General features: G+C 42.1%; 6 protein-coding genes across 9 annotated transcripts in view; 4 read left to right on the top strand and 2 right to left on the bottom strand.

Annotated features, from left to right (window-relative positions):
• The window catches only part of LOC139648849 (zinc finger protein 469-like), a 3,355-nt gene extending 222 nt beyond the window's left edge, over window positions 1-3,133 (top strand). Inside the window, exons 1-3 of the mRNA XM_071525086.1 lie at window positions 1-571; window positions 2,489-2,677; window positions 3,117-3,133. The exon at window positions 1-571 is cut by the window's left edge and continues 222 nt beyond it. Of these exons, the coding sequence (XP_071381187.1) occupies window positions 1-571; window positions 2,489-2,677; window positions 3,117-3,133 (777 nt within the window). The remainder of the gene's footprint in view (window positions 572-2,488; window positions 2,678-3,116) is intronic.
• Window positions 3,134-3,843: 710 nt separating this feature from the next.
• Window positions 3,844-8,432, top strand: LOC139648848 (zinc finger protein 469-like). Its single transcript, XM_071525085.1, has one exon. The coding sequence runs from the start codon at window positions 3,844-3,846 to the stop codon at window positions 7,327-7,329; it is 3,486 nt and encodes a 1,161-aa protein (XP_071381186.1). The 3' UTR covers window positions 7,330-8,432.
• Window positions 8,433-25,856: 17,424 nt separating this feature from the next.
• On the bottom strand, window positions 25,857-35,518 carry kras (v-Ki-ras2 Kirsten rat sarcoma viral oncogene homolog). 2 transcript variants are annotated; one of them, XM_071525090.1, is made up of 6 exons: window positions 35,282-35,518; window positions 32,889-33,006; window positions 31,963-32,141; window positions 31,096-31,255; window positions 29,710-29,834; window positions 25,857-28,487 (listed from the first exon to the last, which is right to left on the bottom strand). In XM_071525090.1, exons 2-5 carry the CDS (start codon window positions 32,997-32,999, stop codon window positions 29,715-29,717), a joined length of 570 nt encoding a protein of 189 aa, XP_071381191.1. In that variant the 5' UTR covers window positions 33,000-33,006; window positions 35,282-35,518; the 3' UTR covers window positions 25,857-28,487; window positions 29,710-29,714. The 2 variants fall into 2 exon arrangements, with proteins under 2 accessions (XP_071381191.1, XP_071381192.1); XM_071525091.1 differs by lacking the exon at window positions 29,710-29,834.
• A 3,665-nt stretch (window positions 35,519-39,183) lies between these two features.
• On the top strand, window positions 39,184-54,607 carry LOC139648851 (ras association domain-containing protein 8). Of its 2 annotated transcripts, none has more exons than XM_071525089.1 (6): window positions 39,184-39,466; window positions 45,238-45,444; window positions 47,571-48,370; window positions 48,988-49,185; window positions 49,978-50,122; window positions 52,487-54,607. In XM_071525089.1, the coding sequence occupies exons 2-6, from the start codon at window positions 45,342-45,344 to the stop codon at window positions 52,606-52,608; spliced, it is 1,368 nt and encodes a 455-aa protein (XP_071381190.1). In that variant the 5' UTR covers window positions 39,184-39,466; window positions 45,238-45,341; the 3' UTR covers window positions 52,609-54,607. The 2 variants fall into 2 exon arrangements, with proteins under 2 accessions (XP_071381190.1, XP_071381189.1); XM_071525088.1 differs by having other exon boundaries at window positions 47,571-48,376.
• A 1,180-nt stretch (window positions 54,608-55,787) lies between these two features.
• On the bottom strand, window positions 55,788-59,913 carry bhlhe41 (basic helix-loop-helix family, member e41). Of its 2 annotated transcripts, none has more exons than XM_071525092.1 (5): window positions 59,765-59,913; window positions 59,609-59,675; window positions 59,336-59,446; window positions 59,120-59,231; window positions 55,788-58,685 (listed from the first exon to the last, which is right to left on the bottom strand). In XM_071525092.1, exons 1-5 carry the CDS (start codon window positions 59,824-59,826, stop codon window positions 57,760-57,762), a joined length of 1,278 nt encoding a protein of 425 aa, XP_071381193.1. In that variant the 5' UTR covers window positions 59,827-59,913; the 3' UTR covers window positions 55,788-57,759. The 2 variants fall into 2 exon arrangements, with proteins under 2 accessions (XP_071381193.1, XP_071381195.1); XM_071525094.1 differs by having other exon boundaries at window positions 59,336-59,443.
• Window positions 59,914-62,184: 2,271 nt separating this feature from the next.
• Window positions 62,185-68,218, top strand: sspn (sarcospan (Kras oncogene-associated gene)). The gene is made up of 3 exons (XM_071525095.1): window positions 62,185-62,509; window positions 64,297-64,383; window positions 66,636-68,218. The coding sequence occupies exons 1-3, from the start codon at window positions 62,300-62,302 to the stop codon at window positions 66,993-66,995; spliced, it is 657 nt and encodes a 218-aa protein (XP_071381196.1). The 5' UTR covers window positions 62,185-62,299; the 3' UTR covers window positions 66,996-68,218.
• The last annotated feature ends 2,459 nt before the right edge of the window (window positions 68,219-70,677 follow it).

The raw sequence follows: 70,677 nt of genomic DNA, 5'->3' as shown, positions 1-70,677 counted from the left end.
GGTTTTGACAATGGCCTTTACGCAGATATGCCAATGCAGAAAGAGAGTTTCAGTGCAATAGAAAATACAATTGATAAAAAGGAAGAGTTTGTATCATCCTTCTCTCCCTTTCTGGAACAAAGGGACTGGGGCCTTATGGTGGATGTCAGCCCAGTGCTACCAGATGAGATATCTCAATACAAAGGCAACTGTGAGAAATCAAATGAAAAGAAATCAGATTATAATCATGTTCCTTTGTCTCTACCAGAAAAAATAATGGACTACAGTACAAATCTCAACAGCTGCGCATCAGAGGATGAGCTAGAGATAAAGAGAATAGTGAATGAACTTGAAAACCAGCTCCAGACAACTAAGATGCAAAGCCCACCATTACTATCTGAGGATGTCCCCAAGCAGTTGCAAATGAGCAAGTTTTCTCCTCTCCGTCTGGGTGATGAATCAGATGAAGGCACTGGTCTGGATATGAGTTGCCCTGTGCAAACCATAGACGTGCCAGTGACTAGTATGCCATCAGAACATTTCACTGAGCCAGGTCTCCCATGGTCCAGCCCATTCCAGTTTGAGTTGATGGGTGGACACCCTAATCCTCACACTCCAACCCACAATGAACCAGGAGCCCTTGAACATTTTACTGAAAAAGAGGATACACCAAATTTGATAACCACAGTCTCACATATTGAACACTCTCAGCTGCATCATAACCAAAAATCAGAGGACACAAATGTTGAAACAGGGACTCCCACAGAAACAAAGGAGGAGATTTTAGAACAAAAGAGATATGCTGAAAACCTGATGAAAAGCCTGGAGGTGATTTCAGATTCCATATTCAAAAAAGAACCCACTATACCAGAACAGGAGGAGCTGAATGTCACCTCTCTCAAGAGTCAACAACATCTAGAAATTGAATGTCAGGCGACTGATGCAGTTGAGAGAGGAGATCATAGTGAAAAGGAAGCAATTACTGAGAAGGAGAATATATTATCACCTCCAAATATCAATGAGCGGAAGGATGATATTGAATTCATTTTGAATGAGTCACAGTCATCTCTCTCTAACAGCATTGACCCCGCAGTTGATGGAAACCAGCCAATTTTATTGCAGCCAAGTGAGCCCATAGAAAACAATGATAGCAGGGCAGAGACTAAAGTCATATCAGTTGAGGAAGATATTCCTGAGGATAGTAATATGATTGAGTCTGCTCACTGCTCAGATATGGAGATGCATGACGCACATGTGGCTAAGGAGACCTGTGAGAACAATAAAACAGAGGACCACGTGAACAAACTCTTTAAAAGCAATACTGACATTCCAGAACATTCTATCATCGATGGGCACGAGGAAGCAGAGGCAGTGAATGGAATAACTGATCAATCGGACAGCCATCCTTCACCTCCAGCTCTAACAGACACCAGCCTAAACATGGGCGAGAACATGGAGGATATGGTGGAAAAAGCAATGGAAGGACAATCCACTGATATCCATAATAATTCTGAAGACTTTTGTTCATTACCTGCTGGTGAATTGAAAGTGGAGCGCTCAGACAATTTGAGAGAGAAAAGTGAAATTGCTGTTGACAAACCAAAACAAGACGATTTGATTGGACTTGGTGCCTCTCAAAATTGCAGCCCTCCTGAGATTTACAGTGCTGGTCAAACAACTAATATATCAATGGAGATAGTCACCACGGATAAGCCTTGCAGTCCAATACTGATGGAAACCAATACAGAGTGTACTAGTCACTGCTCACCCTTTCAAAGTACTCATTCCATAGAGGGAGAAAGCAGTCTGTTGACCCTCTCACAGTCTGATGCCATCCTGGATACTCATGCCTGCAAAGTTATTCCATTTAATCACAACAAAACTGAAATGGGTCTTGCTTTTGACACCATTCAGAAACAAGAAGCAGAGATTTTGAATGTTAAGGACATCAAAGAACATCTTCCCATTCATCTCATGGCAAGTCACCAGAATTCACCAGGGGATATGGAAGAAAGTCAGAGTCTTATTCTACAATCTGCTCCACCAACCAGTCCTACTTTTTCAACTTCTCCCCATACTTCAATGGAGAAACTGGACATACAAGAGGATCCATGTCAGTCACAAAGCAAATGCAATAATGTAAACATTGACCAAGGATCAATTCAAAATATCAAATCCCCCCGAAACAGAGATGATAACCAAAATATCAAAGAGGCTTTGCACAATGATGAACAACTGACCACAACAGCTGAGATGGAGTATGCTTTGATAAGCCCGCCTCAACTGGACCTGGGAATTACAGAGTGTAAAATTCCCAGCACTGAAGCCACCATACCCTCCCCACTTCCCATGAGCAGCACAGCAGAGCCATCAGAGGCATCAGAGGGCCTCGCAAAGAGAGACCCATTGTATGATTTCAAGCTTAGCCCACTGAACTACAGTGGCATATCAGATGACCCTCCACAACTAAATCAATATGACTACATCCCAATTTCACCACCCAATAAAGCTGAAGAGAAGCCAGACATCAAGCAGAGTCCCAGAGATGACTGTGAACCATGTGACCTGAGCATCGACCCCGCACTGATTTTCAACAAAACCGCAACAGTCATAGACACAGAGATACCATTAAACTCAGACCCTGCAGCTAAACTAAGTTTACCAGATGAACCCTTGGACAGTAGCAGCATCCAGGAGAGTATGAAATTCACATGCATTGCATTGGGTCTCCCACCTCAAATCAAAAGCACTGACTCCTCAACTGGCGATGCAAAGGAGGATTTGGAGGTTTGCCATAATCCACTTGAATCTATTGAGTATTTGCATATTCATGCTGACCTCCTGAGTAAGGTTGAAGCAGAGAATTCAGATATTCTTGAGGCTCCCTGTGAGAAGGATGCCACACTTCTCAGAAAAGACATTTCAGATGGTCCGCCCACTCCTAAGCCACTCATCATCTGTGAAAATGAACAAATGCCTCTACCAGCAGAACCATCAGAGAAACAACCAACAATAGAGACTGGCCAGTGTTCAACAGTCCACCAAGTACAAGAAGAAATCTCACAAAAAAAGACAAGTGTACAGAACAACACTCAACAGGGAAAGGTACTCTGTGAAATCTGCTCCATGTGTTTCAGGACTGTGCCAGGGCTAAAGAGACATAAGGCCATGAAACATTTGGTCAGAGCAGAAAAACACACTGTCCTGGAAAAAACAACACCAAGCCATCAAGGGAGTATACTTATTTACGAAGCATCACAAACTACAGAGAAAGGGCATAAAGATGATTCACAGACCTGTTTCCCAACAAAAATAGATGGGATGTCGGAGACTCTGTGTCTTGAGACAAGCAACATCCTCACATCTAAAACAGCAGAGACTGATTTAATCCAGGAGGGAATGGCAACTGAAACAAGTACATCAGTGATAGTGGATGAAATAGGCCACCAAAATCCTCCCCTGCCTACAAAGACAAAGAAGAATAACAAAGCCAGGAAAAACAAAAATAGTGAGGTAAACATAAAGCCTGACCCTTTCTCTGATGAGCTTCTAAATATATTAAAAACAGACATACTTCAAGCCATAACTCCTGAATTCCAAAACCGTGGACTACAAGAGCCTTGCAAGTCTCCTGAGGATCAGACAAAAATCAATAAGCATCTTAAGAAAACTATTACTGAAACAGAGGAATTCCCTCTCCCTGTTGCTTCCAACTGTGGCTTTGAAGATGTATCCAGTTCTCCAACAAAAGAGACAAATGTACTCAATGAAACTGTGGAATTAAATCAAAACAACACTGAGATGAAATGTACAAGTGTGACAGAGATGTCAAATGGAGCAGCAGAAGTATGTAAAGATGTAAACATGGACTGTGGTGTAATTGTTGACAAGGATATTAGCAGAGAACGTGATGAGTCCAGAGAGAAATTGTATGCTGTGGAAGAGATGTGTGAACAAAAAGGATCAGAAGAAAGCCTCGCCAAAGAGATTCTTAGAAAAGTGGCAGTTGAGATCAAATGTGAGAAAAACAGTGACCCTTCAGATGAGGTACACCCTCTGTCCTGCTTGAATTCCTCCCCTCTTAGTCCTCCTGGCATAAGTCCTGATCTGAAGGCCTTACTCGACGATGACACCACGTTCTCACAGCTGTTCCCCAGAGATGAGGAAGCGAAAAGGAAAAAGTGCCCAAGGGTTTACAGCAAGAGAAACAAAAGACAGAAGCTATCACCTAATCCACATCTGACTCAAGACTACCCTCCTCCTGACATGTTTATGCAAAATAAAGATCAGTTCATGGAAAACCAAGCAGAGCAATCATTCATCGACAATCAGAACAGCCATTGCGAATATGAGACAATATCTATTGATGATGCTATCATGTTGAATATGTGCCATAACAGCACGTTGAAGGGTGATGCCAAGCCATTATCAGATGTCAAACAAGCCATTAATGATCATGAGGACATTCATGAGAATACTGAAGAGCTTGCCAGCGACCTCTTAAATCCACTTGAGAGCACCATTGATAAATCTTCAATAGAATGGAGTGGCTCCAGGGACTACAATGGCTTTCCTGCAGACCCGACTGTATCCTCTGATGCAACCTCCTGTAAAGCAGAAATGCCACCTTGCCCTGTGCCGCTGCCCTCTGCCTCCTACCCTGCGGAGCCAAGTGTCACAGACAGCGTACCAAATTTCCACAGCATAGACATTCAAAACATCAACACTACATTTCAACTTCCTGAAATCCAGTTCTTTGACTCTAATAAAGATATCTCAGTGGCTCCTCCCATCGCAACTGTTGACATAGAGAATAAAGATGTTGAAAAATCCAAGAAAGTAACAGAGCGGCGAGGCAGGAAACGGCAAGATGGCGGCATAAAGGTCAAAGATAAGCAGTACAAGTGCAAGGTATGCTTCACGTGGTTTCTCACCCTGGGGGAGCTGAACTTTCACAAGCTGTCCCACAACCCCTCTCCACCCCCCACCTGCTACATGTGTGTCCAGCGCAAGTTCAGCTCCAGGGAGCAACTGAGAGACCATCTGAGGGAGAAACATGCCAAGAACAAGACAGGTATCTGGACCTGTGGAATGTGCTTGAAGGAGATATCAGATGTGTGGATGTACAATGAACACTTACGAGAGCATGCCACCCAGTTTGCCCGGAAGGGCCAGACGCAGGGCTCCATGCTGGGCATTCCAGGCTGCTTCATGCAGGAGACAGCTGTGAAGAACTTTATCACCTCAATCATGCAGCACCGCCCCAGCAAAACCAGCAGAGAGTCCAGTAAAGCCACTAAAGAACAAGAGAAGGCTGTGGCTACAGACAGCATCGTGGGAGAGCGGAAAACTACAGAGGGAGCTGAGCCAAAACTCCACAAAACTAAAAGCAGCAATGGAACAAGTGGGAAGCAGAGCACATTAACACCACTTGAGGTCCTCCACAAAACAGAGACACCTAAAAGTGTGGAGATGCATCCCAATTGCAAAGACCCCTCAAGAGACTGCCACCACTGTGGGAAACAATTCCCCAAACCATTCAAACTTCAGAGACATTTAGTGGTTCACAACTTGGAGAAGATTTTCCTGTGTCACAAATGCCCAGTCTCTTATCAGGAGGCACAGGAACTAAAAGACCACCTGAAGAAAGCACATGAGGAGGTGGATGAGCTGGATTCAAAACACACCACCCTCTACACCTGTGAGCTCTGTGCTGATGTCATGCATGTGATTAAAAAATCCTTCATCTGCAGCACCTGTAACTATACGTTCTCTAAGAAGGAACAGTTTGATCGTCACATGGAAAAACATCTGTCAGGGGGGAACAAAATCTTCAAATTCAGAGGTGTTCTTAGACCTGTCAAAGCATCTGCCTCCAAAGAGGACGACTGTGATTTGCCCGCAAGTAAGAAGAGGAAGATTCTCTCTGACAGTGTGCAAGAGAATAGTTCAGATAGTGGTATCGCCAGCATAGGCTCACTGCACTTAAACCAGAACTCTGAAATGCAGTCTTCAAAACCCACTGTTTCCACAGCAGATGACTCCACACAGACCAGTGCAAATGAATATCGCAATGATGCGAACAATACAAATGTAAAGACTGAGGACATTGCTGAGGACTACTCTGATCTGCTTGTGGAGCTGGAGCAATGTACATTTCATATGGGCTCTTCAGAGTCTGCTGCACCCAAAAAAGAGGAAATTGACCCCACTCCCTCACCGAACCTTGATAAAGAGGGTTGTGGGAAATCAATTACCGAACCGTGTGATGTGAAGGAGGAGGATGAGTCTGTCTGCATCAGAGCAGAGACAGCCTCACAATGGTCAGATTCTAAAGAAAATAGTAAAATGGGGGAGGAGAGGGTTAAAGCCAAGCAAGGTTCTGCTGAAGGTAGCACAGCTGACACTGAAGAGAAGAGAGATTTAGTTCCACCTAGTGAGGATTCTTTTGTCAGCTTTAGAGAAAATCAAATCATTTCAAAGACACCTGAGTCAGCAAAGCATGAGTTAGCTGCTAATATGATAGACCAACAGAGGGAGGATGAGCAGGGGCAAAATACACCTAAAGCTTACAATAATGACAGCAAACAGCAAACTTTGATATCTAACGGTGCTGAGCAGCAGCAAGGTAGCAGTCAGATGAAAGACAAAGTCTCCCCAGCCAAAACAAGTGATAACACTAAAAACAGCACTACCACTAGCAGCTCAAGGGCTACAGAGTCAACACCGGTTTTCCAGTCCAAGGTATCCTTCCATGCATTAGTCTCAAATGAGGACAGAGACTCTCTGAGACAACAGAAGAAAAGGAAAGAGATAAAGTCGCCCCACAGCCTGCAACGGGTTTCCTCTCCTGCCACACGAGAGAACTTCGGTGTCGACGCTAGGGCCAAAAAGAAATTTCGCCCCAGCAAGTGTGAGAGTCCGTCTTTGCAAAGAAAGTCAGATGGACCCAATGACTATCCTGTTCTCTCCTCAGTACGGGACGACGTTGTTAGCAACAAAATAGTCTCCAGGTGCAAGACTGCAAACCTGAGTTTGCAGTCAAAGAGAAGTTTGCTTGATAACTGCACACCAAAGAAAGCAGAGATTGTGACCCATCTGAACGGGGATTACAAAGCCAAAAAGGGACCTCTGGGACGCCCTTTGCATTCCCCAGTTTCTAAAGTGTCAGCAGTTCCCATGAACAATTCCTTGAATAAGTCTAGGCCAAAGATGGGGGTTAGATCGATGGAAAGCCATTCCTACCGGACGGCGGAATCCCAGAACCACCTCCTAAGCCAGCTGTTTGGCCAAAAACTCACTAGCTTTAAGATTCCTTTAAGGAAGGACACATCAGAATCTATTAACTGAAAGGGGTTTGAGGGATCTGTGAAAAAGAGACTGTAAATTTCACAATTACAAATGATCAAGACAATTCATTATGGTGAATGAGATTGCACAGCTCTTTTCTGTGAAATGCTTTTCTAAATACTTATGTAGTCACTTTATGTCTTCTTTTGTAAAGGTGTTTTTATTACACAAATGTGAGGACTAATGGCAGATATGAATTTTGGGTCAACAATGAATATGCTAGTTGGGCAAATCATTGAACTTTTTTCTGCTATTCCTTTGTTGGATATTATCCATTTCAGAGATTATATTTCATTCACATAAAGGAAAGAAAAAAAAGAATACTTGAAAATACAGTAAAATATTTTTTTTCCAAGAAATGCATGTTAGTTTTGCATTCACAACATGATCTTAGCAGTTATTGTCTTTTTGCAACAGGACCAAATGACGTCATAACTGACCTGGACTATTGTCTGTGCACCTTTTGTACATGCTTCCAAAAATATTCATTTTGTACTCTTTTTACTTTACTGTACTGCATTGACATCCATTGTATTAGCCTTTTGTATAAACATTAACTGGTGCTACATTATGTTTTATTGTAATGTGAATGCCAATGTCCTCGGAAGGGAGCATGAGATCTGTAGCAGTTACATTCATCCGACTGTTCTTAATGGTTCTCAGTAGTTTGTTTTTTTTTAATGATAAAGATACTGTGTAAACCATCCAAGTAGTTCATATGTAGGTTGATAGAAAACAAAATTTTCTTCCGTTGTATAAACTCAGGTGCATACAAGGACACATCACAGTCCTAAGACCTGTATTCGGAGTTCCTCCCATGCACTGATATTACCACACACAAATCACAAACTCAATCATTTGTGTCTGTACTCCAACTGTTTAATTATGAATAGTATTTACTAGGACAAAAAAGGTGCTTTATCTTGTTTATACTGTATGTATCTTATATTGTATAATATTGTAGGTAGATTATTTTCTGGTGTAATGCTTAATGTCAAAGTTTTATTTTAATAATGTGCAAAAGAATCAGAGAATGAGAAGAAAGGGAAATGCAATGCCTCTTGCAGGTTGTAAAGTGGTTCACTAAGTGCCTCTTTTATAGTTGGTTATTAAAGATCTGTATTGGTCTCTCCTTGCTCATTTCTTCCTTTGTTCATGACATCTTTTGCAAATGTTCCAACTTCCATCCCTGCGGACTGCCGCTGTCACCACACACATCAAACACTCGAAGCAGTGGAGGCTGTTTGTGCCTGGAGGCAAAAACAGGTGCACACACAACTATAACAAAGTCTAACTCATTTTTTCTCAGCTCAGCACTTCAATGAGCTAACTCATCATCTGAAAGATGAGCATAAATGTATCATTACTACAGGGAAACATTAAACACAAGACAGTTACATTCATCAAACCATATGTTAGTCTCCAAGAACATTGTAGAGCAAGCAGTAAGGAACTCCCACTTCTATCATGCTTCTATCATGTTGCTCTCTCACCATGTGTAAAATGGCTTCTATTCCTACGTGAGCATATTTCATCATCACATAGGAATAAAAAGCCATAGTACACAGCGGCAGACATGTAGAAACACCGGGGGTGGATGTGAGGAGGAGCGGTGTTCTCACATCATCCACTAAATTACCCACAGACCTGAGAGAAGGGGGGGATAAGAAAAGAGGAGGACAATAGATTGAGGAAGGTAGTAAAAGTAGACAGACAGGGGAGAAAGTAAAGAGGTTATTTTCTTACTCAAGGACTCAAGCTCAAGCTCTCAGCTATTGGGGAATACAATAAAATGTTTTCTGCCAGCGGTAGAATGTCTTCCTCTCATTCAGACCATTGTGGTTTCTCACTGGAGCATGTGAATACTCTAGCAGTGTAGACGCATCGCCTGAACCAAATGAGTAGGGCCAGATTATGAGGATGGATGACCGTCTATTGTTGTGTGTGCCCTCCTGCTGTAAATGGAGAAAATGAATGTCATTGATCCAACGGTATTCTCATTACATGAATCAGCTAAATTCCAGTATCAACATTAATTTGAAAGGAAGGGAATCACAATGTCATATCTGTTGTTTTAATTTAGCCACACAATATCAATATATGTTTTATCAATTACAATTAAAAGAAAAAAAATGATTTTATAATAGTATGTGTAATTCAACAATTGTGTTTGTCCAGTAATATAGAGCAGACTATACAATGTTATCAGAGATTATACCTTAATATTGCAAAATGAAGGTTTTATTCATAAAAAAAATATTGATTTCACAATAGTATGTGTAATTCAACAATTGTGTTTTCCCAGTAATGTCCTAGAATAGACTATATAATGTGAGTGAGTTTATTATTTAATTATTTAAAAAAAAGGATGCCAAGTTCACTCTCCAAGGCAAGATTAAATGCATTGCACTGTAGGAGTCTTGGCCATCAGGGAGTTTAATGATAAATGCAGTGTCTGAAGGCTGCATGATTGATGACTTCGATGACATCTGGGACCAAGTATCAAGACATGTAAATGATGTGCCTGTGATAAACATGTCAAATTGAACCGTCTAAATAGAAACCAAGTGACAGTGACACACCGCTTACTTCTAATTCTGACATCTTATTTTGATGATCTGTGTCGTCCTCACGATGGCCATTTTTAATCCTTCCTATTCTGGTCTATTATTCCAATTTATTATGCTGATATGAGTTTTTAATCACTGTTATTCTTGTGACAATCTTGGTTCTCCTTCATTCTTTAATTCTTCAATTTATCAGGCTTTTACCTCATTCTCACGGTGTCCTCAGTGTGTCTGTAAACTTCCTCCAGGTCCTCTGGTCAGCAGCTCTCTGTTGATTAAGACAAAATTAAACTAGAAAATGCAGGATTCTATCACAATTTAGCCCAGAGTGTGTCAAATAGAGTGAGTGTGAGCCCCACGCACCCTACTGTCAGGCATCCTTTTATCGTCTGATCTATGAGGAAATTCTCCAGAGGCACAGCCATGCAGGAGCGTGACAGGAACGCTTTGCACTTTGAAGTAGAGTGACATTATCAGTAAGTATGGCCTTGAAATAGCATCTCTTTTCTCTCTCTCTCTCTCACTCCATTTCCGAGTCTCCCTCCCTGTCTCATCTGATCTCCTATTTTCTTCCCTCTGTCTGTTTTCCTCCACCGCCACCCTCACTCTCTCCCTACTCTTTCTCTCTCTTCCCCGCTTTTCTTCTCTCTTCTCCATCAATTCCCCCACTCCGTGACTCACCCCTTCTTCCCATTTTTGCAACTGCCTTTCCCCATCTTCTTCTTCCTTTACCCACTTCTTGTTTTCCTTTTACTCTCCTATTCTCCTCCCTCATGTCTAGCTCCCTGCTGATTCGCCTCCCACCATCTCTCTCCACTCCTCATTTTCCCCTCTTCCATCCCCTCCCTGTTGCCCCCTCACCCTTCACCTACCCTTCTCCCTGTTCCCCCTTCACCATCTGCCCCCTTCTCTCACCTCCCCTCACCCCTCGCTGCCTCCCCCCCCCTGCTGTGGAGTGTGCTGCTGGCTGCCTCTCAGGGAGGTCGGGAGATCAGGGGCAGATAGAGATGGGCTACTGGTCAGCGGTAATGACATAGAGGCTGAGGGGCGCTCAGGTCACTTCTATTGGGAGTCTGGGGTTTCAGCCATCACAGAGAGAGACAAATAGATAGATAGATGGGGAGGGATCGGTAGCACAAAGGGAAGGAACGACGGAGCATTCCTTCTCCAAGCCGTCTCTGCATTGTGGGGGGGGGGGGGGGGGGGGGGGGGGGAGAGATTGTGATGAATTTCCATAGGGATGGTATCTGAAATCATTTGTGTTCAACACTGAGAACGAGTATGAATAATTCAATATAAACAAGTTCCCCTGGTGTGAACAAAGAGGACAAAGGGATCTTTGAAATCAAGACATCAAACTAATTCTGCCTGACAACCATCAAAATCACTGTCTGGCGCCAAAAATCATCAAATGGGAGTACTGGCAATGTGAAACTACACAGGAAACGCTCCCGCACGACTGGCACCTGAAATAGGAGTCAAAGGAACTGGGGCAATAATAACATCAAAATGAATTACTGAGCAAATGAACGGATAAAAATAAGACATGGTGGGGAAAGATAGTTTCTTGAAATATGGAACAGTAAACATTAAAGTAAAGCCAGGAATACTTTGGATCCCCTAATTAATAGCCTCTCACCGGGAAGTCATGGTCCTTTACTGCCAATGGAGCCTTTATCTACACGACCATTTGTCATTCCAGTCAGCAGCAGAAAGGGAACAGGCTGTGCACAATAGCTAAAAGTACCTGTTTGATGTTCCAGGTTTGCAGAAATAAATGGGGTTGCTCTGCAGGGTCTATGCAAACAAACGAAAGGCTGTTGGCCCGTGTCTGCAATGACTGGAACACTGCACCCAACAGCAGGTGTCTACAGGAGAGCTGGCCTAATAGATTACACACATCTCATTTCAAAGATAGTTTGTTAACCTAATAGATTTCACATATCTCATTTCAAAGATAGTTTGTTAACCTGATAGATTTCACATCTCATTTCAAAGATAGTTTGTTAACCTAGTAGATTACACGCATCTCATCTCAAAGATAGTTTGTTATCGTGATTGGTTACACATTTTTCAAAGATAATTTGTTACCTATAAGCTTCCCAAAATAAATCTCATATCAACCTCAAGTTATATAGTTCCATTCTCTCCATCTAAGCTGTTGGTTTGACAATCTACCAAATTGAGTGCAATAAAATGGAAAACCTTTATTTCAATAACAGGTTATAGTGTAAGTCAGCAGATAGCAGATAAGGAAAACCCTTATTTCTAGATGGCAACTTGCAGTTTCTGGCTCGACATTTTCACAATGCACAATTGTGCATTATGAGAAATTGTATCTCATATTTATGTATAGATCAACATATAAAATACCCTTCAGAAGCAAGGCTGGTCCTGCTGGTCAGTAGGTTTGCATACTCTGCCTCTGAGACTCTTATCAGTCCGTCTCTGATCACTTCTCCCCAAACCTTCATCTTCCTCCACCCTCCACCCCCTCCACCCCTCCCCACACCGCTCCACCCCACAGTGCATACTCCCAGCTTCCCCCTCTCCTGTCTCTGTGGTTATCACAGAGAATCTAAAGGATCTACCCTGACATTTGATGTGGCACAAAATTGGATTTCCAGTGTGCTTCTCTCCCTGAGCCTCTCGCAGAGTGTAATCCACGCTGTGACTAATTGAGTGGCACGCCAACAGCCTGTGTGTGTAAATGGATGGCTGGTGGTGAAATGCGTCTGTGACCTGCTCTTTTGTCTGATGGCCTGCGAGTTCATTAGACAGAGAAAGGAGAGGGCACACACAAGTCCTGGCTGCGCAGGATCGTCCAATAGGGAGACACATTTTATCCTCTGTCAATGTCATCTCTTGTTGCTGCACATTGAATGTGACCCAGCGCTGCTGTCTGACTGCCTTTGACATTCATAACTAATCTGAGCAACAGAAAATCAATATTCTCTGTAAAAGAGAGAATGTGTCCTATACTCTGACTGAACTTGTGCGATGGGGAGCCCAAATTAACTATTGCCAGGTGCGACAATGACATTAGCTCTCGAATTGAGGCAAACCTGTAATCTGAAGTGGGAAACAGAGGTGTCAGTGACATATGTAACAGGATGACTCACCATAGCTATGTCACCTGTCTGACCACCAGTATCCCACAAGGCACAGCTCTAACCTGGCACATCCACTATACAGGCAGAGGAAGAGCTCTGTGACAATGACGCAACACACGAAAAAGCACTTTTCCTCGTCGGGAGGTTATCTTCTCACAAAATCCCCACACTATATAATCTCAAATCTCCACTCTGGGGATCCAGGATCTGATTTGGATTTGAATAATTGAAGCTGTTTTCCTCCCAGAGGACTGAATGTAGCAGTTCCCTCTTTATTAGAAACTTTCCACTAATGTGTGTGTGCCCCCTCATTTATAGTGAGTACTCGCTGTCCACACCCCCTCTAAAATCACACATGCTGTACATACACACCCACGCAAATACAGACAGACTGGAATATAACACATACAAACTCTGAACACACGCTCACGCTCGGTCGCTGTGACACAAACACATTTCTAAACATGGTAATTACTTTGATCAAATGAGACTGTGGCAGCAGTTAAAGCGTCGTGCCAGTCAGCACATAACAAAAGCCTCTAATGAATGAACTCCAAAATAGATGGTAACGTGGTATACGTACCTGCATGCTTTCATTCACCAGAATCTCCCTGTTTCTCGCTCTGTTTGTTTCTCTCCCTCTCTCTCTCTCTCTCCTTCTCTCACCCTGTCTCTCTGTCTGCATCTGGTTGTGCTTGCCAGCCTGATTCTGGAGGAGAGAGTCTTCACCCTATCGAGTCGGGGACCAGGGCTCAGCTGCAGAGACTGACATCATCCCTTCCAGAGAGGAGGTTTTCCCCTCCCGCTATCTGCACCCTCCTCTCTCTCTCCCTCTCTGTCTCGCTCTCCCTCTCTCTCTCTCTCTCGCTCTCTCTCTCTCTCTCTCTCTCTCTCTCTCTGTAACTCAGCCACTCGCTCGCTCTGTACAGTAGTATACTCCTCCTATCTCTTGTCTCCCTCCCCTGTCCCTCTTTTTCTATCTCTCTCCTGTTTTTCATTTGCTTTCACATTTTTCAAAGCCTTTTCATGTGAGACTCATTGGCACTAAAATTGTGGCTCTATAATCAGTAGCTAGACTAACACATTACTATATATGGCACCCTGGACTTGTTTTTTGTTGCTCATTATAATCAAGTCTGTGAAACTGTTGTCACACAGGAAAGTTATCCACCAGGAGTTTTCCACTAGAGGTTTTATTAATAGATGTGGCTGCCTGCAGGTGTTTCACAATTAGCTGCCTTCTTTATCTCTCTCCCTGCACCTCGTTTCCATCAGCGCTGACGTGTTAAAGATCAAGGATTGGATGAGCACATCAAGACTGAAGCCTAATAGGCAGCCGGCTTTCACCTATCCAATTCTTTTAGATCAGCGTGAATGAAAAAGGAAAGGAGCCGAGGCGAGGGAGCCTCTTTGAGTCTATTGAGATGGATGCCTGGTGTGGTGCCTGCTGTGGTAGAGATCGGTGTTGCTGTCCATGGTGCTGATTACAGCTGAAGGAGACATCACTAAGGACAGGAGTGACCCTGCAGACCCGCAGAAAATAGCCTTGAACAGAGCAGGGAGAAAAACCTGTTTCAGTTGGTGCAGAACCTTAATAAACACGCACGCGTGCCGGGCACGCACATAAGCACACATAAACACACATGCACACGTACATGTGCGTGTACACAAACGCAGATACACACACACACACGCACACACATATACAGACCTACATCTACCTCCCAGCCTCCTCCTCCGGCTCCCGCGGGCATTTCTCTACGTCTCAACTCATTTAGGCTTACATTCATCATTGTAAGGTAACAGTGGCAGGTGGGATTAAAATGGATTAGCCCTATTAAAGAAATGTGTGGTGCATATTACACCGAGACCCGCGTACACACAGTTGTCCACAAAGCCACATGCATTTAACTGAATACATAGAACTGCATTCAGTCATTAGTACAAACCCACATGCGAACACACATAGATGCACACAGCCGAGTAGATGCACAAAAGACTGGGATAAAGGTAAAGGGCTGACAAGTCGGCTTGATGTTGACATTCAAGGTGGCAGAATGGGGGCTAGAGTAGATGCTGTGTATATTGCTGCTTTTGTGCCACTCACACTGTGGACTCCTTTTTGTTGTCTTAACTCTCGTCTCAAGAGGTAGCTTTTAGAATCTCTCCTCCTTGTTTCCATAGTGACACTTTCCCTCCTTTGTGTGAGAGAGTATGTGTGTATTTCAGACACACAGAGAGAGAGGAGAAAGACGGGCGTGGGGAGGGAGAGAGAGGGGGAGGATGACAGAGAGATAACTTGGTTCACTTATATTTATTTGCTGCAAAAACAAATCCACACAGCCAGTTTTTCTATATCAGGGAAAGCCTCCTCTTTTCACTGTTGGTTTGTTTTCAGCAGTTTCAACTTTTTACTAATAGCTCTGCGGCTGCACACCAAAAACAATAATTTTGTTACTTAAAGGGCAATGCCACCGATTTTACTTGCTGTTTCTGTGTCACTTTTGCCGTGGGAGTTAATTCCTCAGAATATTGTTTATTGAGGGTTTTCAGTTGACATATTCGGTATCCATGTTGTGCTAATTGAACACTGTGTGGGCTCTGAAAAGCACCTTAAACATTTTTAGAAATTGTTATTAGAAAAAGTTTAAAAATCTACTATATCTACTTAATTCTACTTACATAAAACAAAAATCCATAGTAAACCAATTTCAGTTTAAACCTATTATGCTATGCTTCATTGCGTGAATACGAGCAAGAGTTCCCTCTTCCTCAAATGTTATTTTACCATGTCTGACCATGAACTGACCATGAACTGTGAGGACGTTTGAGGACTTTTGTTGCACTGAAAGAATATTGCAATGTTCAGTCATAACAAATATCTCGGTAATAGAAAAACATGGGAAACAATGGTCTGAGGTATTCTGAGATATGTCTTAACAACACAAGAATGGTGAGTGTTCACGTTCTATCAATTCCTATCATTCAATCACATGTAGTTGTATTGAATGTAAACTCAGGAGGCAATAATGAAACACATGCAAAATGTCCTTCAAGGGGACAACTATTACCCAGATAAAATGCTACCTAATCTAAATCTGTGGCATGCAGTGTGTAATGAATTATTAATTATGGATATTAAATGGCTGAATTTATCACTTTCAAAATAACCTGGGTGGATTTAGGAGATTGATGGCAGTAAAACACAGTGTGTGTGTGTGTGTGTGTGTGTGTGTGTGTGTGTGTGTGTGTGTGTGTGTGTGTGTATGTGTGCGTGTGCGTGTGTGCGTGTGCATGCGTGTGCGTGTGCTTGTCTTTGCCTGTTTGAGAGTGTATATATAAGTAAGAGTTTAAATCTCCTCTCGTGGCCCAGTAGGAATCGGCACAGAGGAAAGACTTAGCCGAGGAGCAAATCCCTTCTCCCCATGCCCTCCAACATCTCAGCCAACTGCGTTCCACATCACTGAATCAGCATCAGGAGCAAGGACATTTGAGGCTTGGCTGAGACGCAGGGTTGACTACACATAAGGGTATTGTCTAAACTGAGACGTCTGCCATCTTGAGCTGCCACAACTCCTGTGTATAAACAAGGATACACCTGACAAACTTAATGAAATGACGGATGAGGTAAATGGAGCTTCTAAGCTAGGCTGAACTTTTGTTTCCCTTCATTATCGCTCATTATCTTGATAATACAGTATATTCATGACGTGGCCTGAAATGATAGCTGCGCATTTTTCAATAACACACAAGTTTCACACAATACTTCCACGGCTGCTACTATTGTAGCTACTGTCTAGGCTACAGTTTCTGAATGCCTAGCAGTGACTAACATGACACTGAAACATGATCTGAGTGCAATGTTCAGTCGGTATTAAGTAAATTGGCTCTATTCCCCATGAGTGGTTGAAGGTAAGTGGTGGTTCTTGACATCCTTTCTGGGTTTGCGAGCTCTCAGAGACAAAGAAGGAGAGAGAGAGAGAGAAAGAAGAGCTAAAAGAGCAGCAAGAAGGAAACAGAAAGTAGTGAAATGGGACTGTTCATGTCAGCTGTGTGGACGGATGGTTGAGTGGCTCTGAGCCGCTCTCAGCAGCAGGTTGGAGTCAGACTTCATCTTAAGTACAGTATCGCTCAACTGCTCCGCCAGGCCAGTATCTCCATAAAAAGCCAGTCTATCAGCCTGACAGCGGGGCTCAGTGCAGAGCCGTAACCTGCACCACTCCAGTTCAACCGCCTGGCCAGACACTTCCCATGGCAGACAAAAGAGACCAAGTTACTTTGTTAGGATTTCTGATCACCAAGATATTGAAGTAACTCATCCATGTGATTTCAAATCTGTGTGCGTGTGTGTGTGTATGTGTATGTGTGTGCATGAGTGCTTACATGTGTGCGTGTGTGTGTGACTCCAAGCAAGTGGCGCACGACCATAGACGAGTGTGTAGTCCTCTCTTCACTTTTCTATTTTGTCTTGAATCAATCCCCAGAGTGTAACAATACCTATTTCTCTCTGTATAATTGGACTGGATGACAGGCACATCTGAAGTCAGCGGATGAAAGCCTCTCCTGACAATGGAGTGTCTGGCCTGTGACATGACTTGAATGAGGAAGAGATAACGCTGCCACACGCTGCCACACCGCACTCACGAGCGTGCACGTGCAAACACGCACGCACCCATAAAGGTGCCCAAGACATGTATAAGCAAAAAGGCACAAAACCTTCACACACATACGGTACACACACATTCACTCGCACTCTCAATCACTCTCTGTCTCACAAATACACATGATAATAGTGTGCACAAAGAAGGCAGCACAGATGAAATTAAATTATATAATTTGTATAATGATAATACATCTCATCTGGTCAGAAATAAGTTTAAGATGAAATATTTTGCAGTGTAGACCAAACATTTGTTATCAAATTTTACATTCTGCTTGCTCTGCATAATGCGAGTGTAGCAGAGTGTTAGTTTGAATAGTTGCCAGTGAAACAAATTATTATTCAATTTGCCGGTATTCTGGCTTGTCTATTTATATCTGTGTGTGCGGGTGTGAATGGAATATCCTACACCCAGATGCATATAAACCCACACACAAGCACACAAGGACACAGATCACACGTGTACACACTCAGACACACACACACACACACTCACACACACACACACACACGCTAACAGATTGTGAACAAAGCCCTGTGAATTCATCTCCAAATAGCACTCAAGAGGGCATTTGTAAACCAGATTCCCAACTTTGCCAACAGAAAAGTGCCCCAAAAGCACAAAATGTCTCTCTCTTAGTGTATTTGCTGTTCGCTTTGTCACCAGGGAAACCACTATTTACCCAAACATCCCCACACTGACGGACACTTACACTAAAAGTGTCCTCTCCTCTCTCTCCTAAGCCCCCTTCCTCCATCTTCTCTCTCTCTCTCTCTCTCTCTCTCTCTCTCTCTCTCTCTCTCTCTCTTCCTCTCTCTCTCTCTCTCTCTCTCTCTCTCTCTCCTCTCTCTCTCTCTCTCTCTATCTCTCTCTTCCTCTCTCTCTCACTCCTCTCCCCGTCATGGTCTACCATCATGCAGTCAAGCAAGTACACATCTCTGGGAAACTGTGTAAATCTCACAGTCAATGTTTTATATCCTGAGGACAGGATCTTATTTTTTTTGTTAGGGCAGTTTAGGGTTGGGAATTAGAATTATTTTTGTTTGTTATTTTGGGCATTGCTCTGCTCTGAAGCCTTAAAAATAAAAACTGCTACATTGTGAACATTGGTTGTGGTGCGGCTGACCATTCTTGGGAGTGGGAAGAGGGGGGGGCTCTGAACGTGTTGTGTCCTGGTTTCCCTTAGACCAGGGGCGTAACACATATACTGTATATGAGAGAAACTGGAAACTGAAGCCCTGACTCAAATAGCCTTAAAAAAAAAGGCTCAGTGTATTCAACATTTATTCAAATAAATTAAATCCACTGGTGGAACACTATGTGGTGCTTAAATCAATAATGCTACCAGGCCCAGAGTGAAATGTTTCTCTGAACAGAACATTGATTTATCTCCCCCAAGTTGGCTATATTCATGTTCTCTAATGACACCCTCGTGTGTCACATCATATACTATGACGAAGGTCTGTGTACATGGATGTACGAAATAGGTAGAGGAGTCATATAATAGCAGCCATATATCAATATGACACAATGTCCAAAAGTGATTGGTTTTCTTTTTGTCCTTTAAATCCCCTTCACAAATATCTGAACATGGCCTTGTGCAGTATGTGTTTCTGTACCAGGAGGGCGTAACGCAGCTACAGTAACTCAAGACAATGATTTATTCAAGTGGAATGGGTCTGCAGCCTGTGAGCACATATGTGAACAAATACATTAACAGCAAAACATTCACCATGCACCAATTTAATCATATAAAAGGACAAACAAATAATTTTTTTCATGAATCATTCTAAGTTTTATCTGAAAACCTAGCAATAGCTTAATGATATTGTGCTCTATATATTAATATTTGTATGAGGCAAAATCCAGCCATGAGTCATATGTATACAGTGTGTGGACTGTCCAGAGTGTCTCTGCCATCTGCCGAATGAATGTGTATATACATTGATATAAAAAAGGCTATATTTAAGCGTTAGTGGGTATTACACATAAACCCTTACATATATAAACCCTTTGCTATATATATGGTACAATTTGCAGGGTTTTATGAGCAGGAGGCCAGTGGAAATGATTTCCACCACAGCTGAGTGTATCTATCATAGTATGCTTCCCCGACACATTGGTCAGCAGCAGTAGGTGGTATGATGTGGCTGAAGTGTAAGTGGCTTTCAGAATGCGGGATAGCCTGTCAGCCGGAGGCCCTTAGGGGACCAGCTTCACACCATGTCTGGGTGCAGAATGGCCTTTACACACTCTTTCTGTCTCATTCCTGAGTGTGTGCGTGTGTGTGTGTGTGTGTGTGTGCGTCAACAGTCTACACAGTGGCTCATCTCTCTTGTTTTGTGTGTGTGTGCGTGTGTGTAAAAGAGAGAGAGAGAGAGAGAGAGCGCGAGGGTGTTAGTGGGTGGGTGTAAATCTCTGTCCGGCAGCACGTTGGGATGGGTGTTTGGGGACTGGTTGGAGAGCTGGCTCACAGGAGCCCAGATTGATGAAGTGATGGTGATGGATGGAGGTAATAAAGGCCTGGATGTCCTGTCTGTTGCCAGTGATGAGGCTGGTATGAATCACCCGTCTGGGGCTGCTGAACATGACGCTGCTCAATCCCCAGGCCTTCCACTCCTGCCATCCCTCCGTCCCTTCGCCCGGCTCTGCCTCCATCCCTCCATCCTTTTATCTCCCTACCTTGTGACTCGCCATCATTATGAGGAGATTGCCGCCTGAATGGAACACAGCATAAACATTCAACAGCATGCCATTACTGTATCAATCTGTGCCGATGCATGCTTTGAAAGATATTATGAAGCTTGCTTTCTCCAATCCGAAACAAGGTGCACACAGTTCAAAGCATTGCACGCTGTTCATTAATTTTGTGTCCAAACATCACTTGTTGAGTGATTGCGAGGCACGCAAGAAAAAATCCAATCAACTCAGTCAGCCACTCCTCATGAATAGGGTCATTTGAATAAAGAAGGGCATCTGAAATTGCAGTGTTTGTGTCAACATAACAAGTTAATGATCTCAGATGATAATTGGTAGTTGGATGCCGGAGACGCTGTGTTGTGGCCCGTGAGGTTCAGTGGCAAGGACCTCCTGTGATAAAAGAAGCAGCATGAGGGCTTTCAAAGTGGCACAACGCTGTAGGCAACACAATTCATCACTGCTGCATGAATATTCATCCAGCTCTCTATTTCCTCCAGGGTTTGTGAAAACACGTCTGTATTAAGTCTCTTCTGTGTGTTGCTGTTTGAAGACACCTGAACCTTCTGGCCTCTCATTACCAGACTGCGCTCTCGCTGCCCCACACTCAGCTGCCTGGCAGGGAGGGAAGCCACGCTTCATTAAAATAAAAAGGAAATTCTCTCGCTCCCTGCACTAACAAGGCAGAGGTCAGACAGTCAGATGATTGTGAATTCACCCCTCTGCACATGTTCATAGGGGTCAGGCTGGGTGATTGTGATTGGGCCCGCTCTTGATAGTGGGCACAGGGCAAGAGGACAGATGGATTTGCCAGACTGGGTTGGGAGGGCGAACCAGTCTGAAGCTTGTTGTTATCAATTTGGGAACATTTGCTGTGTCTTTTCCTCCCCCGCCCCGTCTCCCTGTCAGGGGCCCAGAGTGCCACGGATTGGTTTCTGGGGCATCTTTTCAGCGCTTTATCAGACCTGCAGGCTTCTCAGCACTGTCCCCAGATTACAGTTGAGGGAGGGGGTGCTTGACTGACAGGCCTTGGCCTTAGCTGTCCCTGGGGGGGAGGGGAGGGGGATTTGTGATGGCTGCACTGACTCGTACTTCTCTTACAATTTTCTCCAGGCTGGTTTCAGACTGTCAGGCTGAGAGAAAGCTATCGCTGCATAATTCATTAGATCTCCTTTCTTTTCCACTCTCGGCTGCTATGTGGCAGGTACCATAGCCCTATTGTTTAAGAAGAAGGAGTAATGGAGCTTGTCACAATATGTTAACATTGTTTATTGTTCACAGCAACAGTTTGGAAACAGCTTAGCTTCCTTTAAAATAGGCTTCTCTTTACCTCCAACATATCGAGAGACATTAATAAGGAAACAGAAACATCAAATGGGCTATAAAGACAAACATTTAATAATGCTAGTCAGTAACATTCTTTTGTATTTGGCACATAGCATAACAGGGATTTAATGGTAATCTATATAATTACAATAACAAAAAACAGCTTTGTCTATAAGACTAATACAAAACTGGGTGTAGGGGAACAGGTCGCTACGACACAAAGGACTGTTTTCCAACCAATTACCCCGGCATTGCATGCATATGACATATACACAGCCGTGTCCTTTTGAAGCTTGTGTACTGTCTCTGGTCATGATCTCGATGGCATTTATTTCTTGGCAAACGGCAAGGGAAAATATCAAATCTTTGATGTTACATGACATCCCCTCTCACAGAATATAACTAAACAAGCATGCCCCCCCAGCACACATACTCCTCCATGTTAACGCCAGAGGAGAAACTCTGACACTGTGGCAGTAAATAAGGGCTGGTGAGCAGGGACTTTATCTGAAACTCTGCCATAAGGAGTCTCACTGACCTCTAAAACACCCAACATATATATAACGTGTCAAAATGTCTCTAGTGAGCTCCGAAAATATTTTGACAGCAGCACTTTTTTTGATATTTTGGCTCTGTGTTTGCATAACTTTGGATGTCAAAAGATACAGAGACCCTGAGATTTAAGTACGGACAGTCTGCTTCAGTTTAAGGCTACCATAAATATAATGATAGATGATATGATGATAATGAATAGGGAAAAAAAGGTAAGACTTTACATGAACTCTAGTTCAATCCTATTGTTATTTGTTCAATTGATATGTTTAACTGAAAAGTATGTCTTAGAATTATATGTGGATATTTGTGTTATGGGGCTGTTTTTCGAATATTATTTGCTTCTTGTAGTATGCACCAGCCCTATATGTTTATATATTTTTCAATTTAAAAATTTTCAGAAAAAGAGTCCTGTATATCAGCTTACTGTTACTAGATAAAAAAAAAAGCTAACTAAACCCGGATCCCCCGCAGCCAAAGGTAATTTCAAAAACAAGTCAAGCCAAATCAGTTTTATTCATACAGTGCTTAACAAGGCTCATCGCAAAATGCTTTGCAGAAAAAAAGGACATAAATACAGAAAAAACAAGGAAGAATGAGCAAATTTTAAGATACTGGGCCACAGCTTGTGCTTGTGTGTGTGTGTGTGTGTGTGTGTGTGTGTGTGTGTGTGTGTGTGTGTGTGTGTGTGTGTGTGTGTGTGTGTGTGTGTGTGTGTGTGTGTGTGTGTGTGTGTGCGTGCTTGTGCGCACAGAGTATATTTAGTACTGGGAAACACCAGGGCAGCAAAAAGCAAATGACAGCCTGTGGGGAAGGAAACAAAGGGAATAGAGTAGCTGGTAATGTGGAAGTTAAAGGTGCATTAAGTAAGATTTTTATTGTGCCATAGCAAAAAAATGACCATAATATATCTGTGGGGGGTTGATAGGGTCACTGGAAGAAATGGAGGCCATACTGAAGAGACGCTGCTGGAATTGGAGTGGACAAGTCCTCAGGAAGAGTGCAGACTCCATCCCAGGAGTAGCTGTCTGTCAGACCCAGAGGGCAGAAAGAGGGGGAGGCCCAAGACAACCTGCTGAAGAACAATGGAGGCTGAGCTGCAGCAACACAGACAGAGCCGAGGAGCAGTGGAGAAGAGACAGACACAAGTGGAGATCCTTTGTTTCTGCCCTTTGTGCCAGCTGGTGAGACGGGGATGAGTGAGTGAGTGACTGAGTGACTGAGTGATAGGGTGGCTGATCAATACCAGTGACTCAACGATTACTTTGCCAGGTGCTGAGATTTCTGGCCCTTCTACCTCTTTGCTAGATGTTTCTGATGGTTTTCTGCTCTGCTCTGGTTACGTATCTCTATGGTGAAAATGTGATTTTATTATATGTGTCAATTAGATCATCTAAACTGTGCCAGAGATCTGTGTATGTTGATGCAATTCCTTGGTCGCCAATAGAGGTCAATAAAAGTCATAGATTACTTAATGCCCCTTTGAGGTAGATTGTAAGCAGTACTAACAAAATGAGTGTTGATTCTGGGCTTAATTGCTAAAAAGTGTGATTTGCTGATATTGACTAGAAGCTTGTTCAAAAGGGACAAAATCCAAAATTTTCTAACCAGCAAACATAGATCACCAATTATGGCCCATTTCTTATGGTGCTTATGAATTGCCTGTGCATCAGTTATTTAGCCAAATAAGCTAATATTAATTCTATTTACACAAGCTTGCAAACTAGCGTTAGCTAAATGTCTTCGTAGTAGCTGCAGCTAATAAGCAATGTACACAGCAATGTACTAAGTGAACCTGGACTGTAAGCACAAATAAATCCAGAGAAAAGGATACAAAGTGTATGGGTGTTACAAAGGGATGGTGCACATAATAAAAATCATACAATGTCTAAAAATGAGCTTCATAACACAAATAACCATGTAAAATGCCAAGGAATGTTTTTAAATCAATAGACATTAATGAGCTTTTATTTTGAAAGTTTGATCCAATAATTCCTTAACCACACAGTTGTGTTGATGCAGAGCCTCTGGCCAGCTGTCACTGCCCCATAAACAACCAGTCAGTGCAGAGGTCATCACAGGCGAGTGTGATATTTTTGTGATATACCACTAAAGTGGAGACTGACTAACAACATTACCTTAACTGCCGTATTTCAAGGCAGTTCTGAGTCAGCCTTACTTTAGTACAAGTAGTTTTATTTTAGGGAATTTTATTTTGCTCAACATTTTAAAGCAAATATCCTAGTTTTAAATATACTTTTTACTCCATCTAACATATACAGCTACAAATCTTTTTCTAAAAAAGGGGTTTGCATGCAAACAGTTGCAGGATATGCACTTACCTAAAGGAGAGCAATTTGAACCAATGAAAGCAGATATAAAATGACGATCAGCTGCTTAACTTATCCAGAAAGAATGCCTCCTAAGGTTTATTTCCTCTTTGACTTGTATAAAATGTACCTCTTTCTTCACTAAATCTGGATGAGGCAGCATTTGATAATGTGCAGTACACTGTACATCTTTTTATTTGAATGGGCTTTGGCCTTCTTGCTCTGCTGGAGCAGAACTCAAGCCCGGCTGCAGCTTTCTGAGATCCCTGAACCAGATTGGAGTTGGGGATTTCCTTCACTTGAAACTGTAACTGTTGAAGGGGCTTTTTCACAGTCTCATGCCACAGCTGTAATTTAAGTCACCTTTAAAATCTTCATTCCAGTGATATTTATGACAGATTGGATTATCAGTAAATCATCCTCATGGAATTTAAGATTTTAAGAAGACAAATTTAAATGATGGTAATTAAAGAATTTTAATGCCTCACTACCATGTTGGTTTCTGATTGTATAACACCATAGTTTACATCTGTGAGAATGATTCCACAACCATGATGTCACAGTAAGCAGAGAGGGGATGGGATATATTTAGAACAGGCAACACAAAGGTTCACTTTGAATAATTCCCCTGCTCACAGTTTTCTAGTGAAATCAAATACATAGCTATTAATTTAGGAATCCACATTTTATTTACAATTTGAAGGAAATGACTTTAAGACAAATCAAGTTATTCCCACCCAAAGTGATTGCACATGCCCATCAGTGATGAGAGCAGTTCTGGTTAGAACAACCAAACTTAGCCCTCGTTTATTTTTTTCTGATGGAAACCTCTTAGGAAAGGCCTAAACTAGACTGTCTGTCAGGAAGTGTGGGAGGTCAGAGAACTTCTTAACAGCCCCCGAGTTTGTGGCAAACAAGTAGCAGACTTGCTGCAGTAGAATGAGAAAACAGTGCCACCTGCTGGCAAACATTCGTGTTCTGTTCAGACTTTGCAATGGGAGAAACAAGGTGTTAATGTCTACTTGGCTTGTGAACTGTTGCAGCTTGCATTATGTCAATTCACAGTTGCGCTGCAACATACATTAAGGTCAATAGTTGAGTGGTTATGTAACCGTTTCCTCCAGTAGCCAGCCTATGCTGACACTGTGAACATGCACGACAAATAGCTTGTACAAGCCTGAGAAACCAGTACATTATCATTTGCCAGATTACTATTGCATAACAGAACAAGAATCACCAAGACAGACAATTTAAGAAAGAAACACAAAAGATAAGTTCCTCTTTACTTTGTTCTTTATTACACATTAAATAGGAGTGGTGAGATTCATGGCAAAAAATAGACTCATTTGAGATCAGATCACCACTCTACACTGCCCACAACAGGTGTGTTGTAAAGTGGTCATTCATTCACTCCCCTAGACCTGGACCCAGTCACACTCCCTAGTCACATACACAGAGCGGAGTGAAACTCCATTAAAGCAACATTCATTTAGACACACCAACGAAATGAAGCACAATTTACAAAATATGCACCTTTCAGTATCACAACTATACAAAGGTTGTTAAAATACGATCCAGGTATAAATGATACATTTCGGAAATCAGCTGTTGGCACGCAATAAAGGAAGAGGAACATTTCAAACATTTTGGTAAAACTACTTTTGAAACAGTATTGTTAACTAGTGGGTTCCATGATTAAAATTGCATTAACAGTTATTATCTACTTCATGAACAAAAAGAGGTATAAACTGGGTCAAAATTCATTAATCCTGAAAACAAAATGTATCATTTCTGGGTTTTCTGTCTCAATAACATTGCTCTCTTAAAACAGCATTTTGTGTATTTCTTGAGCACAGTCACGACAAAGTCAATGTTTTCTCGGCTTGTCTTTCTACTGTCTAAATGTTGTAGCACCTAATGCAAACATAAAGGCAAAATGTAAAAGCCCCAGGGGAACAACTTGAAAATAAGATGGAAAGGGTGAAATATGTGTTGACCCGGGAAAGAAACTAGTAGTTTTTTTTTTTTTTTATAAATTCAGACAATTTTCTCTAAAAACTAATTTTATGGCAATTATTGCCTCATTTACAAACATCAGTTCCAGTTACATCACTCCAACACACAAGCTTTGTGAGAGAAAATGACGAATTATTTTGGTGGGCTATCATTCTGTTGAAAGGCAGCCCGGCAAACAATTTCAACACTTGAGCAAATTAATCCAAAAAAAAAAAAACCCTTTCAAAAGCTCCACAAAAGGAGGAATCTGAAAATCCATTTGGACAACATTTTGAACAACCTCCATCACACAAGACTAAGGGAAGCGTCCCTGGAAGGAGTTTTAAAAAAGGTGAGATAGTAGCTGAAAAGAAATTTCATTGTAAAGCTTTCACTGAAAAGATGCTTTGTGCTATCTAACCAGTCATAGACAGCCAGGACAGCAAGTCAACAGCGTAGGAAAATGTGCAAGGCATATTCTGTTCAGATCTAGGACCTCTCAAATTTAACAGTTAACCAAATAGTAACATAAAGTAATCTGATGACAAATTGTTTGAATTAAATATAAAGTACTCTATCTGGAGCATGTTCAAAGGGGGCTCTACCTTTCTGATTCTTTTGCAAAGAACAGTAATGCAAAGAATAGTGTCAGTATAAATTGAAACAATCTGGGATACAAGCACTGAAATAAAGATTAGCAGGAAATACAGAACCATTGAGGTCAACTGAGCCATGAGACATCGGCTTGTGACGAGGCGTGAATCCCTGCAACATAAAATGACCCTGACCAACACCATACTGCTGCTGATCCCATTCTAATATAACTAAAAGCAAGCGGGGGGAACTTAAACTGGATTTTGGTGATCTGTTGGGCACCTTGTCCTTGCCCAGCAACATCATAGACCTTTTAATGTGTCATTTTCCACAAACAACTGCTGATTTCATCCTCAGAAATGGCAAATACTGATTATGACAGAAAACTGAAAACCTAAGACTTTATGATGTCCACTTGGGTCAGAGTTCCTCATTGCTGGCTCTGTTAACTGTGTCATACAGCGACAGTTTGCAATTCCCAGGTCATCAAGGACACAATGCATGCAAAAAAAAAAGTCTTATGTAGGCAAGAAATCACTACCCACACAATACAAAGCATTGACAAATTAATTAATAGCTAATTAGGGTGTTAAAACATTCTGGGAAGAGTAGGAGTTCACATGCATACTTTTATCAATGACATAACTAAGTCATACCTAGGAGTCTTAAGAGAGATGGGAACATTACACAGTGGCTGGGACATTTGGATCTCATCCGGCTAAGTGTTGGTCCTTTCTCTGTGTCTTACTTTTTCTCTAATTGAATGGGATGAAAATGAATTCTTTGGCATCCCATACTTAAAAAGGGCATCACAAAACTTTTGCAGGTCATGGCCTTCCAGCAAAGGAAAAAAAAATAAAAAAATCAGGTTGTTACTAGACATATTTGTCCAAAATGAGTTGTGACACAATCAACTCACAGCACAGCGGTTATATAAAAGCCTCCAATTCAACAGAGCTCCGTTCCTACAAAATCAAACAAGCTGCTGGACCAACACGTGTGGGCAACTGGCACTAAACAGAAAATAAAGCTTATTGGTTTCCAAGTAGCAAATAACAGAAAAGGCAGAAAAATTGGGGGTCATTTTAGTATTCAGTATGGTGGGTATTGAGAAAGAGGCTAATAATTTAGTGTAATGTACAAAATGTATTACTTAAACTGTTCAACATAGTTTCTTTTTAGTCTGTCTTGAAAAGGGGTGATTATTCACATAAGTGTACACTTTGTCTTGGACTTCTTTTTCTTCTTTTTGCCCTCCTTGCTCATCTTCTCCTTATGTTTCCGGATTTCTCGCACTAATGTGTAAAAGGCATCATCAACGCCCTGAAAAAATAAGTAAAAACAATGCATGGTTACAGTTATTTTAATACCAAAACATCAAGCACAACTTACGTAAAAAAGGGAAAAGCAGTTGAAGTGAATGCCATATAATATACTCTCATTGCATTTAAAATGATTGGCATCGATGTGTTCATACCGTTTTGATTTTGAGGTGGAATTTCGACGACTTCTCAATTTAAAAGGGTGATACCACTCAATTCAAGAATCATGTGTTAGGGACAGATCTAACATTATTTGTAAGCAATTCTGTCCCAAAGCTAGAAATAGAGAGCCAAGACTCCATTCTTCAATATCACACTGATGTACAGTCTGGAGCTGTTACATTGCCAATTTCTGACTTCATTCAATGTTTTTACATCAACAGCAGCCTTATATTATAATAGTTTCACCAATTCCTAACCAGAAAATGTAGCCAAATCTCCAAAAACCATCTTGGATACTGTCAAAGTCAATTTTCCATCTTTTGCACCTTCTTCTCAGTGGAGCTGTACATCAGTGTGACATCACACAGAGAGCAGGTCAATTCTGGCTGTGCCTCTACAGACCAAACTGTCCTAAGGCATAGCTGTAACATATTTCAGAAGTAAAAGTCGTCTTGTCTGTGCTGCCACACTAAGGCAGGTAGGGACTGGAATGATCTAGATATTGCAATGAGTGTGACGTTGCATCTGGGAGGGAACTGTAGAGCAAAGGGCCTGAAGTCACTTCAGGGTGTGACAAAGACAGCAAGAAAGGAAAGAATGAAAGACAAAGGGATTTTGTGTTCGCAAGAAAAACTTTCCCACTCATCCACAAATACACACACACACAACTTTCGTACACAGCACTGTGACATGTCTCTGCCAGTTTCTTATCACACATCCCTGGAAACATTTCAGCACATGATTTGGACCCAGATTACAATGCAGCCTCCATTAATCACGTGAGTTGGCTCACCAGCCCATACTACTTTCTTCATGTTGATTTCAGCAGATTAGATAATGATCAGCCATGATACACAAAGACACTTCAAAAAGGGGAGGAAATCAACAGCTGTGCCAGCTTCCAGTTAGAGCCTCACCACAACCCCAGTAGAAACCAGAAGGTTAGCTTGGAGAGCCCATGAAGCACCAGTTCTCACTGCGTGGCCTCTTCCCCGCACCTCCCCACAAATCCCCACCAACACACACACAGACCTGGTGGGGGCGCGGCTGCATACACTTACCCCTTTCACATCACAACACACTTTTTAAGCTTGACACAGCGCGGAGTCTTTTCTTCCTTGCTGAGCTTATTGAGCCGGTACAGCCTGATCTCCCGTACCAGAGTGTAAAAGGCATCTTCCACTCTCTGCAGTATGAGACACAACTTGCCTCAATGTTGAGGAATACAGGGGGACATATGGGTGCATGTGTTACAGACTACAGATCAATCTATGAATTAGGAAATATGCAGCAGGGGTGTGGGTCTGTTTTAGTACAAAGGAGCGAAGCGGAGCAACGGTCTGAAAGTGAGGCTGTCTGCAGATGTCTGGCCTGCTGAAACTCCATGTGCATTATGTCCTACTTAACTGTAAAACCTAATCAAAATGGAGAGTTGCATGCGTTATGGGCATATGCTGTTTGGGGATTATATTTGGGAGATTTCCCCGAGAAGTCTGACAAAAGCATAATACTGAGATTTGGGAAACACTGAGTGGCTATGAATGTTAGAGACAGTTGCTGGTCCAATAGTAGCAGCACCATGTGGATAGTGAATCACAGGTACACCCAGGTAGAGATTGGTGGAGAGAGCTGTAAGAAATGAATCATTGCGTCATCAGGTTCCCCGCACCAGAAGGAGCTGTGATTGCCCCAAATTTAGAGAGACCAGGAAAGGATGTGTGTACAGATCACAGTGTCAGCCACTCTGCCACACAAGGCCATGCTCACAACACACACAATTGGATGCAACTATGCCACGGCACATCCTCCAGCACCCGGTCATAGTTACATTAGCCAGTAAGCAGAATCATTAACCCCCCAGTAATTACCGACAGTTTTTCCTTCCATGCAAATTCCATGACATATATTTACTGATTTGTTGATTAATTATAATGCAGGATCCATTACAGATGGCCCTAATGATGAAATAATTTCACATATCCATGACAAAGTAGCATGCACTAATTCCGTTATCACCCATAAATAAAAAATTCAATTAACCAAAGAGTATTTAACAATATGCAGCACATTTCCCGAGACGCTTCCAAGCAACATTATTAAAAAAAAGACCATTAGAGCCACTGAATGTGACACAAATCAAAAGCACCGCAAGAGTCAAGGCTTTAGCATTAAATGTGATTCAAGTGCGAAGATTATCAAGCCGTTGCAAGGACACCTGACAACTGGTATGAGCTTTTCTCGCTAGAGTAATGAAAATTGATTCTGCAGTGAAAATTATTGGAGGACAGCTTGCATTCAGCCAATACCCTGGAGACCACATGCAAGTTCTTCCCATTCAAAATGCTCTACTGGATTGCAATGGAATGCTACAACAGTTCTGTGACTAACTAGTTCAAAGTGAGGTATGTGAGTCTGGAGGGTGTGGTCATCTCTGGCTGGACTCTCACCTGTCTGGTTTTGGCTGAGGTCTCAATGAAGGGGATGCCGTAGCTGCGTGCTAAGTCCTGAGCCTGCTTGGTGTCCACTGTCCGGGACGGGAGGTCACACTTGTTCCCCACCAACACCATGGGAACATCCTCAGAGTCCTTCACACGCTTGATCTGTTCTCTGGACATTGACAGGGATATTGTGAATGAGACACTCACACCGAGTACGTTAACATGCACAATAATAATAATAATAATAATAATTTGATTTTAACCCAATATGGCAATACTCTGACTATTGAAACTGTCATGTCTTTATCTGGTCATCTTAAAATCGGAATTAGGTCATAAGCAGAGTAAGCAGTACACGCTTAATGGGGCATGTAAACGTCTTAGTCAGATTTCTTTTGGGGTTTTTTTTTTGTTTCAAACTGCATATGTCAAAGGTCCACAGACACAGTAACCCAGAAGTTGCATTTAACAAGCAAACAACTTGTCGCAGTACAGTGGAATGGCCAACAGTGGACGATTATTAAATGAACCCATGTAAACTGGGTTATTACAGAAATTGCATTACTTCCAACCATGTAAACGTACTCACCATGACTTTTGAATATCTACATCTCATGAGGATTTCTACAGTTTCATAGAACTAAACTGAGACCAAACTGAGATTCTACCTTCTGATTTTTAAACATCATTTGCGCTTGCATTTCCCCTAGCTTAGCACCACCTCTTGACAATTTTAAACAGGTATCATTAGCTTTGCCTTAAGAATCGTCAGGTTTGTATCGTACGGTATGTTCCCAAAGTGTAAACCATAATGAGGAGCACTGAATGGGCAGAGGAGCCTCTGAAAGACTCTGTGGACTTTAGCCCTTAGCTCACCTATAGTGGTGAATGTCCTCAAAGGACTTGGTGTTGTTGATGGCAAAGACACAGAGGAAGCCCTCCCCTGTCCTCATGTACTGGTCCCTCATGGCGCTGTACTCCTCCTGACCTGCAGTGTCCAGGATGTCCAGCAGACACGTCTCCCCGTCAATCACCACCTGCTTCCTGTAAGAGTCCTGAAAGAGGGAGGGGTCGAGAAACTGATCAGGAGTCCCAGATTTAGTGGATCAAGTGTCCACTTAGAAGCTCAGTAATAAAAAAAAAAAGCGATGGCTGTGGGTCAGGTAATTTGAGTCGTTATGATAAGTGTCATAATCATCTGCAGTGTAAAATCATGGTGCAAGAATTTAGAAGAACGGTGCAAGACGGAGAAGATGGCATTCAGATTCAACATGAGACATCACAGTTCTCTGTTGTAGAAAGGCTCTCCATCTTCCAGCAGTCTTTCAAGTTGACAGGTTTCAGAAAATATAATGGGCTCCTAATTTCCACTGTGACAAAGCACTCAAGCATTTAATCACACTGATATCCATAATCTATCTGATTGAACGCTCGTAATCACCGTCTGATGGAATTAATTAATACCGTTTCAGATACTATTTTGTATTCAAATAACATATAGTGGAGCTCCAACTTGCAACGGCACATAAATAATTGATCAAAATTATAATCTGACTACCAGTATGGTTCATTCAGCTCAGGTTGGCCCCCTGAGAAGGCAGGCAGACATGCATGAAAAATGATCAAAAACCTGTTTGGTGTCTTCTAAGACTGAAACCAGAAAAACCTGCTATAACTCCACTTTTAGAAGAGTTTCTTCTTGTTCCCCCCCATACCAAAATACACACAGAACCATGGAGACAGTCTCCCTCGGATGCGCACAGACACACACACACACACACAGACGCACAAAGCTCCTTTACCTCGATGGTGGGGTCATATTCATCCACAAAGTGGTTCTGGATGAGCTGGATAGTGAGTGCGCTCTTGCCCACGCCACCAGCTCCCACCACTACCAGCTTATATTCTGTCATGATTCACCTGTGGGACCGGAAAACAAAATATGCAAAAATAAACTCGTCAAATAAAGATTTTTCAAGCACATTATACTCACAGACATTTACAAAGACACACATGCTATACAGCAATCTGGTACAGTGGCAACCCATTACATTCTGGACACCATCAAAGCCTTCATAACACAGCCAATTCTGTGGATAATTAGATTTGATCCCCATCCTCTTCATTTTGCCTTTCATTTGAAAAATGCCCATTTTTACATTCTGCAAGAGAAATTGGGGAAGAAAGTGCAATCACCAAAAACAGAATATGTTTGTATTCCAATTTCACCAACTAGAGATTATGTGTAAATTAGAGAATACTGCAACTGAATTCTGGAAAGCAGCTAAATCAGTATCAGCCTTGAAAATGGAAGGCAATTAGTGATGAAACTCTTTAAAAAAAAACTAATTTACATATAAAGTGTACCTGTGACACAAAAATAATGTACTTCAAATCACCAATTGATCTGGTATTGGTTGAAGTGGAACAAAAAGGGGGTCATAAATACTTCATTTACAAGTTACAAGTTCTCATCATACTCAAACGTCTAAATCTGGCAACACATTCAATGTTATTTTCTGAGTAACAGCCACACAACGGCAGCTAACCCCGGGCATAAATCTATGACATTTCATTAAGGTTTAAAAAATTGACAAGCAACTGGGGGAGGCTCTCTTCTGTCTGACTGCTTTGTAAAACAGCAGTCATCAATAGTGGCAGCCGGCCTTTTCAGAAGTTACAGTACATGCTGCACAGCGCTCTGCACAGCCTGGAGTCAGGGAGGAGTTACACCGAATATTACTGCCTTGTCTAGACAAACAAAAAAGAGAACATATGGTTTGATAGGTATTTGGCTAGAGAGGGTTTACTTTTACAACACTATTCTGTTTTGAATACTTTGAATTGTTCCCTAAAATGATATACTGTATATCTGACATTTTACACCCAACAAAGTCCCTAATTAGTATATTACACAATGGTTAGGCTGTCTTGTGCATTAAGAAGTCCTGCAGTAAAAGACAGTGTCAGTCTTATCTTTACCTGAGTTGATAAGACCACAGACAGGCCTTTCCCAGAACACGACTCACACACTTGCTCACCATGCAAATATTGTCAATTGTTTCCATCTTATCGCCTATTGGAAGTGCCTTTGATTGACCAGTCGTGATACAAGTAAAGTCAGCTGTCATGTCCAGTCAACAACAAGCAGGGGTGTAGTGGAGGGTCAACACACGGAAACTCAGCTCACCCACCTTTTATGGCTGACATAACCATTAATGTAAATTCATAGCTATACATGGTTTGTAGTATCAACCCGATGATGATAATGATGATGATGTGGTCTTTAAATGAAAAACTGCTTTTCTGAAGATAGATTTTTGTGCTTATAATTGTTGCTGTTCGCCTTATCCTGATCACCGAGTGGATGTCATAGTGTACCCACCTTTTTATTTACTAGTACATCACTGACAACAAGGTTATATCCGAGGAAAAACAAACAAACACTGCTTTCATCGGAGAATGACTCATGATTGACGGGCTGATTACTAAATTGTGCTATAGGTGACTTTATACAAGAGAAAAGTAACTACTACTTTGTCAAACATGCTACTACTTTGTAACAGTTCATAACCTGCTAGCATGGACAGGCCTTCCCACTTTTCATTGATAGTCCCTACGCTACGTCCAAGCAATAACACCTAAAGCCGGCTTCCAAGTCCAAATGAGTTCGATTCAAATTCACTATTCACAAGCACAGAGGGTTGCCAGATTGGGTGTAAAGTAAGCGTCTGGAAACCTGTGAGGGCTGTGAACACTGTGTTTAGCCGAGCCGTGTTGTTGGCTAGCCTAGCCTTGGAGCTCATCCACAGCCTCCAAGCAGGCTAACTAGCTCCTGTGAGCTAACCTCAGATGATTCACCAAAACAGTTTATTATTGCAAAATTGTCTGGTTCGTATGCTCGACACAACCCAGTAGCCTACCTTTCATTCAAAGGGGAACATGCAGATTTTGAAGCCGCCATAGACAGGCTAGCCCAAAGGTCTGCATTGCAGGGCCAGACATTAGGTTAACAATTGGGCGTAGTTTGCACTGACAACGATACTTTCACCAGCGGAATATTTCCCAAATAAATATATCGTTCAATTATTACAAAGTGGACACATTAATCCATATATTACGTTAGGGGATACAATGTTGCAACCGCCAATCCCTAAATGGACACACATGTATCAATCTTATCCATTTGTTTTACCTTTTAGCGTGTGGAGTTCCGCGTCCGAAGTAGCGACCAAACAAGTCAAGCTGATAATCCTCCTGTTTCACACGATCTCTGCATTTCCTATTTCACACCGAAACGCCTGCATTTACGTCGGTCTACCGTATTTCAAAAGCAAGCAGGAACATGCAAAACTGAGCAAATTAATCGATTGAACTTTCCATTTGATCCAGCGTCCGGCCTAGCTGCTCAGGTTGGCCTCCTTTACGCGAATATGGGCGGATACCGGGGCGCACTTTACCCAGAAAGCATAGCTGGGGATTTCAACCGGTTTTGGGCATATCACTTGCCCTTATGTCGCAATGGGAGCAGTAACACGGTTTATTTTGTCCATAATATCTACCATTCTGTTGTGTTTGACAGGTTGTGATTGTATCGGAAGGCTGATATGAGCTCTGGTTATCTCATATTGTCGTAATGTAGCCAGCAAATTATGAGTATTGTTGTTGGTTTTTTTACCATTAAATCTCATGTAAAACCCGTTAAAGTGATTCATACATAGACCAAATGTTCATGAACGATATTGTAACTATGTAGGTCACATGGTGTCAGTTTCAGGACATCTCCTTTCAATACGATGATCCCTCTGCTGCCTGCTGCAGAGTCAACACAGCCTAGGGGGCGACTCCACTATATATAGGCTCTAAATATAACTGGAATGTGCTGGAGGGACGTCATTCCCAGGCAAGGAAATGATTTGGCAATCCCCTGTCAGTTTTCCTGGGCTTTCACAAGTATCCCTTCTGCGCACTTTATGTGCATACATACAGGCAGTACTACTAACGCACAACAAACAGACTTCGAACAGTATAGCCTAATTCAGTCTGGAGAAAGACAACAAACAAGCACAGCAGATAATGAATCCACAAATTACGCCCGTGGTAAATATTTTATAATTTTTAGGGACTAGCTATCTTTCGCAAAATAGCTAACGATAATAAATAAATACATTTTAGAATGATACTACGAGTCCATGTGTGGATATAGGAATAATATAGTGAAACAATGGTTGTTATAAAACACCATAAAATACGAGAAGTTCACTCTAAACTCACTACTGAGTACCGCAGACACACTAGAGGTCACTATAGGAATATTATAGGAATATTGAAGGAATATCATAGCGATTTTCCGTCAGGCTAACTCCAACCTGCGCAACTCCAACTCTGGAAACCACAGCTCTGCCTGTGAAAACAAAGTAAAAACTGTGAACCTAAAACTTATTTTTGATAATACGTTTTGTGTTTAGATTAAATAGATTCCATTAATAGGCCCAATCTTTGTAACATGATGACAACAAAAAGTCAAATGGTAAACTCGGATGTTCTCACTGGAAATCTATGATTTAAACACAAATGTAATGAGAATCTATTATGTGGCCATACCAAATTCTTTAAACCTGGCTGTCTGACTGGAGACAGTGGTCCTTTCCATCACACACACACACACACACGCACACACACGCACGCACGCGCACAAACACACACACACACACACACACACACACACACACACACACACACACACACACTGACAAGAATCACTCTACTGCATCACATGGCCACAATGCCATCATATAGGCCCATTACTCAGTCTATATTGTCTCACTGTGGATATAACTATCACAAATACAATAGAACTATACTCTCAAACTATAATTTGCAGATGTGAATTTAATGAAACTGTCACTTGAGAGTTTAGCTTGTTCCCCTAATGATGGCTGCAAAGTTTCATCTAATATAATCTACAAAGCATCACAACTTCAATGCAAACAAATTATTAATAGAATTCCCATGATGTCACATGCGTTTCCTACCAACAGTGCTTTACCATATACACAGCTTGTTGGATGTGCTGTTATTTGGTTATAATCGCCTGTTAATAAATTACAGTCACCTGTTATTTTCCCACCAAGATGATGATGTAAGGTGATGTAACAGAATACTAGGATTTATCTAAAATTACTGGAAACTTCAAAATATAAAATAATCACAGACAGGGGTGCCATGTAAAAAGACACATATGTAATTAATTTAAGTATGGCAATGGCATACTTATTTAAAAGCTGACTGAGAGAGTGACTGTTTTCAGACAATAACGCTGACATTCAAGTTCAAAAAGGATTGCACTTCTATAAAATAAAGCTAATTTCTTTCTTTCTTTCTTGCCTTAGAAGAGAGTGCATATCCAAAATACTGAATTGTATCCCTAATTTAACCAGGCAAGTTGACTAAGAGCACATTCCTATTTAAACTTCCTGATTACACAATCCTAAACCCCGGGAATAACACGAATACCTCAGTGCAACCCCCCACTTCATCACTAGAAAAAAAAAAAAAACTGACATCCTTATGGCCAAAAGCTCTCATCCACAATGAAGAGTTCGGTTTTCCGCCCTGCACCAATCATTGTTTACGTCACAAGGGGGCAGTAAGTATCCATTTATATTGCCAATGGCTCCTCAGCTGTCCTATCTCCATGCTGAAGAATGTCTTGTTTGTACAGCAACACCATTTAAATAACTTGTGAGTCAGTGTGTCAGAAAGTGCAAATACAAGTCATTGTGCATTATCATCTCTAATTGCCAGGCTCTGTTTTGTTAGAGTGAGCAAAATAGTTTATTTTTTATATATATATTTCTTGTCACAATTTACAACAAAATAGCATGTATTCTGCTACATTTAGGAGGTATCAAAGAAAAAGATGTGTGTACTATTTTGTAGCCCAATATATCACAATCATCCTAGTTTTCACTAATGAAAAAACACTAATATTTCTATAGAGAACTGGAGTGTGGCTGTGGTAATCAATTGTGAGATTATAGAGACCTTATCATACTCGTCTTTTTTTTTTTACTCTCTTATGGTATCCCTATAGAATTTGTGTGTGGTATATATTTTTTTACATATAGTCTAATAACTGCATGATATTTAAAAGTTTTACTGCAATATTTGTGTTGTGTCCTAAAATGTATTGTAATGTTAGCTACTATAGTTCTTTTTCTTAAGGGGCATTTGAGAAGTTTTGATTAAAGACTGTATGCCTACTATTCTGCAAGATCACATTTTTCAAGAGTGGCATAGAAGTTGGTAGGATGCAACTTTGTCTACAGAATAAGCAAAGACTTTATTATAATGAAATAGGCCTACTGTGATATAATATGCATTTTAAGGAAATGTCAGCAGAGAGAGGATCTATCCAAAGAAATGCAATGTTCTCCTCCCGTGGCCTTACGTTTGTCCCTCTAGCTTATGATCAAACTAAATTGGGCCTAAACCACTTTCACTATTACTTTCACCAGCAGACACAACTTTCTTTTGTTACCACAGAGTGTGACTGTGAGTCTCCCTCAGACACTCTCCTCTAGGTCAGTGGTGCCCAAAGTTGGGTCCGAGGACCTCCAGGGGCCCATGAGGGGGTTCCAGGAGGTTCTCAGCAAACTGAAAAATAGTTAAATCTCACTATTATTTCACTTTGTAGACATTTTCACAAAGAGATAATATATAAGGATGACTGCTTTGATTTCAGTTTTTCACTCTCCCCCATCCTCAGCCACAGTGTCAACTGTTATGCAATTTTGTATTAAGTCATATCTAACAACAAAAGTCTTCACAGATGGGGTTCCTTGGTGCAAAATCTAATCAAAAGGGGGGTCCGCGGTCTTATACGTCTCTGTTTGGATGTCCCTGCTTTGAGAAAGTTTGGGAGCCCCTGCTCTAGGTAGCCTTCACATCCTACCCCCCTCTCAAAGTGTATTGCAGCTTTAAACAGTCCACAATGCCTTGCGGTGTCCCAGTTCCGATGCGATGTATTTACCAGCAGGACTAATGAAACGGGGAGAGGGGCATTTTCCGCAGCTTATTGGTTAGACCGCAAAAGACTAGCGCACAGAGAGGGCAGCCACAAACTTTCGGACAGCGGACCAAAACGGTTATCGTTATCATCTTCTTTTTTTGTTTGGATGTTATTCGTCTCTTATTCACTGTTTTTTTGCCCGGCGGCCAGACGTTACTTTGTCGCAATTCGTTGGAAGTGATTTACTGGGCAATGGTGAAGAAGGACACATTTTTTTGCGGAATTCACGCCTTTACCTGTATTTTTTCTCCCTAAACTTCACTTCGGATAGGGAGCAGTGAGTTGATTCCTGTTTGCAACATAAAGGTAAGCCCGTTATATATAGCAGAATGTGCTGCAGCCAAACCCAATGTAGTTGTGAGACCGAGATAACGGAAACATTACTGTAGTAGAATAGTTAGGCTATACTCTCTGAAGCCAGCAGAACCCATTATCGCCATTTCTCCAGCCGTGTCCACTCGCCACCAACAATAAAAGGTAGACTGCATTTTACCGAATAGGTGTTCATGTATTATGTCTTTCAGGCTGTTCGGTGTAGCAAATATATCAGGCCAATATTGTGCCAGTTTGTGAAAATAAGACCAATTGTAAACATTATTTGATTCAGTTGATTGCCTTTTCGGGCAGGCCTGCATATTTCGAAAAGCATCAGTGAGTAAAACATTTTGTAGCTTTTCCTGCTGCCCCTTATCAGGTTCTGCATCATCTGTAAATATCAGAGACTCTGATCAACTCGAAAATCTATCACATCAATCATCAGTATCAATAGAGAATCCATGAAGTTATCAGTTGAGTTAAAGTTGAGTTTATTCAAGGTCCAGTGCTCTAGTCTGCTCTCCAGCTCTAGGTGTAGCAGAGTCAACCTGTAGCTCTTAGGACTCAGTCGTTGAAAACAGCCGAGGTTTTGTTTCTCACAGCCTTAATACTCAGTAATCTTACAGCAAGGGGACTGCTTTAGTTTGGAAATTGAATTATGTAATTCAGTGGCCTTTACTGCAATTTAATGGACTCACCTGGCATCAGGAAACTACCGCCATGAATAGTAGGCTGCAAACCACTAGAAGAGACTAGAAACACAGACACTGAAACACAGAAACACATTAAGAAACAAATTAATAAGTTGTATATCATTGCCACTTTTTCTTTCGTGGATGACTGTAATTGCAGCTGCTGTAAAACATGTGTTCAATTCTATCTCTAATGAAGCAGTGTGAGTGACTGCCAGGTGATGCTTAACAAACTGCTGTCCCATCTAAACCTCGGCCAGAGGCCTCTGCTGCCCCACTGAGTGTTGCTGCTGTGCCTCTGGCCCGCTGCGGGAGCCTGCTGCCCGCCCCGCTGGCTCTTCAAAGCTGGCTTGTGAGCAGGGAATATGGCAAGGGAACAAAGGCGGCATTATTGCTGGCTAAACGTGCCGTCCAGATGTTCGAGATCCTGCCAGCGCTGACCTCCCGATTGGGGGAGGCTGCCACAGAGTCTAATAGTTTAACATCAGCCAGACAGACAGACAGACAGAGAGAGAGAGAGAGAGAGAGAGAGAGAGATAGAGGCTTGCTCCAGGGGCTTCTGGAGAGCTTACAGGAGCTGAGGGTGCTGCCTGTAGCGTGACTGGACATGGGTTTAATCCCATGCGCCCAGATCTTCAGATTGGAGTGGTATCCTAAATTCTGCTGCCTCTGGGCGATGCTTCACCCTGCTTATGTTTTGGAGGGGGGTCCTAGGTGTTTCAGGTGCCAGGATTTAAAGAGGGCTATAGCAGACTTTGTTTTCAAAAACTTTATGTGTTCGAGAAATCTGTGGCAAAGGTTCCCTTCTGTTGCAGAGCTTTGTAGTGAATTCTTGACATTTTGGGAAATGAATCAGTCCTTTGTAATGCTCGCTGATGTAACAGATATTACTTTTGGGAAGCGCCTCGTATTCGCTTCCTGATAACATCCCAGGATCTCATTCAGCTGCTCACTGACCACAAGCATAACTCCGGCTGGTAGTAGAATGGCAACTTTAATTTGTCATTCATTACGAATTATCTATATTGGAGGCAGTAGGTCTTGTCATTGTGTGGAGACTAATGCAATTGAGGCACTGATTACCTGAGAGGATGCTGGCATTGTGGACGGCAGAAGCTTTTAGAGATTACAGAAAAGAACAGAAAGCCATTGGATACTTTGCTTCTTCAGCTTTTTGTCTGTTTTTTGTTTTGTTATTACGGGTTTGGGAAACACAAGTTTGCTGATTTTCGTAATTTGAATCTCCAATTTAAGCACACTTTTTACAGGGTCCAGTCCACTGACTTGTCATCGAGCTCTTGTGGAGTACTAGTCCTTTTAATAGCCATGATTGTGTATACATGTTAAGATCACCGGGTAAAGGGACTCATAGCTTCCTTATCTCCAAGTCATGGCCCATTGCATTCTCGGTGGCCAGGAATGCATACCCTGCATCTTATCAGTTTCCACACTGCAGGATCAAGGCCTGTCTCTCTCAATAGTCTTTGCCCATGCTCTGTAACTCACACTTGACAGGGGGGATTGCATACAGACCAGGCTGGCATACTGGGGGGCTGAGGAACGTCTTTATCTGGTTCCCACTGCAATTCCCTCCATTCCTAACCACAGGGGTCCCGCACGCTATCAGCCAGTCTTACAGTATGGTATACTGCTGCCACCCTAAGGCGTCTGAGGCCCAGAGATTACCCTGCGTTGTTGTGTAAGGGCAGCACTTCATGGCAATCGAGAGGGATTGAAAAGGGAAAAAAAAAGAAGCTTTCTCTAGTTGGTTCCAAGAGAGTCACCACCAGCGCCACCACAATAAACCAGCATCTGTCTTTGGCTGCGCACAGAGATCTATTTCACAAGAGATCTGTTACCAATTACAGCAGAGTATAAATTGCTAGTAATTACATGTTGCTCTACAGGAAGTGCAATTTGAATTAAAGTTTGGTTAGAAATAGACAAGGAGCAGTAGAACAGGACCCCTATCATTCCACAGTCTGTAAACAAGTACCCCATTTTCTTCAATTGAGAGCAGCATGGGATAGTTGTGCATGTCAGAAACTTTATATAATTAGCTAATTGTTTGAATTAGCTACGTGTGTTGTTTTGTTGTTTTGTTTAGCTGCGTGTGCCTCAGGACTTTCAGTGCCCAAGAGTTCGATCCTTCATGAAATGGCTGTATTGTTTTCCACCTTAGCGAACAATGGGGAGGAACCAGGGTGTAATAGCGTCTATTCATGGAGGTAGCAGTTGCGGAACATTAGTGTTTTCCTGTGAGATCATTTTTCTCAGCTCAGTTCGGTTGCTCCCCCAGGGGGTTTCTCCTGAGTAGTGCTCACTCTTGGTTTTGTTTTAATGTAATGAATGCCCATTTTGTTCTCCTCAAATACCCCCTTGTTCAGCAAACTACACGCTGCTCAGGCCAGCTCGTGATGTAGAAACTCTTCATAAGCATCGAGTGATTATTTTCGTATTGGTAGGCAGTAAATCTACTGAACAAGCAGTGCCATACAGTATTTCGCACAACATCCCACAGTTCCACATGGTAGCGGTGTATGTGTGCAGGGGTGTGTTGACTGTATAGGAGCACCCAGAGGAGCATATGGTAGGTTGTTTACACCAGCGGCCAGTTGAAGCCTTTTCCCTGCCAACTCGCTGAGCTCCTGTAGGCCCGCTGCCTTGGCCGAGGAAACGGGAGCGGTGTCATCAGCAGCCGGACAGACAGGCTGCTCAGCGCTGTTCACACACCTCGCTGCTCGGAGAGGAACGCATCACAGGACAAGGAGCAGTAAATACAGCTCAACCAATGCCAGATAGAAACAGATAAATCATCTTAAGTTTGAGGTTTTACTGTATTTGACTATCTCTCAACTGAGCTCAAATAGAACACAGAGGAATTTAAGCCCTTCTCCGTCTCACGAAATGCTTTCCTGGCATAAGACGAGCTGCACAAGATCAGGGAATGGGCATCTCCCCAGGCTGGCACTGGCGGGGCAAAGGAATGGAGCTTGCGGAGCTAGAGATGGCACTCTGCCCCACGCCACTGTGCCTGTATCATCGCTTCTGCATAAAACGGGGAGGTTCCTGCTGGTGTTTTTGTTTGCTGGGTTAATATTAATGAATATGAATGTGATGAGCCTGCACCATTATGAGTGACTTTTGTAAATGCCCCACTTCTTTAGCATCTGCCAGTGTGTATAAATACGAGCCATTTAGTCACCTGTTTTTTGTTTTGTCTGTACAGTTGTTTCTTCTATCTGGCAACTTTGTTTAATTCCATTGCAGTGTAGTTCTATGTGAAACCCTCTGACTTAATTGCCGAAACTCTTAAAGTGGTGTTGTATGTAGTAATTTTGTTAGCCCATGTGTCTGCGCCCCAGAGTGTATCCCAACCTTCCCTCTTGCTTATCTACTGTGCCTGCTTTGCATCAAGACCTATTCAGTTTTCTTTTCACAACTCCCTGGAAAAAAAGGTTCAACAAAATGGTGACAGTGTTTCGGGTCATTGCAGAAAAATCTCGCAGAGTCTGCTCTGTGTGACTCGTCGCCTGTTCCCTTCCATCCCTCAGCCCTCACTGCCATTTAAGGGCAATCTGAATGAAGGACAAAAGCACTTTCTCAGCTGTAAATACGCCAAGAATAGAGAGAACAGCCAGGCCAGAGACAAAGGTGACACTCGTGTACGTGCACACGCACATAGTCGGCACCTGGGCACACACAATTAGACACGCATATATAGTAATGCAAATAACACACACTTAAGTCCCTAAATGTCTGAAAAAGATAGGTTTTTCTTTGGAATCCTTGCAGAGGGTTTTGTTTTATCTCAATAAATTATACCTTGCAGCACTGCTTAATATCTTAATCTACCATATTTAGCAAAGCATTCGGTGGAGGGCAGGACAGTCTGTGGTGGATGACATTGAGAAAACGGATAGGGAATATAAGGGGTGCGGAGGGAGGTGTAGCGGGTGGGGGGTTAGCAGACATAAGGACCTCTTGCCTCAGCAGTGCAGGTGCAGTGAAGGTTAGATCCCTAGCGGGTGTTGCAGATCTGGACAGATGCCTTTCATACCCAATAGACCGTCCTTGAAGAAAACAGTGATGAAGGAGGCTTTTTCCCCCTTAGATGTCTGTCTATATCAAACGGGCATTCCATATCTGTGGTGTCAATAGTTAACACTATTGATTATCCTGCACATACAGTATGCCCTGCAAATTGGATAATAATGTGAATAACCAATGATTCACATTTGCACATCTGCATAGACACTCATGCTCTAAATTTGTACATCTGGTAACTGCAAACATCTGTATCTGAATCTATCAATAGCAATCATATTGAGAATTGTTTTGCCAGTGAAAACTAGATCATGAATTTCTCTATCTGTGAAGATGGTCTATATTTTAATATTCTTAATTTTATTGTATTGGGAGTTGGGAATAATGCATTCTTCATGTGCACGTTTCAGCCATAAAAATGTTAAATCTGCCACAGAGCGGGGGAAATAACTGAGACATGTAAAGCAAGGCCCAGTCAACCCCCCTTGTTATGATCTCTTCCTGTTCTCCCTTTTCTGGTTTACTGACTTTTCCTGCCTTCTCCGTTACACTCACTGTTCCTGTCCTCTTCTTCTCTGTTTCACTTACTCTATCTTCCTGCTCTCTCTTCAATGTTTCCATGTGATTCTCTGTACAATAGCAGGAACTGGGCTTGGGAATGTCTGTTGGCAGAGTCTTCCTGCCCCGCCCCCCCCCCCCCCCCCCAACAGACATGTACCTATTCCTAGAGAAGGACAGAAAAACAGCGTTATGGCCAGCTGGTCCTGGCATGCCTTGCTGGACCAGTCCATTCCTGACTGAGCCATCCTTTTTCCTCAACCAGCTGCTAAAAATAGCATGGCCATACCTGATGATGAATCAACTTGTTTCTACTGGCTACTTGTTAGTAGGCAATATCTGTCTGCATCTTTGTGTATAAAGTCTTCCTTCTTGGAGGCAACCAAACATTATAACCCTGCTGGCCTTGAGCACATGTCCTTCCTGACTAACTGTTTCCTGTTTTTCTGTGGTTTTCCTCCACAGTGAAGAAGCCAGAAGGTCTGTCCTGTTGCTGCCCTGCACCACTGGAGCCTTCAGGAATGACGGGGCCAACACACCACAGCTGGCCCCCTCGCACCTGACCCAACATGGAGCTCAAGGTCTGGGTGGACGGAGTCCAGAGGGTCGTCTGTGGCGTCACTGAGGCAACCACCTGCCAGGAAGTGGTCATCGCTCTGGCCCAGGCTATAGGTAGATCATCTTCTACAAGGAAGCTACATTAAGCACCCTTGAGATACAGTCTGTCATCAGACATGTTGGGGCTTTGTGCTGAGCTGTTATAGTTTTTGTCCCCATGCAGTGAAATTCGAGGGGCGGACTATGGACCGAGCTGTTTTTGTCCGTCTGTCCATTAAATGTGATACCTCAGACACCACTGGCCTGATTTTGATGATGCATCTTTGCACTGTGTTCCAGTGTTGTTCCACACTGATTGGCCTGATGGGGTGCTATAAGTAAGAAAGGTAAAAATGTCAAACTTTGTAAGGCCATAACTGCTACATCAGTGGTCTGATTTTGACTAAACTTAGAGGGATGATGCATCTTGACACTGTTCTGGCATTTAAATACATTTATTGGCCCAATGAAGGCGCTTGCTACACATGTCCAGCTTTCTTTACAACTGCTGCAACACCGGTCTGATTTTGACTCAACTTGGAGGGATGATGTATCTTGTTACTGATTGGCCCAAAGTGTGCCCACATCATTTCTACGGGACGACATGTTTCACTTGTTTCTGTTATGTTGGCACAAAATACAGTATAAATATAGGAGTGATCAGTCATTCAACAATGATATTACGATTCGTAATAGATTATCTTTCTATCATGGGACCTTGGTGCTATGTGTTGGTTGTCAACATGCCATAATGTGTGTGGGTGAATGTGGGTGAAAGCAGCATTCGTCTGCCTTTTTCTGTAATGCAATGCTTTCACTGCAGTCACTGCTTTCATGCTAGAAACATGGTCCATCAAAAATTAAGCTTTTTATTGGCTTTTATTAGATTCATTACTTTTTTAGTTCTTTCACTTTTTCTAGAAAAAAAGTTAACATGTCAAAAGGAATTAATTGTTGCTTCTACTTTGACACTCCTTGTACATTTTAATACAGGTGCAGTGGGAGGGGTGGAAAACTGAAGGAAAAAGATAAAAGGATAAATTAAAGCATAAAACATGTCTGGGCATTAAATAGTTTTTACTTGCAAACCTACATGAGTGCCTGGACCTTTATCATGTTCTTTTTCCTACATTTTTTACTTAGTTGTTCTTCATAGATCTACATTGTAATTCAACAACACTATACATGAGATACAAAATGCACAATGCTTAGTATGGCAATTTAATTAACAGACAGATGGTCATGAAGATAGCATTTTAGTCGAGTTATGAAATCCTTTGTGGTCAATCAGCTCAAATGACAATTATATGGTATAACTTTATCAGCATTTATATTAAAATTTCAAAATTAAAAATGTTCAATATGGTAAGCTAATAATAATAATGTCCACAGGGGTCCAGTCCCTTCAGCACACTGCATCAGTAGATATTCATACACTCAATGTGCAAAACCTGCTCCTAAAACAATACCTGCTTAAGCTGTTGTCTTTCATCACACGCACGCATTTTCTTCATTTTCTTGTTATAGTTTGGTTATGAAAGCAGTCATTGCTGATGATGCGAGTCCAGAGCAGTTGCGTGTAGGTGAAGCCTGTTAATAAAGCTAATTATTATGGCTCATCAACCTATAATTGAAATCTGGGGTTGTTGTTGAATAAGGCTTTTCAAAATGCCAGAGTGCTTGTTGTTAACTGAAAGTAAGTCCTGATGAAGTAAACAAATATTTCTTCCACCTACATGTAAAGCTCCTTCTGAGATACAGTGGGTCATAGTTGGAGGCTGTTTTCAGTGCCTGCCTGGGATCTAAAGCCCCCTCCCCTTTCCCATATGGCTCCTTCAGGAACGGGGCAGTCGAGCAGACTGTATTGACATCACTTCCCACAAAGCGTAGGGCAGGAGGAGGGAAAGTCTGACTCATCCCCCCTTCTCTCGCCAAGCTGAGAAAGCAGCACCACTGAGCCCCCTCCTCTCCTGCCTTTCATTTTTTCTATTGAAATATACACAATGCTAAATGATCAGACATCAGTATCAATTGGGTACTTTGGCATTTTACAAGCACCGGAAAGCGTTTCTGTTGACATGCTGCTACTAGGGTTGTGTTTAGGCTTCCGGTAAACAAATGGTGAAATCCTTACAATGAGCCATTACCATCTATCAGCGTAAGAATCTGATTCAATTCACATTCTGTTGTGTTCTTTCCAGGTCGCACTGGGAGATACACTCTGGTAGAGAAATGGCGGGACACAGAGCGTCACCTCGCCCCCCATGAGAGCCCTGTGGCCTCTCTCAACACCTGGGGCCAATATGCTGGTGACGTCCAGCTGATCCTGCATCGTACAGGCCCCTCCCTGACTGAGCGCCCCCCCTCAGAAGGACCCCCTCTCCGGGGCCCTGAACGCGGGCTCCACCGACAGAGCCTCCCGCCCCTCGCGAAGCTTCGTCACCCCAACGACCGCTCCCTCCGCCGCCGCGAACCGCGCCGCAAATCCCTCACCTTCACCGGCGGACCCCGAGGCCTTAGGGACATACTGAGCGGAGGGAGGATCGGGGAGTCCGAGGCCAAGCGCAGACTCCTCCTGGGGAACGGCGGGAATCACCACCATGCGGCGGCAGCCATCGGGACCGCGTCTCCCGGCCTGTGGGCCTGTCGCATGGAAGACCTGGTGAGGCTGGTGGGTCTTCAGAGGGAGACTCTCAACGTGCTGGAGAAGAGGCTGGAGGCCTACGAGGCTGAGCTGCAGGTCTGGGCTGAGGGGCGAGGCGGGCGAAGCGGAGGGTGTGGTGTCGACACAGGCGGAGGAGGAGGAGGAGGGCTGATGGAGGAGATCCTGAGGCTGGAGAGGCGTCTGAGGAAGAACGAGGTGGAGATGGAGGAGGAGGAGTTCTGGGCCAGTGAGCTGCAAATTGAGCTCGAGAGCGAGAGACAGCTGGAGGAACGGCTGCAGGAGCTGCGTGGCCGTCTGCAGGGCTGTGAGCTGGAGATTGAAGAGAAGATTTCGCTGGTACAGGTGAGCGATTTGTGGGAGTTGGAAGGCTGTTCAGGGTGCGGAATCAGGAGGTCAGACAGACAAAACAGTATCTTAGTGGAATTTTTTGGGAAGAGGAAAAGATTATCAACAATGAAACTAAAGCTGAAGTTGTCAGTCATTTTTTTTTCTTGTTTTTGTGAATGACAGACAATTAGTGCTGAAATTTTGATAATTTTGATAACAATTAATTGTTTTACCTAACATTTGCTGGTTACAGCTCCACAAAATAAGATAAGATTTGCTTACTTTTGTGTTGCTTTTTCATATCATTATAAATTGAATAATTTGGGTTATTTGGGCTGCTGGTCAGACTAAGTAATGAATTTTAAGACTTTTGACTCTGGTAACTTGTGATGGGCATTTGTCATGATTTTTGACATTTTATAAGCTAAATGATTGAATAATTGAAAAAATAATCGAGAAATGAAAATAACCATTAGTTGCAGCTGTATAAATATTTACATTTGATAACAATATAGATGGTGAGTTAGATTGTTTTGGCATTACCAATCTGTATGATGATGCATGTACATTATGTGGCTGTGGTTTCCACCTTTTGCCTAGCTGTCTGTCTGTCTCTGTCCTGGCAGGGTGTGGAGGCCGGCCTGGAAGAGGAGAGGCTGCAGCGGGAGCGGCAGGAGACCCAGTGGGTGAGTGAGGCAGAGGCTCGGGCTCAGGTCCTCAGGGCCAAATCAGAGCTAAAATCCCAGGAGAGACAGGCCGTCCAGCTGGAGAGCAGCTGCAGAGCTGTGGACAGGTCGCTTGGACAAAGCAGCAAGAGACTGCAGGTGAGACACATGCACACATACTTTTTCACACCTGAAAACATCTAGGAGAGTACCTTTTTTTTCCGTCACCTTGAGGTATTTTTATATCAGGGTAGTATAACAAGATAATGCTGCAGGATGGCGTAGTGATTAGGCCATCCTTCAACCAGAAGGACTGCATTCAAGGCCTGGGTTGAATGCGGGCCTTCTCTTTGATCTCTTTGTAGAGGGGGAATTTCTCTTTAAGGGTATCAGTAGAATCACAAAAAGAGATAAAAAAACAACAACACTTTTTTGTTTTCTTCTGTTGAATTGTCAAAAATTTCTGTTTTTGATTCATTTGCTACATTTCAACTGAAATCCTACTGATATAAATATTTTTAATTTGTCACTTCATCTTAAGCATCTTAACTACCTGTCATCTGTCTAAATCATTTGGAAATTATAAAAAAATTGATGAGATCTTTGTTAAAAACACAAAGTGCTCATTATGTTTCAAGAGTTATGTGAGAGAAATAGATGTACAACTGTCTTTTGATTGACTTTTGAAATGAATATATGTTTTGAATATGTTTGTTGCCATTATGAAACATCAGATGTGATTTTAACCTCTAGGATAATAACCGGGATAGAAGAGGGACTTGAATATTTTGACTAATAGTTAAAGCATAGCAATACAAATCAGCATGTTTAAACACACAGACACTTCTTACATAATCTGCACCTGTAGAAATCAATCAGTTTCAAGCTGTAATCAATACTTTACCGCTTACTGAACGATCCCTTTCTGTTGGTGCTGTTATTTCCACGAAGGACATGCAGCATGAGTTGGAGCAGCTGACCAAGGAGCTGAGGCAGGTGAACCTGCAGCAGTTCATCCAGCAGACTGGCACCAAGGTCACAGTGCTGCCGGCCGAACCCTCTGAGGACGAAGGCACTCACACCAGTCAGGGAATAGGTAATGCATTTTTAATACTCCAGCTTGGTTCTCTTTTGAGTTATTGTCCATGGTATAATCTTTTACCACAACAAATACTCAAATATGTGGAGTGAGTATTGTCATATTTAGTGTCACATGTTCTCTCTACTGCAGTGTAATAATAAGAATGATAATAATGATCATGATAACATTGCATTTTATTTGTATGGCACTTTTTAAGATACTCAGACATTTTACATGAAATAGAATTTGAAAAAACAGTGTCCACATACAGTACATAGCTTTTATAAAAACTATATTATAAAAAACAACTATGCAAAACTATATAAAAACATGGAATAGGTCAATAAAGCATTTCACAAAAATTACATGGCACAAACAGTAGCAGTAGTGGTCAATTAGAAAGAAGCAAACAAACAAAACAAAAGGGTAAGAAAACAAAAGATAGAAACATGAGGCAGGAGGAGGAAAGGAAGTCAGACTTTAAAAGCACTTTTGAACAGGTGGGTTTTGAGGGACGTTTTGAAAGCGGGGAGTGAAGTGGGGTGTTTGGAGTGTTTGGATGTGTTTGGAAAGACAGAGAGAGATCCAGAGGGAGGGGCAGCAAAGTCACCCCAGGTTCGGTACTTGGTCCTTGCGAGGAAGACCAGTTTATTGGCATAAATGACAAGTACGGAGCTGACCTTCTAGATATATAGTCCGCGACATATGGTTCAACTAAATCTAACTGATGGACTAAAAGGCCTGCACCCAGACAGGCATTACAACTTAATCACACAGAGTCCTGTACATCAGTGTGCGGGCTGTCTGAGGATAAATGTTACTCTTTGGCTGCCATTCACACAGGCAACATATGACTTATCTTATTTTCGTTAAAGTGCAGTTTGTCTGCGAGTCCGCCTGTGCATTACTCAAGTCATTCTGTTCCACCAAAGCTTTTATTGTCATTTTTCTACCTCATCTCTTGACAGCCTGCTGGGAGAAAATGACTCAGCTCAGTGTGTGTGTGTGTGTGAGTGTGTGTATATGTGTGTGTGTGAGAGAGAGAGAGAGAGAGAGAGAGAGAAAGTGGGGAGGGGGGTTAGTAGACAGAAAAAAGACAGAAAGGAGAGAGTATAGTATCTGTTTCGCCCCCTCCAGTGGCACTTATAGTCTCCATGCCAACGGCTGCTTGGATACAGGCAGGCCCGGCGTCACTCATTCACCCCACTCTCTCTCTCTCTGTCCATCACTCTCTCCTTCCATCACTCTGCCCCTCTATCACATGCTCAGCAGTTTCAGTGATGGGCCCAGCGGACCATAGCTCTGTCATCCTAGAGGAGACAGGCGGAGAGCTGACGCAGAACCAAGAGCAGTAAATAATGGGAGAGCAGTCAGAATGCCATAGAGGCCGTCTAAATTGAGCTGTTGTACATCTACCAGCTGCTTATTAAAAACTTTAGAATAACAATTTCAGCCTCAGCCGGGAAATGCGCTTCATTTGTCGGCGGTTATAGACTGCCAGCAACAAGTTCAAGAGCTGAAACTAGAACGGTACATAATGGTTTAGATGCTTAAACTGATTTTGTTAATATCTCTAACACACCAGTTTACACAACACTTCACCTTTAAATCTCACATCCCCCACAGAGTCTTTCTAAATCAAGTACAGCAAATATTTTTCTGACTCTTATGACTCCATGACCATGTGCTGCACCATTACATCATTCAGAGCTGTAGGTCTCTTTATTAAACTTCACGGTAATGGTTTTCCATTATAAAAAAAATAATGGATTTAGTGTTCATGTCCTTCTAATAACCTACCAGGACATGTGTGTTGAATCAGCAAGAGCTTTTGTGCTTGGCCAGAGAATTAAAGTGTAATGGCTGGCTCTCTTGTTTAGCTCAATGCTGACTCCTGGTGGCTGGATGTTGTATAGCAGAGATCACATGTGGTGTAGATCAAGAAACACAAATAAATAGAGGTTTTAGAGTGAAAGGGGCGCAAGTGACATGTTCCTAATTTTATAGCAGAGCAAATACAAAACTTGAAATGCTTGCATCCTTTTATTCAAAACGTAACATAGGAACTATTTATACTTTTATAGATATTAAGATTCAGAAAATTGATGCACTATAAAAAGCTATTAAGTGCATTTACACCTCTTTCGCTCCAAATTTGATCCACTTGAGTCTTTTGGATTACCCCCTTTATTTTAATTTTGTTTATGCTTACAAATGTGTTCTTTGGACCATCAGATAGAGCTCAACAAGAGCTTTCCAATGATATATTAACACTCTTTTTCAGCCAAAATGACACTTACACCCCAAATCCTCGAAGTACACTTTTGTATAGCATATTGAATGGCATATCCTCTCTAATTTTTTTTTTGCCTTGCTCAGATTTAGTTCCCCTCACTGGCTCCCTGAAGCGCCCTGTGTCCTCCCACCCGATGTCCGGTCACCTTCGGGTGCTCCACAGCCCTCTCAGCTCCGGACTGAACCCGGAGGGCATCTACGTCTGAGGCTCGGCGACACAGTACCGGGGCGAAGGGGGACATCTCCTGTCTCCCTCGCGTCTCGGCCCCTTAGCTCACTCCCTTGTGTCTGGATATCACAGTACAGGATACCTCAGTAGCACTCTCCTATGCACTGTTTTCTCTCTCGCCCGGATCTGTTATGGAGCTTTTATAAACAGTGGAAGCAGCCTACGTAAACCAGCCGTCCCGTAGGCGAGCCTGAGTGTAAAGGCTCAAACGATGAAGGAAAGATGTGGACTGCTGGATGGAAGTCATTGGAGCACTTGGTGGGAGTGAAAGATGCTTAGAACTGATGGCATGAAACAAAAAAGATCGAAACGGCAGCGGCATCATGCGCCACGACACAGGTGCTCGTCTCTGAAAATGTTGGGACTTGCTAAAGATCACACTGTCGTCGACATCCCTTTTAAACACATCCACTTACTGTACTTTTATTCTCACTTCAGTACCTGCTGAATGATATGGTATTGTTTTATCACTAGCATCATGATCCAAAACGATTGCCTTTTGAACAATATTCTTCTTGAGCGTCTTGGTTATGTGAATCTATGAACTATATCTCTGAAAACATAAGTAATTCTGTAGTGAATAGATTTAACCCAGTGTAATGGCTGGTTCATATATCGGTAATGAAGGATCCACTCATCTCTATGATATAATAAATATCTCTAGAGTCTATCAGAATTTATTCCCTTAGCTCTGACTTTCTGTACATGTTAAAACTATGCACAAATGGTTAATAGTTTTGTTACTGAAGAATGTTGCTGTCTATATGTACCAAAATGGTGGCATACTGTAAATATGTTTTCTTACTCTTCAATTTTATTTAGTGAATTATTATATTTTATTACGAAGCAGTGCATTCACAGTTACAAGGATGCAGTGTCTTCATGCCCGCAGTATCGCCTGCATAATGAAACAGTGTTATTTTTCTCTTTTCTCCTTTTTGTTTTTAAGATGTCTTTTATCTTTTTTTGTTCTTAAGATGACTACACAGTATATTTTTGCCAAATTTATTATGCTTGTTCATTTGTAATGATCGATGGCCAAAGATTACCGGGTCTTGTTGCATGTGTGTGTCGTTCATATAGCCATATCTGGATGTCCAGAGCACCTACATGACAGTAAATTAGACGTTTGTTAGATCTAAAGGGGGGACGCATGTAATAATAGCTTGGATAGCCACAGCTACTGTGTGTGCGTGTGTGGTGTGTGTGTTTGTGTGTGTGTGTGGGAGAAAGAGAGAATGACAGAGAGAAAGGAAAGTACGTTTTTGAGTTGGGAGTCAATGACAAAAGGGAAAAGGGATAAAAAAAAGGCCCAAGTATGAAACCCCTCTTTGGTTGTAGTTTAGCTGCTAATCACATCACAACAAGTGCCTTATATTAATTCTAGGGGTACAACAGTTGGTGTATACAAATAATGTACAGTCAAGCTTTAGCAGAGTCATTGAAGCAATGATCATACTTCAGAGTAAGATGTCGGTAGATGTAATAGCACCACTTGGCCGCACAGAGAGAAATGGCAATAGCATAGCAACAAAGAGGAAACTATTTCTAATTATCTTTTTGAAAAATCATAGTGTTTTGTAGAAATATCATGGGAAAGATCATTATTGATAGCGCTTTCCACTTTGTCACTGTATTATTGTCACTATATTATGTGCTGTAAAGTGCGTTGACAATTTATTCTAATTTCTTTCATGTCATGCAGCACATATAGTTACCAGTTTAGATCACTTCTGTTACCCAGGAAGAAGTAGAGGGTTGTTTTATTATGAAGAAACCACTTGTGTGCATTTTCCACCCTGGGATGATTAGTAGCTGTGGTCAGTGTTTACAACTGTATTTGTTCTAGATCTATAAGATGTCGACTGTACATACCTGTTTTTTTTTCCTGCCTTAATATACCGCAAAGTGTTGACAGATGTATGGCTGTAACTGGCTGATGATATGACATGGATTGCATGATTCAATAAACCAATTGACAGAATTGGATGTTTCATGACTATTACATGTGGTGATAGTTGAAACTGCACTGTGCATGTAATACAGAATCTATATTGGATGTACTCCAGCTTGCACACTCTCAAGGCACGTGTCTATGTCAGGCATTTCACCAGTAGATGGAGACCTTTGCCCAGTAATCACAGAACCGCCAATATGGGTGCAATATGGCTGTGACAGTATGAAGGAAATGGCAATAAGTGTTTTTTTCCAATGATGAGAGACATCCTAAGCTTCATGATATGTATATTCAGCCAAAGGAATGAACTTTGTTATGTAGCACTGTCCCATGGAAGGTTTACAAAGGGTTGGCTTATCCTGTAATATGACTGCAGAAATATATTTGCTCAAACTTTTATAATTTACTCTTACCTGGTGCTTTCACAGATGACTGAAGATATCCAAAGAAGCGTACTGTAATTTTAGGTTGAGAAAGCAAAGGTTCTGGGCAAAGGGGAAGTACCAGATGAGGTCTTTCTGTCTGTTGGTGGAGATGTTGCCATGCGGGGCTTCGATGTGGACCATGTTCCATCACTATGCTGAGGATTTACTAAAAAACAGCTGCACCCCAAAGCAGCATATGTTCCTTGCTAGCCTCGAAAGGCACAAGTTTGTACTAATTGGAGCTCTAAATAGCCAAGCTCACTAGCGAGCATAAAATCAAGTAGCACTGCATAGAGATATCAAGGCAATCCAATTAATCGTAAAGATTCAAGTAACATTGGAATAAGCCAGTTAATGGCAACAACAAAGACTGGGCTTGATCCTGCTTAAAGCCTCTGACAAGTTGAAAGCAGGGCCCTTGTCTTGCATCAGCCTGTACAGAGTGAGCGTAATCTCACTTCATCATCCTTTTATCACATGACATTTGCTTAAAGCCTTGGCTTACTGTACATTCCACTGCTGTGACTTGTCAGCTGATTAGCACATTAATAACAATACATTTCATCTGTGGGACTTTTGGTATTGTTTATTCATGAAAGCTGTTAGATATTCTGGATTCTGACCATTTTACTGTATCTTGCGCATACCTAACTTCTCTCTCTTAGACAGTGTGTGTTGCCTCCGACAAACTGCACATTACATACAGTATGGAGGTAATTTGTTGGAAGCAACACATCAACAGACTAACACATACTCACTGACCTTGTACTGGGTTTGATGAAACAAGTGTGATAGAGTGCAGCGTTTGTGTTAAATGAGAAGTAAACCTGTATAGTTTTGTTTTGATATTTATTTTACAACTCATCAGCAATAATTTAGAACAGCATATGTGTAAAGCATTAACGAAATGTGCAACAGTTGCTCAGTTAAATCTTTTTTAAAAAACTCCATAGACTTCTACAACATTGACATAGACATGTATATTGTATGGTATATTCACAAAAACTATTTACAAACACACATGCCACTTTATATAACAATTGAAAACATGGCAGATTTGAGGCAGAAACAGCAGAACATAACTATAAAAGCAATGACATGTATGCAAAATAAGATGAAAATTGTCTGTGTATTCAGTCACACATGGGACTGAACAACACCACACTTGCAGGAATTAATCTCTTAGAAAACAGGCCAAGATTTCGAAAGATCCTAAAACAGCAATGGTCACAACTGCCGGTCATGTGACCACAGTTTCCTTTCCACCTTTGTCGAGTATTTGAAAAGCAAGGTTGTTTATATATATACGATGATAGCATACAACACAGAGAATCAGGGATACTGTGGCATGTAATGGGGTGCAGGGTTTCTCAAAGCTGACAATGATTTGAATCATCTACCCCGGCTTAAAAGAGCTAGAAATGAGCAGTGTTTTATTAAATCAGAGGAACTAATTCATCACCGCTTTGCTGCATGAAATCACCACAAAAGCATCTTGTATCTCTACTCTCTCTTTTGAAATGATGTCATGTTTTTCTTTCAAGAGGACCCGACAACACAATAAAATGGTAAACACTACTACAGTGATTGACTTTCATAACTTATAACTTTGTAAGGTGACTTTTTTGGAGGGGGAAGGAGGGGGGGGGGCTTTCAAAGGCAGAGAAAAGTGCACTTTACGTCTCAAAGAGTAAAGATCGTCCTACATACAAACTTCAACAGCTGGGAAAATACAGGTACATTCAATATCAAAGATCTATAAGGTGCTATGCTACCTACTGTAGTACAATGTTTATTGGAGGTACAGGTTACTGCAACTCAGTGTGCAGAAATGCTTTATTCAAGGGACGTACAATATGCTGGTCGAGCTGTCCCCTCTGAATGAAGGGCTCCTTTTTTCCATTACTAAACCTATCAGCATTTTAATAACTTGATCACTGGTGTGGCGGTTGTTTTTCTTTCTTCAAACGAACAAACAGGTAAAGTAAACTCAGATCTGTAAAAATGAGTTGCCATGAAGAGGGGGAATAGTCCTAACACCACTCCCATCATTTCAACATGATCAATATATTTGTTGTTGTTGGTGTTGTTGTTGGTGGTGTTGTGAAGGGGGGGGGGGGGTACCATTCATTTCACCTCAGGAGGGACAGTAATGAGGCTCCCAATTAGCCTAGCCCGAGGGAAAGTGGGGGATGAGGTACTGTAGGCGTTATACTTCCTCGAGCACTTATTATATAGGCCCATTTAGTGCACATTTACATGTTAATGAATCAGACTATCTTCCAGGTAATTATATTTACAGTCAGAGTTAGCCAAGCTGTTAATAACCTTGGCAGAGGTCAGTTGCAACATAATACATCCAAAGAGACTCGCTGATTGGGATAGAGGGATACTGCGCACGGTTCTGTTACCCAAAGTTTTGGCACCAATACTGCCGTTTCAAAATATTTTATCAAAGAAGATAAAAAACTAACTCCAGCACAATATGCCCTTCGGACAACACAGACGTGTATTAGTGTCAATCATCGTCGATAATCATTCAAATTGATTAATCTAGCATAAGTGCAAAAGGCACGCGCCGTCACAACTGTCCCCTGTTTCGCCAAGATATTGTACATGAGAAATTCTACTGTGAAACCTTGTCTTAAAACTAGCCTAATAAAAAACGAGAATACATAAACTGCTTAGCAGAATGCACGAAAAAGTAACACAGACAAATTAGCCCGTTTGACAAGCAGAAAACTGATTATGTATTCTTGTTATCCTGGGATGCATCAGCTACGTCACCGTGATCGTCGTCATCCCCAGGACTTTCCTCTCTCTCCTCAAGTAAGCCGAGCTCAGCCTCGTTTGACCCGTCACTGTCCGGAGAATGGGAGTCTTTTGATTGGGCAGAGGCTCCAAAGTGTGCAGACAAGCCGGGGAAAGCTGCCGCTGCAGCCGCGGCCGCCGCTGCTGATGCGTGCGCGGGGATCCCGGGGTATAACCAGGGGAAAGGGGATGTGAGAGCGGCTGCCGCTGGGTACACATACTTTTCAAGGTTACTTTTGTCGAAAAAAGGCATATAGGACGCTGCCGCGGAGGGGTTGATGAAGTAAAAAGGCATGCAAATGGGTGTCTGCTGTCCCACACCAGTTATTCCCATCAGAGAGTTCATAAACGCCACATCAGGTCTGGTAGGGTCTGCGACGGCTAAGCCATTTCCACTCCAGTTCATCTTTGGTTTTTTGGCAACGCGATCATCTCCAAACTCTTGCTTGATCTTTACCGCCTTGGGTCCCTGCGCCTTATTGCGCTCACATTCTTTATCTTTGCCATCGTTCTTTTCAGCTTCACCCCCGTATCCACTGTCCGTGTCTGTGTCGTTCTCGTTAAGCTCCCCGGCTTGGGTCCTCTGGATGACCGGGACACAGTTGGCTTGACTGTCGGCTTTCTGCCCATCGCGGTCCTGCGCGTCCCCGGCGGGTAGCTGGTGCTGGAGCGGCGGTGCGCCAGGCTGGAACTGCGCTAAAACCTTGTGCAGGTGGCTGATGAGCTGCGCGCACCTCTGCTCTCGTGTCGTCCAGTTCTCAAACTGGTTCAGGTACTGCAGGACCTCTTTGGCACAGGCCTGGAACCCGGAGTGGAACGCATCCAGATCTGCATGAATGGTAGATTTCATCGACCGGTCCCCTGTAAAACGTGTGATTAAAAAAAATGATTAAACAGCTGATTATTCTCTAAAACGTAGCCAAGAAAAGTCTCGTCATCCAGCAGAGAATTCGGATAGTTTGCATGTCTGCATACTGATAATGTGAACAGCTGCACACCCGCTTCTAACCTGTTAATCTGTCAACTAAGAAGTTTTATCATTCTATATCATCTGTTGTAATATTCTCAATATGCTCTCTTGCTGTAATTGTCATCTTCAATATTTCTTATATTCATATCCTTCTATCTGCTGCTCCAACGATTGTTTCCCCACCGGGATTATTAAAGTTTCATATAGCCTAATATATTCAATATAACCTAATCTAAACTATCTCGTTGAATATCAAATTATCAAGAAGAGCAGTTCCTGGATTGTTGAAAAAACTTGGCTACATGGCAAACTTCACGCCTCTTACCATTCTGCAAAGCAATAATCTTCTGGTGCTGCTGCTCAGTGACAGCAGTCAGTGCGTTTAAGTGCTTCAGTGTTAACTCCAGGACAACTGCTTTCTCCAAATGCCCGAGCGTCTGTGGGGGGAAAAACAACAGTTCCGTTGGTTATTTACAAGATCACTGTCATGTAAAACCAGATTCAGCGGGCATCTAAAAACTTTGTATTGTCAGAATCTCACCGTCAGCTTCAGATGTTCGGGTAACAAATCCTTCAGCTGGCCAATACATTCGTTGATTCTGTCTCTCCTCTTCTTCTCTATCAACCGGTGTGGTAACTTGTATGCGTCCTGCTGGCAAAGGTACAAGGGTTTACTACATCAGAGACAGAAAGCTATAAAATTTACAGCACAAATGAATCACGTTATGTTTCATGACCTGACAAAGGTCGTGTAATCAAAATGATAAACTATGGGCTACATTTAAGTGTCCTAAATGTAAGTAACAGTACGCACCTTCCCACCATCCTCGCGTTTCATTCCTCTTTTAGATTTGCACATGTAGAGGGAGGGGTAATCCACCCTAAAGTAAAGGAGAAAAAATGCCTGATTAATCTTCAAGTTTTCATTATTAGCGAGAGTTTGACAGAGTTTGCCAAAAGCGACACTCACCCCAAGAAATCGGCGTGCTCCATAAATTGCCTGTCCTGTAAATGCGGTATTCTTTCATCCATAACTTTTGCTTATCCTTCCTCAAGCCTCTTCGGGGAATGTTTGTTATTCCACGATCCACAAAACACGGGGTTGAGGGAGATGTTGCACAGTGCGTGTCCTCCAGTGGAGCTGCGCTTTAGACTGATGTCTATAGTTTTCTGAGCTGCCACTTTGCGAACCGTCGGTGCTGTAGTGAGAGCGCACGCGCGCCTCCGGTAGGAACAGCTTCCGACTCACGTGTAGCCTGCACCAGCACAAAGTCCGGTAATTAGACCTTCTCTGTGTTAGCAGCCATCGCTGCTGTTCCTATAACGATGCTACGTAGTCCTACCCGTTTTGACCTCCTTGCTGATACGTGATTCACGCGTAAACTGTAGGAGAGGAAATAGGGCGCAGGCTTGGATGACGCTGGTCGAAACAGACTAATCTACAGGGCGTCAGTTCACTAAAACCTAAACTAAGGTATGGCAAAGTCCCTGCATATAATATCATCTGCCGCCAAAACGTCGCATCCCGCTTATATCGTAGTAGTGGAGCAATAACTGATGACTGACAAGATATATTTATTTGGTCAATGTGATAAATTATTAGACGTTAAGTCACCAAACTGTCTTACACGTGCACAGTTTAGAGGAAACACATAAATCCTGAACGCTCCTCCAATATGTTTTTTTTTTTTTTTTTTTTTTTTTTTAAGATATGGCTTCGATATAAATTTCTTGCAGTTTATATACTTCACTCATATACTCTGCTGTCCATTATAATGATAAAAACGACATCACATTTACACTGAGGTATATGTATCTTCCATGCTTTCCATAACCAAATGACGTGCCTGCTAATCTGCATTGACCACATGTAGATTAATGTGAGGTAAATACGGATCGTAAGCACGGGGCGGCACCTTTTAAATAGTCAAGGTGTGTGTGTGTGTGTGTGTGTGTGTGCGTGCGTGTGTGTGCGCGCGCGCGCGCGCGCGTTCGTGTGGGTCTGTCACTTTCTGTAGTTGCCTGGAGCAGGGCAGGGTAACCTACACATCCATTACACTCCCTCTCCAGTCACCCAAAGGTGCGCTGTCAGTAACCATGGCACTGGCCCAGCTGTGTGCTCAAACACGTGCGCCGCGGTTCCTGATTCATCTCAGCCGCCTGTAAGAGAATGGGTGCGCTTTCCCGCCTTCACTCGAGTGTGTTTGTTCAATAATGCAGATAAAAAAAAACAATAATTATTTAATGTGATGACGCTGAGGGTGCTCATAAAAGTTTCGAATTTGACTTTTAATTTGTTCCACCTCAAGCTTCAACAGATCTATTCATGATCTCGAAAATAAATAAGTGCTCAAATAAATAGCCCGCAATAATCAATTGATTATAGATGAATCAGTAATTAAAACTTAATCAATTAATCGTGCTTTTTGAAGACAGACAAGAAAGTAGAAAAGGTGTCACGTAGTGATGTCAAAATAGGTCCAGGACTGTCCATCTAAATCTAATTTATGTCCATAATTTATGCATTACTCCAATTACAGAAGTGGGATCTAATGTGAGTTGACGTAATGTCATGACACCTGTTGCATAACTGTAAATCTCAAAATGTTTGGACCAAATGTATTGATTATGATTTGTTATTATCCAAGTTTGCTTATTCTGAGGAATGGCTTACATTACAGTTAGTTTGACTACTCATTGATTATGATAATTCTACAGTTCGTACTAACAGAATTTTCATTTTAACAGTGTGAAATTGGCATAAAGCCTTCTTAATTGCCTCTTACATTCCTTCCGCCAAGAGCCGCATTATTTCCACCAATTATTACAAGTTTTCATCATTTTCATAGAGGATCAGAGCCACAGTAATGCCCTCACATGTCTTATGATCACATTACTTCTTCCTCTAAATCATGTGACTTGTTCAGGCCTGCAGCATATGGTCCTTTTGTGTAACAGTGTTGACAAAGAATGATACAATCAGTCCCGCTTTAGAACAGTATATTTAGAAAAGTATGACCATTCTCGGTGTTGGTTTTCATTTAACTCATACCTGCTGATTTGCCCCTGACTTTCCTTGTCTTTTTTACAGCGTGACCACAAGTGAGTTCGTTTTACAGCCCGCCTGTAGTCGTATGTTGGAGTCCCCCTTCGTGTCTTCCTTCCCCCCCCCTTCACTCCTCTTCCTTTCCTCCACAGTATGCTGCTGCTCTATATGTGGCACTGGAGCCGCTGAAGGAATCCAGTCCAAATGTTTTCCATATTAGTTCAGAGCCTTCTCTGATTCCAAATAGCAGCCGAGTTGGGCTTTTGGTGAGAAGAGGCCGCAGCAGGGAGGGGAAGGGAAGGGAGGGGAAGGGAAAGGGGGGGGAGAGGCAGACAGCAGGGCAAGCTCGTCCACCCCAAACAGTACGACAGTAAAAGTCGCGAGGACAGAGAGGGAAAAGAGAGAGAAAGTAGCCGTCTCGAGGGCTAAAGACAGGCTAGTGTGAAGACAGGAGGAGAGATGGGACAAGGGGAGAAGAAGAAGGGTATGAAGAGCGATGAAGGCCCGGCGCCACAGGACGCCCATAAGTGCTGTGGCTGTCGCTTCCCACTGCTCGTCGCCCTGCTCCAGCTGCTGCTGGGGGTGGCCGTCGCCGCCGTGGCCTTCCTCATGCTGGCCATCAGCCCCTCGCTGCTGGCCAGGGAGACACCACACTGGGCCGGGATCATCGTAAGCTCTGTCCTTGTATTTGCACGGCACCTCGGTCGCTTCCCTGTACCCATCTCACGGTACTGCTGCATGACCCTCAGCTGTAGCCCTTAATTTATCGGCCATCCTCACCTCACTGCATGTCAGCATTGGCCCTTACCCAGAAGCCTAGCCTGGGGCCATACTGTAACTGTAGGCATGGGAAATCACCGGTATTGTCATGTTCTAATAAATCCCCATCTGTTATTTTCACCTGGCTGCATACACACAAATGGACTCGTCACCTGAATCTGCCAACCATCTCTGTCTCACTGTCCTGCTCGCACCCATCCCTGTCTGTGTTATATGTCCATATGTCCAGTAAATCACAAACATCTGGGCACAGGAGACAAGCCGACCACAGGTTTATTCCTCTTTCCATCCCAGCATGCCACAGAGCAGCTTGACTCTTAAACACCTAGGAAGCTTCTAAATACCTTATGACTTGCAAATGTGTTATGTAGGCTATACATAAATACAACCTCCTTGTCATCCATACCATCTGTCTTATCAGCACACCCACACACACACGCACGCACACACACACCATTTAATTTACTTGGCCAAAAAGTCACTTAAATGACACTTAAAGGGAAGCTGTATATTTTAATTTAGTTTTAAGAGAGAAAGTTTTCCCAGCCCATATGACTTAGACATACAGAACATAGCAGGATATTATCAGTCATGAATATTTTGAGTGCTGTCAGGAGGACATGATGAAAAGTGTACTGTATGTATAATATAGTTGTAGTTAATAATTTGACATTAAGGTAACAAGCAAGTAATCATAATTTGGTGTTCTGTACAAGTAGGTGAACAATGTTAGGTTAGTACAGGAAACAAGCTAATGTGTCAACATGACAGTTGTTTTAATTATATTCACACATTTGTTTAAACATTATTGATTTAATGTCCCTCATCAGGGAAAATATTTCTTCACATACAGGCTGTTGCAAGCTGCAAACATAAACAGCCAGGATCTTCCACAGACTTAGAGAGATGATCTGGCTAAAGACAATGACATTGAAATTCTTATGATTAAATGTAAATGTGTCAAAACAAAATTCATCTTTAACTTTTGAAAATGGTCATTTTTTACTTATCCTTGTAGTTCAGAATAACCTTTAAGGTCACATTTTGGTTTGTGAAAAACATGTCTGTTTCTGCTTCGTCAGTCCACTATTCCAGCCTATCACAGATGCTGTGTGCAATAAAAAACATCCCTGGACACTTGAACATCCCGAGTTAGATCCTCACGAGATTCAGCCAAGTGAAAAACACGGAGGTCATCAAGAACTTTCCAGAAAGTCCTGACTGCTTAAGAACCTGGGAAAAACATTTAAATAAGATGCTGCACGTTAGTCACAAGACTCCAATTGCACTGAAGAGATAGAGTGTGAGTGTGTGTGTGTGTGTGCATGAGAGAGAGAGAGAGAGAGAGAGAGAGACAGAAAGATATCCCAAAGAGGAGGAAAATCATCGAATTTACCATAACTGTGATAATGTAATCAGATGACAGCTTGCTGCTGAACAGTGCAATATTAATAAAGGCACTCATGGAAACCTGGGTGCAAAAATCTGTCTAGAAACAAGATTCTTGTTCACATATTGTGTGCAACTGAAACATATATTACAATTACATTATGGCAACATGTATGAGTATATCAAGCTCAGTGTGCATGGATTGAGTGCATTCTTTCTGATAATGGAAGGAGAAAATTGGGACAAAAATTGGGATTATGTTGACCTTTTTTGTTGTATTGTTACAGCTGTGTTTAGTTTCCATCCTGGGCCTCATCCTGTTCTGTATCACCTATCACCCTGATGAGAGGAATTCTATGCAATTCATTGCCAAGGTGAGTCTAAAGACATGCTGACACATTTTCTATAGAAGAAAAAGTTAACAAATCACTCTGTGACTGAAGATGTCATGTCTTGTATGTCATGCCCCTCTCTCTGTCTCACTGAAATCGACGACTTTACAAAGGTTGTAGAACCTTAGTTGCAGTAAAATGTGCAGCCTGATCAAATGGGTCAGTGTATTTTCCAGACCAAGGCCTTTGCAGAGAACAATGATTTACACATTGAGATACTGTTTGTGTGGCTGTGCTCAGGATCAGAAACACTGCAACTGTAGTCAATGGCATAGAGAGAAAGGCATCAAACTGAATTCCTGTTTGTTAGAGCTCTGCAGGAAGCCTATGAGTGGATGAGTACATTCATTAATGTGTCTTGATCGTGTAGCTTAATTGGCCACACGATGTATGCAGTTGGAATTTCTAGGCAATTAAAATTGGCCCACCATTGTCTCCCGCTGAGAAGCAAGTGCTTGGAAACACCATGCTCCATTCACATGTTGTTATAATAATGTATAGTACCTTCTTTTGGAAATATGACCTGTGCCTTCACACCAAGATAATCTATGACTTGTCTAGAAAGCAGACAATCAGGTGCTGCAGTGGATGAGTGGATAAATACAATCACAACTGTCAAGAGCTCAGATTCAGCTCATTCTTTGTAATTCTTTTTAATCTTTTTCCTCCCTCTCTTATCTATATATGCTGTTGTATCAAAAATCCTTTAAAAACACTGAATAATGAGAATGTCAAAATAGTTGCAATTAGTGCTCTGTGTCTCTCTCTGTTTGCCACTTAATAGAAATGTGCTTTTAACTGACTAATGTCAAAAATGTAACCAGCTCTGTGGTCTTCTGGCTTGACAGTATTCATTCTTTGCTTTAGAATTTGTGGGTTTAATCCTCAGTCAGCTCATTTATTCGTTTGATTTGCCCTCGGGGTAAAGGTTTCAAGACACAAGTAACAAGTCTGATGGATAGAAATTGTAATTGTAACTGGAGACATTTTGAAAGGAAACTGTTACTATTTTTTCAGATGAGGGTCCTGACTCTTTAATTGCTGTTTCAAATGCTTATTTGGTGTTTCAAAGCACCCAGTTTATCAAGGTGGTTTTATTACGTGCCTAAAGGCATCCTTCATGTGTTTCGAAGCACTTACTGAAAAGTGTTTCAGGACGCTGTGTGGGCTGTAAACAGCAACAAAATGAGCATTGACTCCTTTCAGTTCCTACCTGTTGTGGGGTTTCAGATAATTTCCATTTAGCAGTGCACTGAATGCATGAACAAGGCTCAACAAAGTACTTGTTGATGTACTTGTTGATGTTGTACATACTATATCTTCTGGTAACAACCTATACTCCAGATTTCACAGCTGTTCCAAAATTAACATAAATGCCATTTCAAATCAAGCAACGCTCATCGTTTGCATAATTCCATAAGCAGCGTGTAACTGAGAGCAAATGCACCAGTGAATGACGGCTCCTGTTATATAAGGGACGGATTAAGATGAGGGGTTAGTGTTATTGGGATTGTGTAATTGCATAAACTACATAAAGCCTCTGTCACATTTTACCAGACATATTTTTAGACACACGCTGTCATTCAACATAATGTGTACTCACACAGGATGTGGACAAAGGTAGGAAGTAGCTGCAGCTGCAGGGGAATCTCACATGTTCAGTATGTGCTCTGTGCTAAGGGCGTGGCTCCTAGTCTCAGGGTCAGACCATGGATGTATTAAACTAGGGTCAGACCCTGCCCGGTAGTATTGTGGGTCATTTCTTTGAGTTGAACTTGTCATAGGCACTGCCTATTTCCAGGCTTATATTACAGCACTTTGACTTAATCATGATGAGACAACAGACTATTTCCTAATGTAAAAAGTGCACTGTTTTTAAGGTAAATAACACAAGAAAAACATTTCAGAGCAAATGTCAAAAAACATAAACATATAAACAAAATCCACTGGACTTAAAATGAGGAATTGAAGACGTTTCACCACTCATCTGATAGATAGTACCGAAGAAGCCTCTCGGATTCAGTTCTAGAACTGTTCTACAGAAGTAGAAATGAAGAGTTCTAGAACTCTTCATTTTAAGTCCAGTTGATTTTGTTTATATATATATAATTTTTGGACATCTTACTGTACCTGTATGACTGACACACAGAGAAATTCTCTTCAAGGTGAAACTCCATGACCCGACACCACATAGGCTACTGTGACCCCCTTTGTTCTCTCTCTGCCCTCTGCAGCTCCTGTACTTCGTCCTGTGTACCATCGGCCTGGTCATCTCTGTGTTGGTCATGGCGTTTGCTGGACACCACTACTCGCAGGCCAGTCACTTTAGCTGCGAGCAGGTGGGGGAGGACTGCGTGTGCACTCTGGACCCAGACGACCCGATCGCCCGCACCTTCACCTATGCAGGGGTCAGCGACTGCGAGGTGATCACCGGGACGCTCACGATGTACTTCCTGATCCAGATCGTGCTGAACCTGGCCCAAGCACTTGTCTGTGCCGTCGGCGCATTCATCATGTGGAAGCACCGCTACCAGGTCTTCTTCGTTGGTCTGCAGATCGGCTCTCCCTCTCCCCAGCAGTGGCAGAAGGTCTAATGTGACGAAAGAGCTGATGGGGTGACACTGATTGGTGAAATCAGGATGGAGGGTCGAGTAATGCCACCTGCCGTGATTACACTCTTATGGACAGATGTGGAACATTTACCATTCTGGTGTGTTCATATGTGTGTTTTCTTTTGATCACAATTTTGAATTCATATTTACTTTTTTGGGTAGTTGTATTTTACTATAATGGATTTTTGCACAAATTTTGTATACCATATTAGTAACTTTGTATTTCCAGTTGTCAATGTTATGGAGATAACTTGGATAGTTGAAGAGGAAAAAACAACAGATGGTATATTTTTGGAAAGCTGCACCAATCTTTTGTTTCAAAATTTTGGATTTTTTATAATCTTTTCAATGGTCTTGATGTTTGCTCTGTTGAAAAGTCTTGCTCTAACAATACTGACATACTGTATAGCCTTTATACAGATGCCATACTAAACCACTTAAAGAGGCACTGTGCTGAAACCAAAACAGAGATCATTTTTATGCACTTAATTGCTCTTATCCTAAAATTCTACATGGTCTTGCAAAATAGTCTTTGGTGTAAGATTTATTGAGATTTAATGTACGTGATAATGTCCTCCAGTGATGCTTTAGGTGCTACACTGAATCACTGTGTTGTGAATGATACAATAACATTGCCTCAAGCCTCAGACGGATAATGTTTGGAAAACAGTTTTCTCATAATCAAAGGCAATCAAATATTTAATGACTAAACGCAGGAGCAAAAATCTTTCTCTTAGGTTCTATATTTTAGTTTAGGTTTGAGGTTTGAAAAATATAGAGTTCAGCTATAATGTAAGTTGGGGAGCTTCCATGATCGACTTCTGTTTTGTAAAATTTGCCATAATATATATAAACTTATGTAAAACGAAGTTTATCACTGTTGGCTGTTATATGTAAATATTCCCTAAAAAGTTAGTATAAATTCCTTGCTGGAAAATTACAAGAAAGCATTTTTTTGATATATGAAGCGAACAAACCCTGTGGCCTTTTAGACAATCAGTTATATGTACTATGTTCAGAGTATAAAAAAAAAAACACTGCCCGAGCCTGACAGCAGTAACACAATCTGGGCAGGCTTCACTTTATGAGCACTAAGACTGGATTCAGACTGGGGCTCGGAGCCGGGCTGTGGCATGCGAAGGTGGATGCCAGGCCACTAGCCAGCAGTAAGCCATGACTCAAACAGCCGTAGGAGTCAAACTACTGCAGCCACAAAGGGAGGGGGAATGGGTCGGGGTGGGGAAGGGGGTACTCAGACGGGCAGCTGGACTGTTCTATCCAAATCATCACACCGACGTTTCATTTGTTTTCGTTTAAGAGGGAGGAGCAAAAGCGTTGAAACAGCCGCAAAATTGTATGTCTCTAATTTAAAAAAAAAATAGGCTTGATGCGCTCTGCCTTATCTACAGGGCCAGCTTTGTTTTTTTTCTCTCTCTCGTCTCAGGTGGCGACACTGTTCACCTATGCTGCATGCAGAGCGGAATGGGAATGGCAAACGTGAGGCAGTTTCTGTGGCAAATTAGATGGAACATGTGGCCCGTGGGAATGTGTAATTAGCGTGCAATATTATATGCTATTTGTTGATAATGAAAAAGGGTGCTGGACTGAGGATGGTGAACAGTATTATTTATTCTTCAGCAGAGGCCTTAAATCTGGTGTTTGAGAAAGAAGCTTTTCAAAAGGCTTAAAAACATGCCAATATGTGCATTTTCTCTTTCAAGATTGTCATACTGTTTGTCGTTACAAATACAGTTCTTTGTGTCAGACTCATATGAAGTTTCTTTTCTCCTGTTTTCTCACTCCATATATAAATAGACAAAAAGAGTCCATCCAAACTCCAAACTCCACTCATATGCAAATTAATTGATTCTGTTTGCTATCTATCACGTTTCTATTAGTAAAGTCCGAAAGCTGAGTTGAAAGCGAATCAATGAACTCCGACTGCACTCATCCTCTGAGCTCAGCTCTCTCCATTAAAACAAACATAACACTTATCTTTTTATATATAAATACCAAGGAGCATATTATCAAGGTTGGTGGGGAAATACACACTTTCGCAGAATTTGTATTTGTCATCCCTATGAACAACTCATTCTCAGAATGAAGCTAGAACTCAAAGAAGTATGACTCTAATGTGTGACGTCACCAAGAGACACTTTCTGAACCTGCTCAGATGGATGGCTGATTTAGTAAATTCTTTTGAATTCTTCTTTGTTTGAGCCTAATTGTGATTGATTGTGATTATAACTATTATCAAATTGTATAATTTACACAAATTAGTTGTGATTGTTCACTGTGATTGATAGGCATCCTCAGTGTCACTCTCTTATGGCAATGAACTAGTGAACGTGTCCCACCTTTTCAAAATGTGTATCACATTAAACATCTAACCCATCATTTTCAGACAACATTGTCAGTGAAAATGGAGCACTGTTGGATAGCAAAAGCAATAATACTGTTGAGGTTCGGCCACAAGTGTAATACATATGATAGCAGCAGTGCCAAAAATCTTACAGTAGCTCTATCTCCTGTATTATTTAAGTAATAGTTTCTAACTAGATGTGCCCATATGCCAGTTTAATCACCCAGGATAATAAAAGAGAGTTCATAAACCATGCTGAAATGCCTGCGATCATGGTCATTTATGAATTCTGTTTTACGGTGCATTTTGCATGTGGGCTCACACTGTACACACTGCAGCTAAGCGTGATGGAGGGCAGGGATGTTTGTGGTGTTTTTTGCTTGTGGGGTGTTATGATGCATCATGTGACCACAATGGCTCAATCTCACAGCCAGACACAGGAAGTCACATGCCAGTCATCACAAGGGCAAGTTTATTTATATAAATGATAGTAAAAAAAGAGACCTTCCACCCTCCTCCACCGTCAGGAACAACTGTTTGTGTGGTCAATTGATTATTCAAGGAAAAAACACTGAATAATATCTGAAGTTGGTGTCCAGTGAAACTTATCTGGGTCTTAAGAGGAGACAAGACTGCACAAGACAGAGAAGATCAATATCTGTATTGACACAAATTGGATAAACTTTCACTCAGCAATGTGTAAACAACAGGGATTGTGGTGTGACCATGAATTCAGATCCACTATTTCACTTATCCAGTTAAAAAAAATTGTGAGGTTATACCTAAGTTAATATCACTGAAGATTTGGTCAGAAAACACAATCCCTTCAAGTGCATCAAGGTCAAAGCACCTGACTCCAAAACACATTGGATAAAGCGCTGGTTACAGAAAGAGCCGAGCCTCAGAGGCGTTTGGGACATTGCCTTGCATTTATTGTCCTCCTCAGGGCGTGTTCACACTCCTGAATACACACAGGCCAAGCATGTGACTCTTGGCTGTGGATTGCAAAGACATTCAAAAATGGCCCTGAACCAATTGTGTCTCAGGTTGCGTACATAAATAATACGCCGCTCACGTGCATTAAATATGTTCACTGTGACAGAATGAAATGAAGTGGACCATCGTGTCTATCCTACTAATGAAGAGAAACACAAAAGTGATTTTGGTATCTAAGGACACCCAAGTTAACCTCTCTCTCACTACACTGCGAACATAAACCTCAGCTGACCAAAGGGTCTGACGAGAGATACAGGCCAGGGCGGTGTGTGTTTGCTTGTTAGCGCACTATGGCGATGAGACTTT

This window comes from Centroberyx affinis, unplaced genomic scaffold, assembly GCF_046629955.1.
Source record: "Centroberyx affinis isolate AG114_WGS23_722 - 3 ecotype Tasmania unplaced genomic scaffold, CSIRO-AGI_Caff_v1 ptg001264l_1, whole genome shotgun sequence".
In the NCBI taxonomy this organism is placed as follows: Eukaryota; Metazoa; Chordata; class Actinopteri; order Beryciformes; family Berycidae; genus Centroberyx; species Centroberyx affinis.
Note: the sequence above shows the minus strand (reverse complement) of the source record. Positions and strands in the feature narration are given on the sequence as shown.

Bases quoted from the DNA above. Each gene is read 5' to 3' on its own strand.
- LOC139648848 (XM_071525085.1), top strand. From the start codon at position 3,844: ATGGACTGTGGTGTAATTGTTGACAAGGATATTAGCAGAGAACGTGAT.
- kras (XM_071525090.1), bottom strand. From the start codon at position 32,999: ATGACAGAATATAAGCTGGTAGTGGTGGGAGCTGGTGGCGTGGGCAAG. The intron at 32,142-32,888 runs GTAAAGGAGCTT...TCCCTCTTTCAG, and splicing joins AATATGACCCCACCATCGAG to GACTCTTACAGGAAGCAGGT. The intron at 29,835-31,095 runs GTGAGAGTCCAG...CTCATACTGCAG, and splicing joins CCTCAGCCAAAACCAGACAG to AGAGTGGAAGATGCCTTTTA.
- LOC139648851 (XM_071525088.1), top strand. From the start codon at position 45,342: ATGGAGCTCAAGGTCTGGGTGGACGGAGTCCAGAGGGTCGTCTGTGGC. The intron at 48,377-48,987 runs GTGAGCGATTTG...CTGTCCTGGCAG, and splicing joins AGAAGATTTCGCTGGTACAG to GGTGTGGAGGCCGGCCTGGA. The intron at 49,186-49,977 runs GTGAGACACATG...ATTTCCACGAAG, and splicing joins AAAGCAGCAAGAGACTGCAG to GACATGCAGCATGAGTTGGA.
- bhlhe41 (XM_071525092.1), bottom strand. From the start codon at position 59,826: ATGGATGAAAGAATACCGCATTTACAGGACAGGCAATTTATGGAGCAC. The intron at 59,447-59,608 runs GTGCGTACTGTT...TACCTTTGCCAG, and splicing joins AACGCGAGGATGGTGGGAAG to CAGGACGCATACAAGTTACC. The intron at 58,686-59,119 runs GTAAGAGGCGTG...CACGTTTTACAG, and splicing joins GATTATTGCTTTGCAGAATG to GGGACCGGTCGATGAAATCT.
- sspn (XM_071525095.1), top strand. From the start codon at position 62,300: ATGGGACAAGGGGAGAAGAAGAAGGGTATGAAGAGCGATGAAGGCCCG. The intron at 62,510-64,296 runs GTAAGCTCTGTC...GTATTGTTACAG, and splicing joins CACACTGGGCCGGGATCATC to CTGTGTTTAGTTTCCATCCT. The intron at 64,384-66,635 runs GTGAGTCTAAAG...TGCCCTCTGCAG, and splicing joins CTATGCAATTCATTGCCAAG to CTCCTGTACTTCGTCCTGTG.